This window comes from Callithrix jacchus, chromosome 12 (assembly GCF_049354715.1).
Source record: "Callithrix jacchus isolate 240 chromosome 12, calJac240_pri, whole genome shotgun sequence".
In the NCBI taxonomy this organism is placed as follows: Eukaryota; Metazoa; Chordata; class Mammalia; order Primates; family Cebidae; genus Callithrix; species Callithrix jacchus.
In genome coordinates this window covers 87,885,244-87,954,600 of record NC_133513.1, presented here as the reverse complement: position 1 = coordinate 87,954,600, position 69,357 = coordinate 87,885,244, and the positions used below count along the sequence as shown (strand labels likewise).

At 39.3% G+C, this 69,357-nt stretch overlaps 1 protein-coding gene across 2 annotated transcripts; it reads left to right on the top strand.

Moving 5' to 3' along the window:
- The first annotated feature begins 13,795 nt into the window (after nt 1-13,795).
- On the top strand, nt 13,796-41,844 carry LOC100391987 (cytochrome P450 2C3). 2 transcript variants are annotated; one of them, XM_009010006.5, is made up of 9 exons: nt 13,796-13,932; nt 16,317-16,479; nt 17,895-18,044; nt 23,994-24,154; nt 25,383-25,556; nt 26,514-26,655; nt 28,723-28,910; nt 40,396-40,537; nt 41,183-41,844. In XM_009010006.5, the coding sequence occupies exons 1-9, from the start codon at nt 13,810-13,812 to the stop codon at nt 41,362-41,364; spliced, it is 1,425 nt and encodes a 474-aa protein (XP_009008254.3). In that variant the 5' UTR covers nt 13,796-13,809; the 3' UTR covers nt 41,365-41,844. The 2 variants fall into 2 exon arrangements, with proteins under 2 accessions (XP_009008254.3, XP_078202220.1); XM_078346094.1 differs by having other exon boundaries at nt 13,796-15,564.
- The last annotated feature ends 27,513 nt before the right edge of the window (nt 41,845-69,357 follow it).

Here is a 69,357-nt window from a genome sequence, read left to right as displayed (position 1 = left end):
TTTAATGGGTGGGACCCACTGAGCCTGATCACCTGGCTCCCTGCCTCAGAGCCTTTTTTGGGGGGTTGAACTGTTTACTCTCTCCCAAGTGTTCCAGTTGGCTGCTGAAAAGGCACCAGGATCTGCGTGATTTCCCATGTGGTGACCCACTGTGCCAGCTGAAACAATGGTGCTGAGATTTGTGGTGCTTTTTTACCCAGGAATCTCCTGGCCTGGCTCCCTGTTTCAGTCCCCTGTTTAATCAGACGAATGGGTGAATCTGCCTTCCCGGAGCTCCAATTGCCATCTTAAAAGGGCAACAAGACCAGTGTATTTTGTATGAAGAACCACTGCGCGAGGGCACCGGCAAAACGGCCATGCCAGCCAAAACAGCCATGCTGGCGACCTGTGGGGCTCCTCCACTTGGGAATCTCCTGCTCTGTGGGCAATAAAGATCCATCTGGAAATGCGGCGTCCACTCGCCCTCTTCACTTTCACTGGGCGGTGCAATCCTGAGCTGTTCCTAAACAACCATCTTCCCTTTTTTTTTCTTTCAACTTCGTTTATTACTTTTTTTGTCTGGCTGCAATTTCTTTAATTTTTATTGACATCTATTTGGTTCAATTTGCTCTTATGTTCATCCAATGCATTCTTCACTTTAGATATTGCAATTTTAGATTCTAAAATGTCTATTTGGTCCATTTTAGGGTTTTTCTTTCCTCTGATAAATGTGTTAATACTTTTATTGATTACCTCCATTTCCATCTCTCAATTATTTAACATATTGTTGATAGATAATTTAATGTCCTTTCCTGCTAATTTCAACATCTTTTTCATCTGTGGGTCTGACTCATTTTTATTTGAATAATGTGTTACATTTTTCTGCTCTGTTTCATACCTCATAAGTTTTGATTATGTGCTAGAGACACTGGATACTTTGGTGTTACAATTCAGTTTTAATAAATTTCAGTTAATTCACTTCATTGTCTTGACAGCAGGATTGTGCCAGTTTCTTCAGCAGGGCTTGAGATAAAAGCACCTGAGCCTTTTTCTTTGCTTTCCAGCTGAGCTTCCAGCTTTTCATACTAAAGAGAAATCTCTTTTCCCAGCCCAACCTCAGTTTGCTCTACCCTGCTGTGTGTATGGTAAATGTCCATTAGGGGAAATCTGACTGTCAGTAAGGAATGACCTTTGTCTAGGGCTTCTTTAGATTACTATTTGGTACTCGAGGCCACTCAGTCATTCAAAATTCAGCTGTTCCTTGTTACTCTTTAGGTGTAAAAATGGCCTATCTAGGAAGAAACTAACCCCCTCTGCAGTTGAGTTGCACCCTCAAGTCTTCATCAGATCAGTAAGAGTATGTTGCCTCTCCAGTGTGTTCTTGATGTTAGTATGGGAACAATGGTCTTTTGTGACCATCTACAATGTAAACAGAAGTGAAATTTCACTCTAGTTATATTCTGACCCATGTATTTTTTGTCCCAAATAGGCTTTCTAAAAATTTAAACAGCATGTCATGAAGGTAAAATTATTTGAATGAGTTTACAGAATCAGTTACAGGGCAATATTTTCTCACACAATAATTGTGTGTTAGCTATCTGTGAATATATTATGTGTTATTGGAATTACATAATGTCATGTCTATGGAGCATACAACAAGTATAGGCACAGATGTATTTGTCACTTAATACAACTGTATTTTTATTGCCAGACATAGATTTGACTCTTTCTTTTTGGGTCCATGTTTTTGGTGCTTTGGTGCCATCAGATCAATTAAAAGACCTTTTAATGGATTTTGTTGTCTAAGTCCATTTTAGGGTTTCTTATTAAGTGTTGTTTCTGTTTAAATATATAGTATATTAAAATTAAATATATATGTTTCCTCAATTACTTACTAATAAATATTTCATCAGAAACCCTTTAAGAAAGAGTAGACCACAGGACAATTATGAGATACACACGAATACCACCAAATAAATGAATATATTTAACAGTCACTGCTTCCTCTTTGCTCACTGCCAATGCTTCTGTTCTATTTTTAGCATGCTTATCTTAAATAAGTCATATTTTTTTAGTATGTTTATTGTTGCTATATATTTATTTTATTTTATTTTATTTTATCTTTGAGACGGAGTTTTCGCTCTTGTTACCCAGGCTGGAGTGCAATGGCACGATCTCGGCTCACCGCAACCTCCGCCTCCTAGGTTCAGGAAATTCTCCTGCCTCAGCCTCCCGAGTAGCTGGGATTACAGGTACATGCCACCATGCCCAGCTAATTTTTTGTATTTTTAGTAGAGATGGGGTTTCATCATGTTGACCTGGATGGTCTCGATCTCTTGACCTCATGATTCACCCACCTCAGCCTCCCAAAGTGCTGGGATTATAGGCTTGAGTCACCGCGCCCGGCCTATATTTTATTTTATATTCTACCTGCTTTCATTGGAAAGAATGATAATGAGTTGCTATAAAGAAATTTCAGAGGCAGGTCATTGATTTAAAAAAGAGATTTATTTGGCTTACAGTTTTGCAGATTGCACAAGAAGAATGACAGTAGCATCTGCATGGCATAAGTTCCTTAGGTTTCTTTCACTCATGCTGGAGGCAGAAAGGAGCCAGCTTGTGCAGAGATCATATGATAAGGAAGGAAACGAGAGTGGAGGAAGTGCCAGGCTCTTTTTTTTTGGCTTAAAATGTATATTTTAACTGTCTGATTTTCCATAAGGTAATTTTGCTATTGTTTATTATTTTTTAAAAAATTAATTTTAAGTTTCCGGATATTTGTGCAGGACATGCAAATTTGTTAAATCGGTAAACATGTGCCTTGTTGGTTTGCTGCACCTATCAATCCATTACCTAGGTATTAAGCCTAGCATGCATTAGCTATTTATCTTGATGCTATCCCTCCCTTCATCACCCCCCACAATAAACTCTAGTGTGTGTTACTCCACTTCCCTGTTTCCATGTGTTGTCATTGTGCAGCTCTGACTTATAGGTGAGAACATGTAGTATTTGGTTTTCTGTTTCTGTGTTAGTTTGCTGAGGATAATGGCTTCCAGCTCCACCTATGTCCCCTGCAAAGGACATGATCTCATTTCCTTTTATGACTGCATAGTATTCCATGGGGTGTGTGTGTGTGTGTGTGTAATATGTACATTTTCTTTTTCTAGTCTATAATTCATGGGCATTTGGGTTGATTCCATGTTTTTGCTATTGTGAATAGTGCTGCAGTGAACATAGGCATGCATGTATCTTTATAACAGAATGATTTATATTTCTTTTGGTATATACCTAGTAATGGGGTTGCTGTGTCAAGTAATGTTTTTAAGTCTTTGAGGAATCACCACACTGTCTTCCACAGTGATTGAACTAATTTACGTTCCCACCAACAGTGTAAAAGCATTCCTATTTCTCCACAGCATCTGTTGTTTCTTGACTTTTTAATAATTGCCATTCTGACTGGCATGAGATGGTATCTCATTGTGGTTTTGACATGCATTTATCTAATGATCAGTGATGGCGAGTTTTTTTTCATGTTTGTTGGCTGCATAAATGTCTTCTTTTGAGGAGTGTCTGTTCATGTTCTGTGGTGCCAGGCTCTTTTTAACAACAAGCTCTCCTAGGAGCAAATAGAGTGTGAATTCACTCACTCCCCTCCTTCCACAGGGTGGGCAATTATCTATTCATGATGAATTAACCCCCACCCCAAACACCTTCACTAGGTTCTATGTCAGAACCCTGCCTCAATGGGGATTAAATTGACCAACTTCTCTTCATTTTCTACTTACCTGCCCTTACTTCACCTCCAGTAACTACTCTTAGATTCTGTGCTTCTATGACATCAAGTTAAAAAATTTTGATTTCACTTATTAGTGAAATCATGTGGTATTTGTCTGTGTCTAGCTTATTTCACTTACTGTGATATCCCCCAGGTTTACACCAGATGACAGAATTTCATTCTGTTTATGGCTAATTAGTATTTCATTATCTTTCAACCTAATGTTAAACAGTTAGCTTATTTTCACGTCTTTGTTATTATAAATAGTGCTGGAATAGGCATGAAAGTTGAAAATCTCTTTGACATTCTAATTTCATTTCCTTGAAATACATATCTAGTAGTGACATTGCTGGATAGTATAGTAGTTCTAATTTTAATTTTTTGAGGAACCTCCATACTCTTTTTCATAATGGTTGTACTAGCGTTCTGTCCCATCAACAGTGTGTAATTGTTCCCTTTTTTTTACATTCTTGCCAACATTGGTTTTCTTTTATCTTTTTGATAATAGCCATTCTAATTTGAATTAGATGGTGTTTCATTATGCTTTGATTTGCATTTCCCTAATGATTAGTGATGTTGAACATTTTCATATGTCTTCTTTCAGGAAATGTTTATTTAAGTTTTTGCCTATTTTAAATCAGGTTATTTAATTTTGGCTGGCAGATCCTACCTAATTGTTCAGCTTTTCCCTTGACAGAATCTTTAATACTATTGACAAACCACTGTTGGTTGTGATAAATGAAATGTTATATGTACATTTTCAGTGCTGCTAAAGAAGTAGCATTTGAGTGTAAATTTTCTCTCAGCAAGGCAACTTTACTTTCGGCAGAAAGGTACACTCACCAGCAGTTTGCCACAAGAGTACAAAGAACAAAGGAAAAGCAGACATATTTATTCCTTACAAACTGATCCCTACTGCTGTGCCAAGTCTGCCTCCACTGGCTGGAGCTGGGCCTCACAATCTAAACTATACCAATTGACTAATAAGCCAAAACTTTTTCTAAAATGGTAAAGGCAAGAGAGGACAAAGGAAAAGAAGAAGTTATTTATGAAAGACTTAATAAAGCAATAACATTTCCAAATAAGGAAGGGGAATTAACTATGGGCTGAGGCATGCCTGGACTTATCCAGACATGTCAGGGCAAATATGTGGGCTATAGTATAAGAACTAGGACCACAGAATATAACTATTTCTTTATTATAACCAACAGCTACTTAAGATTATTAACAAAAGGCTTTCGAGTAAATCAACCTTTGAAGAAGTTATTATTCATCCTTAATAAACTAAGAAGAAATCTTTGAAGAGGAACTTCTATTTACTTTTTTCTACAATGTCTCCCTCTTTTATTTTATAACTTATCTTCAAATCTGTTTAACAGGTCTTGTCTTAATTGTTCTGTTTGATTTCCTAAAAGAAGTAACTTTTCTCAGTAAGGTGGAGGAGGGGTTGAGGAGATTCTGGTAAGAGCTGTGTTTACTAATTTTTGTACTAGTCCTCGGATGCATGATATAACACAGCACCCAACTAGAAAGAGTGTACTCATTACAGTTGCTACAGAAGTGAGAACTGAGACTATGGTCTCTTTCCATGGGCCCAATCATCTTTCTAATCAATTTGAGATGGGGTTATTAATTCCAGAATTCTTAGCGCATTCATTTGATATAGCTGTAAGTCCTTGTAGGGCTCATGTCATGCTTCCATTGGGAGCAGTGTTGTTTGGGATGAAAAGACAGCACTGAGTTTGAATCATAACACAAATACCACCATTTTCTGCTAATATCATGTCTATAGCTATTCTGTTTTACTAGGCCATTTGGCTAGCAGATCCTAATTGTTCAGCTATTCCCTTGACAGCATCTTTAGCATAATTGACAAACCACTGTTGATTGTAATCAATGTAATTTATCCAATCTACATTTTATTCATTGTTATCCACCAGAATAATGTTTACTCAAATCCTGCAGCTATCTGATCTTGTGCTTTGAATTCCTCTGGTACTCCTCTGACACCCCCAATTGCCTCTAAATAGATATGGGAATTAAAAGATCCATAATGGACTTCTCTTGTGTGTGAATGGCATATTTTTATCTTTTCTGGTTGATGAAATGCCAGGGTGAAAGGGATAACCAATTGGACTAGAGTGCAAGTACTGCTTGAATTGTTTGGCAGAGTGTCCAATAAGAGATTTCTGCAATACCACCATATTCACTTGGAGATGAATAAGGGTGGACTGATGGGGTCAGCTCTTGGAAGTGCCTGATTTCGCCGCATCCTGTTAAGTTTCCAAAGAATACTTAGTTTTCCTCCTGTCATGAGAGACATAAGGCGAGCTCTGCCTTGGAAGATGGAGGCTGGATGGCCCTCAGGGGCTGACCCACAGGGTGTTGAACTTCCAGGATATAGCAGAGAAAGAACTTGGTACAATTTGTTATTCCAGACCATGGGATTTTGTAAAAGAGCTACCATGCACTCCATATCTGCTTGATGAGACAATCATCTAAGTGGAAAGGGAACAATCTGGCCTCTGGTCTACTGAGTGTACAAGTGTAACAGTCACTTTTATTTAAAAGTGGATGGAATATTTTATCCATTCCAGCCAGGCATTTGCATCTTGGTATCCTGTCTCAATTGCTAAAGTTTGTTTCAGATCATTTACTTTCACAATGGGTACCTTAGTCCTATCATCAGGTACAGGAATAACAGGTTTTTGGTTTAAAACTGAGAAGGGGCTTTAAATCAGTGCAAACCCACCCTTGTAGAGATCCAACATTGGTATTGAGTGGCCCAAGAAACATAGTTCCAATTACTATATGGTTGCCAGGCTGTAGAAGTAAAGGGACAACGTCTTGGTTGTAGGTAATCACAACTGTGGGAACTAGGGGTAACTGGAGATTAGAGAGCTAGGGCAGAGATATTTATCTGAAGAAGCTAGTTGTCTTTGGTTCCTTGAATTCCCACAAGGTACATCAAGACAAGCATCAAATATTATAACTTAGGGGAGTCTGATCTAGTCACAATAATAATAAAGTGAGAACTGGTAGAAGGAAGAAGAGGAAAAGAGAGCATAGATAAATTAAGCTTTTCTTAATTTTATAGGGCTTGACCCTGAAACAATAGTCCATGATTCTGAAGGTGGTAGTACTTTTTTGACTGGAGTGTGATACATCTATCCTTTCTCTGCTCTGTGGACAGCAGCCTCAGTGGTCAACAGCTCAAGGTAGGGTCCTTCTCAGTATGGCTCAAGTTTTTCCTCCTTCCATCCTTTGTTGACAACATACATCCCAGGCTGGTGTTGATGTACTGGAAACTCTAAAGGTAGTGTCTGTGCTAAAATACCTTTAGCTTTAAGAGAGGAGAAGGTAGAAGAGAGTCCAAGTATATAATTTCTAAGAAATTGGTCTTTTGTTTCAAATGTAGGAACATCAGCCAAGGAATGTAAGTAAGGCAACCCATATAACATTCCATATGGGGATAATTCTACATCCTTCTGGGGAGCTGTTTTAATCCTTAATAAAGAAATAGGAGGACATTTGGTCCATGCCAATTGAGTTTCTAAGATTAGCTTAGTTAAATGATTTTAAGGGTTTCATTCTTTCTACTCTTTCAGAGGAAGAGGGATACCAGGGAATATGATACTCCCATTTAATGTCTAATACTTGAGCGAATTTCTTGATTATTAGTAAAATGTGTTCTATTGTTGAATCAATATTTTCTAGCAGTCTAAATCTATGTATAATATGCTCAATTAATGTCTTCATTACATTACTAGTAGTGGCTTTTGAAAAAGGAACAGCCTCTACCAATGGGGTGAAATAATCTACTATTACTAGCAAATATTTTAGCCGACTAATGGGGCATGTTAGTGTAATCAACTTGAACACTCTGGAATTGTCTCAGCTTCAGAGTTCTTCCTCTGAGAGGTAGTTTTCTCAGTGTCTGGTTATTGGTTTTCCTGCAAGTTAAGCAACTATCTGTGACCTGTTTGGCTAAGGTATAAATTCCAATACACCCATAAACTCTCAGAGCTCCAATTCTTGCTAGTTTTTCTTACTCAGCTTGTGAGAAAATAGGAACTGTAGTAGAAGAAGGAGGACAAGAAGTTAAATGAAAAATAGGTGTGTCATAAATAGCCTTCTTGGCCACTTGATCTGCAAGATTATTTCCTCGACTTTCAAATAAAAAATCATGTAAAATGTCCAGGGACATGAACAATAGCTATTTATTCTGGAAATTAGAGATTATTTAGAACATGGACAACTAATGTCTCCTGAGCAAGATCTTAGCCTCTACTGTTAATAAGGCTTTGCTCAGCCCAAATTTTCCCAAATGTGTGAGATACCCCAAAGGCGTAGTTAGAGTCAGTGTAGATGGTTCCTATCTGGTTTTCTAAATATTTTAAAGCCTGACTGAGTACAAATAGTTCACAAGCCTGAAAAGATGAACTATTGGGTAACCTCCTGTTTCTACATCCTTAAGAGTTTCCCCATCAATCACTGCTCTTTCCTGCACTAATTAAATGGCCTAAGTATTTGACTTCAGGTTCCACATGTTGGAGCTTTCCTATATTTTATTTCTATGTTTTCTAAAGTTTTTACTTTAAATCCCTCTTCTTTTACCCAAGAAACCAGCAATTCTGCTAGAGAGCTATTTACATCTGCTGGGGGAAAACAAACAGATGATTGAGCTGCCTAAGAGAAGGTGGGGCAGCTGCCTGAGGAGGAGGTGGGGCAGCTGCCTGAGGAGGAGGTGAGTTAGGATTGAGAAATGGGGAAACATAGTCTAAAATGCCCACTTACGTGCTGCGTTCTTGTTTGGTTCAAGGCAAGGGCAAATAATACAATTCCTTCAACCCATTCAGGCCCTATTCTTCAGATGAGTTAACCTCTGACTTTTTGTCACTTTTTTTTCTTTAAATCATTTAAAGGGTAAAGGAGAATAGGCCATTATTGCCTACATAGGCCATAGTCTATCTCTTCCTGTGAGACAGGTCTCTTGTTAACATACATTATTAAAAATTGACAGACCCAATTCTCATCTGACCCAAATTTTGGCCAGAAAACTGAAGGTTTAAGGATTGATTCTTGGGTCCAAATAAAACAGCAATATTTTATCATTTGCTGCATTTTCTTATATTTAGTTATTTCATTGTCCTTTCAATTCTTTACTTTAGCATGAGCCCTAAAAAGCTGTTAGAGGGGATTCAATAAGCCTCACCCTCTTTCTTTTTTTCCTGTTTTACTTCCCATCCCCACTTTACTAGGAGCATTCCCCATGTTGGGTATCAGATTGGCCCAGTCTCTCACACCAGAGATGTCTCACCTATCCTTTTTCCTGGGACACTAGCCTTCCTTCCCTTCCCTGGAGGTCTCCTACACTCCTCTTCATTCATGTCACCCTCTCTGGCTTCTCCCCCACAAAAGAATTAGGCCCCTCTTAGCATCGGTGTGCCAGTATAAGCCCCATGGCAGATCTGCCCTAAGCCATATGAGGTATCCAAGGAACTGCAGAAAGGACCTACTCACTCTGTCCAGCAGTAGGACTTGTTGCCATTCACACAAGCAACACTGCATGCTGTGATGCTTGCAACCATTCACGCACACACACAAACACACACACTCTCCACCTCCAGAATATCCTGACCACCAAGTAAATACTTCATCACTCTTGTGACTTTTCTTACCTTGGTCTGTGCACAGAAGTTGCCTGGTTACCACAGTATAGCAAGCCATTCTTCCCCTGCATTTCTGAGAGTTCTGCTTTAATTCTTGTAACAGGTGGCTTGTGACTCTTGACCCCCGAAGCCACCACAATGAGGCAGTAGGGTGCCTCCTCATGAGAGAGAGCCAGCGACTACCCCAGAGGGGAGTGGGTTCCCATACAGGCCACTAGAATTGTTATATGTAAATTTTTGGTGTTGCAAAAAAAAAAAAGTAGCATTCAAATATAAATTTTCTCTCAGCAAGGCAACTTTACTTTCTGCAAAAAAGGTACACTCACCAGCAGTTTGCCATGAGAGTACAAAGAACAAGGGAAGGGCAGACATATTTATCCCTTATGGACTGGCCTCTACTGCTGTGCCAGGCCTATCTCCATTGGCTGGAGCTGGGCCTCACAATCTAAATTATACCAATTGGCTAATAACTCAAAATTTTTTCTAAAAGGCAAGAGAGAACAAAGAAAAAGAGGAAGTCATTTCTGAAAGACTTTAAAGAAGCAATAACATTTCTAAATAAGGTAGGGGAATTAACTACGAGCTGAGGCATGCCTGGGTTTATCCAGACATGTCAGGGCAAATATGTGGGCTATAGTATAAGAACTAGGACCACAGAATATACCTATTTCTTTATTATAACCAATAGCTACTTAGGATTATTAATAAAAGGCTTTCAAGTAAATCAACCTTTGAAGAAGCTATTATTCATCCTTAATAAGCTAAGAAGAAAGCTTTGAAGAGGAACTTCTATTCAGTTTTATTTTTTACAGAGTCTTCTCACTTTTTACTTAGGTATTCTTGAGGAGGGAACCCAGGCATTTGGGATTCCCTCCCCCTCTGTCATCCACTATGCATCTCAATAAAAGAGCAGGCCAGCTGGTGCCTCCTGAATCTCCATCCTGAAAACAACAGGCTAGGCCTTGGGGAGACTCTCCAGAAGGCACTATTTTTACTTAAAACAAGATCAAACCGGAAACCTTTTCACATGTGAGTCCTAAAACCGTAAACCGGAACCCTTTCATATGTAGTTCCTGAAACTGTAAACTAAAACCTTTTCACATGTGAGTCCTAAAACTATGAACCTAAGATTCTTCCACGTGTAGCATCGAAAGTATAAGCCTATATAAAGGCTAAACCTCCCTTTGTTAAACGAGCTTGGCTGTTAGACACCTATGCCACCTTGCTCCCAGCTGAAATAAATTCCTTCCTTCTGTATTTGGTGTTCGAGAGATCCTTTCCTGCGACTGCTCCTGCTACATTCTATCTAAAAGTTCATCAATTTTCTGCATCATTTCAAATACCAACTCCTTTTTTTGATGTTTTGAATTACTTCCCAGTCTCTATTGCATTTGTTTCTGTGCAGAAGTTTATAATTTTCTTCTTTGTATTTTGATTTTATTTTTTCTTGTTTTTACAGAAGTGAGAGTTATTCAATTATTATTTTAGGAAAAACTTAAGAATGAAACAATACTGAACTGAATTTCTGTTTTTACTTCCACTAAGGAGAGAGACACAGGCATTTGATTTCCTCGTGCTCTGTCATCCACTCTGCATCTCAATAAAAGAGAGCAGGCCAGCTGGTGCCTTCTGAATCTCCTTCCTGAAAACAACAGGCTAGGCCTTGGGGAAACTGTCCAGAAGGTACTATTTTTACTTAAAACAAAATAAAACCGGAACCCTTTCATATGTAATTCCTGAAACTGTAAACAGAGACCTTTTCACATGTGAGTCCTAAAACTGTAAACCGGAACCCTTTCATATGTGATTCCTAAAACTGTAACTTAAAACCTTTTCACATGTAAGTCTTAAAACTGTAAACTGGAACCCTTTCATATGTAATTCCTGAAACTCCAAACTAAAACCTTCTCACATGAGTCCTAAAACTATGAATCTAAGATTCTTCCACATGTAACATCTAAAGTATAAGCCTATATAAAGGCTTAACCTCCCTTTGTTAAACGAGCTTGGCTGTTAGGCACCTATGCCACCTTGCTCCCAGCTGAAATAAATTCCTTCCTCCTCTATTCGGTGTCTGAGAGATCCTTTCCCACAGCCGCTCTTGCTACACCACCAGCAGTTCAAGGTGTACTAAAGATAAAAAAAATCAATATCTAAAGTTCAGAGTTTTAGTACATAATTGGTGAGAACCTTGTACTTTGTCGTTACGAAACCTTTAGACTCTTATCTTTCAGCTGCATTTCCACAAAGCACATCAATGGATCTCTTTATCATTTTGGCCACTTGTCTTTCTTGTCTGACTCTTCTTTTTCTGTGGAATGGAAGCAATGCCAAAGGGAAACTCCCACCTGGCCCAATCCTCTCCCCATTGTTGGAAATATTCGACAGTTAAATAGTAAGAATATCAGCAAATCCATAAGCATGGTAAGTATGACTAATTTTCTTTTAGTTTTCTGCAATGAGTAAGTCAGATAGCCTGATAGCCAAGCAACATATGGTGCTAGATACCAAGTTTTAAAGAGGTACCTTTACAGAGAGGTGTTCATTACTCACACAGATATGACTTTAGAATGTAGACAGATAAAAGAAAATAAGATGGGTAAATCTAAAAGAAATGAAGAAATCTGCAAGTCAGAGCAAATAAGTGTTTACTGCAGAATGGAGTTTTCCACTGGAAAGCAGTTACAGACTACACCAGCTAGGGGGAATATTGGGACTTTCATTTACAAAGGAATTCATTTAGATTATATAAATTGTTTGTCAGATTACTTCACTGGTAGATTAAACAAACAATGCACCATCCGTCATTAGTACAAGAGTGCATTTGTATCAGTGAATCAGAAACAACTTATATACAAAGTATTCTCAAAGATTAGGACCAGTTTCATTGTATTGTATATGTCAAGAGCCCAGTTGTTTGTGAAGAAAATGTTTTTCACAATTCCTTATTGATCGCAAAGTTTATCAGCAGTTCAACATGGCAGCAATTGCCCAAGATGGGAGTCATTCCTGCCACCACTGGAACATTGCAAAGATCATTGACCCATGTTATGATTGTTGACATTACCAGGAGCAGAAATTCTCTGTTGATGTTGTAATCCAGGTTGCTTTTTGTGTGATTATTTTTTGGTAAATGCTAGTGAAAATGGAACAGCTTTCAGTTTTTTAAAATAAGCGCTGATTTATAGAGCCACAACACTGAATTTTCCTGAAGTACAGATGAATTGAAATCAAGGACATTACTAAGGCTTCAGATCTTTCATATTTCATACTGTGGTTCTCAATAAATGAGTCAATAACTTCTCTATTTCAAGTTGTTTACATAGCAGTTGCTCTCTAAAGCCTGAAGGAATGACCTGGAATCTCTCTTTTCCTTGAGAAAGCCAGTTACCAGAACACTGTCTCTGGACATTCATTCCTCCTATGCCTTGGCTTTGAATCTAAAGAGATTGTGTCAGCACCCCAGCTTGTCCATTTGTTAACTCACCTATTTAAGCAGGATTAAAACCTCTGTAAGCTTTAAATTCCATTTCTTTAAGATATAAATAAGAGGCCGGGCGCGGTGGCTCAAGCCTGTAATCCCAGCACTTTGGGAGGCCGAGGCGGGTGGATCACGAGGTCGAGAGATCGAGACCATCCTGGTCAACATGGTGAAACCCCGTCTCTACTAAAAATTACAAAAAATTAGCTGGGCATGGTGGCGCGTGCCTGTAATCCCAGCTACTCAGGAGGCTGAGGCAGGAGCATTGCCTGAACCCAGGGGGCGGAGGTTGCGGTGAGCCGAGATTGCGCCATTGCACTCCAGCCTGGGTAACAAGAGCGAAACTCCGTCTCAAAAAAAAAAAAAAAAAAAAAAAAAAAAAAAAAAAAAAAGATATAAATAAGAAATATGTTGCACAGTTTACTTCAGTATATTATATATTGAAGAAGTAATTATGCACCACATGTGTGGTGCATGCCAGAGATTTTCAATGGTGAAAGAAAATTTGAAAAGACCCTATCATTATGGACCCTATCATAACTTTAGAGGAGAAGAATATATTTATGAAACAACAATGCAAGTAAAGTTATGATTACAAACTATTTAACAGGGACGTGGTATAAAGAGATCATGTAGTTTCAAGGGACTAACCAGTGAGAGGAGTAGTCAGCAAAGGGTTCTCTGAGGAAGTGAAGTTGGTGCTGATATGTAAAGAATAATTAGGAATTAAAGAGATAAAATATTAACAAAACCCAATTTCATGTGCTTTCAATCTGGGGGAGAATTGCTTCTGTGAATGCAAACAGTCAAATTGCAAAATATTTGAAGAGATTTATTCTGAGCAAATATGAGTGACCATGGCCCATGACACAGCCCTCAGGAGACCCTGAGAACATGTACCCATGGTGGTCAGGGCAGGACTTGATTTTGTACATTCATACATTTTAATATATATACAGGAGATACCAGTCAATACATTTAAGATATACATTGGTTTGTGCAGAAAGCTGGGACAACTTGAAGCGGTAAGTTGGGGGAGTGCTTCCAGGATGTCGGTAGGTTTTAAAATTTTCTGCTTTGCAATTGGTTGACAGAATTATTTTCAATAGAAAGGAATGTCTGGGTTATGATAAGAGGTTGTGGGGACCAAAGTGTTAACATGCAGATGAAGCCTCCAGGCAGCACTCTTCAGAGAAAATAGGTTGTAAAAGTCTGTGTTGATGTTAAATGCTGGTCAGCTTTTCTTGAATTCCAAAAAGGAAGAGGGCAGAATAAGGCATGTTCAAGCCCCCTTCTTGTCATGGCCTGAATCAGTCTTTCAGGTTAAATTTGGAGGGACCTGGCATAGAGGAGGAAGTCCATTTAGATTGCTGGTGGTAAGAGTGGTCAGGCTCGGATAGTGGGGGGGCTTTGAATTTTAATTTCTCTCCCCAAAACCCTGAAAAGAGGATCAATGTGTTTGTAGTCCAGAGAGTACATAAGAATATGGTACAAACTGAGAGCAGAGAGGGAAGCAGGGGTCAGAACATGCAGGCTTTGCATGGATGTAAAGAACACTTGTTTTTATCATAAGAGCAATGTGATGCCACAAGCATGCTTAAAGGACAGTCATATTTACATCTACCATGTGAAAAGGTCACTATTATTTGTAGAATAAATGTTTAGGGCAGCAAAAAAAGTTCTACAATAAAGTTAAATGAGTGTAAATCTTATATCATTTAGGATACCACATAAGGTGATATTACAGAAAGACGATGCTATAAGAAGATAGGAGTTTATTTCTGTCTCACATAAGGATCTCTAGGTGACTGCTGGTGACTTGTCTCTCCTCCATGATGTCATTCAGATAACTAGTTTTTTTATTTTAATCTTTTTAGTTCTAGTATTGAAGCAGGAGCGGCAAGGAAAAAACCTCTCGAACATCAAGCTGAGGAAGGAAGTGGCTTTTTATTCAGCTGGGAGCTGCAGGGGTCTACAGCCTCATTTACTGAAATTCCGGAGAAGCAGCTCCTTTCCCCTTTTATAGGCTTACAATGCTAAAGGGGAAACTGAGGCAAAACTGTGTCATTGCTCATTTGCTGGATGTCCGATCTTGCAATCTTTTGGCTTCATTGATTTGCTAATTCATATGCAGTATGAGCAGGAACAGACAGGGGAGAGGGCTTACAGAGACAAGACAAAGGCAGTAAATTATTATTTGACAGAGGTATTTCCAGGAAGGAGCCTGGATCATGCAAACATTGGGGCATGACCCAGTGTTGGGCTCCAGCTGGTAATGATAATATTCATTTGCAACTCTTTCAAGGCTTATAGATAGCAGAGACACTAGGAACTGAAAAGGGGGAGTCATCTTCCCAGCTCCTTGGTATTTTATTTTTTCACTCTCCTTTCCATCCAGAGGAGAAGAGGAGGTGGAGGATAAGAAGAGGGAGAAAGGGAGGGGGGTCTTTCATCTCATTTGTCAAATAAATTTTTAGGGCAGCAAAAACAGTTCTACAATAGGCAAGTTAAAAAAGTATAAATCCTATATAATTTAGGATACCACATAAGCTGATATGACAGAAAGATGATGCTAAAAAAAGATAAGAGTTTGTGTCTCACATAAGTGTCTCTAGGTGAGTGCTGGTGACTTGCCTCTCCTCCATGATGTCCTTCAGGTAACTAGTTTTTTTTTTTTTAATCTTTGTAGTTCCAGTACCTTGTACCCTAGACTGTTTTTCTCATTTGCATGGTCACAGTAGAGGCATCTCCATTCTATTATTTCAACACATAGGTGGGGCAGAAATGAAGGGGGGAAGCAATTACCTTTTATGCACCAATATAGAGTTTTAACAGAACACTTGTGTTTACATCAGTTTATGGAAACTTAGTCATATGGCTGCTTCTAGCTTCAAGTTAAGCTGGGAAATATCTATGACCACACTCCTATGTTATCATGCATTATAAAAACATGGCACCGTCTGGTGCTAAACAGAAATTATAGAGAACAATGATGGACAGTTATTAGATGACACCTGAGGAAAGGAGATGGGCTTCCCTTAATCCAAAAAAGAAACACAGATTTACTCTAACTGTAAGAAAAAAAGGGAGAAAGTTGGTATAATTATTAGTTTGGCATAAACAATTAATAATATAATAGGAACATAATGCATAATATGTTACCCGTCATATAGTAGGGGCTTAATAAAAATATTGAATCTGATATACTAATATCATTATTACCAATAAAATAATGATAATTACTATTCAAATACTTTTATCAAATAATTGGTTCTAAAACATTACATTTTATATAATAGGTGGATGAATATTGAAACATCTTTTCAGCAAGATTAAAAATATTTCCCTCACTTACCTACATTTTTTTTTGAAATTCACACTTTACTTGCATTTACTATTATTTTTCCAGCTAGCAAAAGATTATGGCCCTGTGTTCACTGTTTATTTTGGCATGAAGCCCACTGTGGTGTTGCATGAATACAAAGCAATTAAGGAAGCACTGATTGATCATGGAGAAGAATTTTCTGGCCGAGGGAGTTTTCCAGTGATGGACAGAATTACCCAAGGATTAGGTATGCTTCCCTTTGGGGTATGTGTGTGGGTTTGTAAGTTGTAAAAACCTCAGAAATTCTAAGAAATTGACAAATCATAGGTATTTAGAAAAATTTGTGAAACACACTTTTCATATTTTCTACATGAGGCTAAGAATAATTTTTCTATAAAGTCTCATGAATCTATATTTAAAATTTGTGAAAGTGACACACTGATCCCATTAAACATTAAATTTAGTGATAACAAGCCATCTAACCAGTAATTTTCTATGAATTCATTACAAAGACAAGTTCATTGTAAATTGTGGTCAGTTAAAATAATGGAAAAGCAACAGAGAGATGAGAGAGAGGAGGAAAATTACCGAATTATTGTATTCACCAAATATTTTGCTTCCTGATCTTAGTCATGGATATGCAGAGATTAGTTTAGGAAGCTTGAATTGTATGCATGGAACCACGTGAGTTTGGAAGATGTCCAACTTTACCTTCAAATATGATTCTAAAAAAGCATGAAAAATATTAGAATCTGAGAGAATACAAAGCATAAAGCCAATATGTGTTCTGAAAAGATCATGGAGAAACATATAGTGAGTATGTAACAGAATTGATACTAGAAAAAGCTTATTTGATTAAGTGCTTCAACTTTCTTCTATTTGTTTTTAAAGCTAGCCTTAAACTGTCCAGTCTTCTGGTGGATCACAGGGTTCTGGCCAACAGAGATATGACCTGAATGGGGTCCTGACCTCTTCTGCATTGTTCTCTAAGAGGCTTCCTGGATAAATTTCATAGGAGCTTATTTTCCCCTTAATCTGGTCTTGACTCTGGCAGCCTAGTATTGAACTTCTTTGGTGTTTCCTTCCATATTTCATGGAAGAGAGTTAACAAATCGAGGGGGAATGTTAAATGGATGAGTTATCTGTTTAGCCATTATACCCTTTATCTGAGGAATGGATTGTTAGGTGATTCCTTCCAAAGAAAAAGTGCTGTCTTACATTATCCTGAGAATTCCCCCCTCTTGTTGTTTCTCCTAAAATTCACTTACAGTCTGAAAAGCCAGCCCTGAAAATTAATGTATGACTAGGACTCACCATGTTTATTGCTGCAGGATCATAGACCATTTTGCCTTTATGATTTTTAGCATCCTTGTAAAATTGGACAAAACATTCAGTTCATAGAGTTATTTTGAGTTTTAGTGAAGCAGGTGGATAAAGAATAGTTTAGCAATATGCACAGTTGAGAATCCTGACAGTTAAATAGTAGTTTGGGTTAAGAGAGGAGGCAGGTGAGGAAGGGCTCAATGGGAATTCCTGAAGCTGACACCATTATATTTACATCCCTGCTGAAATGTCAGTATTGTTTCCTGAGATGAGAACTGTCAGCTCCTATTCATGACAATGAAGGATATTTTCTCTCTCTTTTTTCTTTTGTGTTGATAGGAGTTATTTTTAGCAATGGAGAAAGATGGAAGCAAACCCGACGTTTCTCTCTCATGGTTTTGAGGAATATGGGGATGGGGAAGAAAACGATTGAAGACCGAATTCAAGAGGAAGCCTTGTGTCTGGTGGCAGCATTAAAAAAAACCAATGGTGTTTATTTCTGCATATAATTAACACTAATTGTTTGGGTAAAATAAATGGTATTGTAAATAGACTACAAAATATTACGATGGCTGAAGTATCATAGTTCACTCTTTGCTTATATAACCATAATTAAGAGGTGAAGTGTTTGGAATAACAGTCTTTTTAGGTACCAGGTTAATTGGGCTTTGATACCTTCAGCAAGTGTCATCGATGGCTCATCCCTTTGTGTGGCAGAGGAAGGAGAAATGGGGAAGTTAAAGAGCAAATACTATTTAGGCCATGCATAGAAGTCGCACATGTAAATTCTCTTATATGTACCACTTAGTAATAGGGCTACACCTAACTGCAAGAGAAGCTGCAAAATGTGGTTTACTCTGTGCACACAAAGAGAACGTGAATTTTAGCAGTCAGCTAACAGTCTTGGCCACACAAGCTTAAAAAATTAGGTAACTTTTCTAGTAAATTATTTAAGAACGATGCAGGGGTTGCTAACTACCACCAAAGTGTAGGGCTGCAATTCACCTCTTATGAAGGAGTGTGGATATGAAGAAATAGAACCACAGCAGCACAGATTTCTGCAGTATCTAGATATGTGTGTGCACATGCAGGGCTGAGAGAGGAGGTAGGGAAGAAAGGAGCAGGCAGGGCAGGCAAGGGGTAAGATCAGCATCATAAGATATATGTGGTTTTATAATCTCATACATTGAATGAATATTTTTGTGTGTTTAACTTGTCAATGTTTTTCAAGAACATTATTAGCTGGATAGTAGAGTAATCCATTATTTTGGACTTACTTGAGTTTATTTAACTAATCCTCTATTTTGTCCAGATAAGTTGATTCTAGTTTTTCCTGCTCTTAATATACAAAACTGCAACCCATATTAATTGTTTTTAATGTCTGACTACTTTCTTTGAATGAAATTTGAAAATAGAATTGATTGAGCAATGAAAATTAGGTTTTGATATATATTATCTGTTAAATGATTTGTATCCTTAATTTGTATTGAAGCAGAACTTATTATTAACTAGTTCAACTTTTCCCATGGTGACTTATCTCAACTTCCTGATATGTGATCATCCCAAATCTGCTTGATTCCACTTAGTTATTATACCCTCACACTTTTGGGGAAGCCCATTTCATCACCAATAACCCTAACAGTTGGAAATTATTTTCATATGTTGAAAAGAGCTAATTTTCCTTGTAACTTTTACTTTTTGATCTCAGCTTGTATTTTCCTTCTAGAGTTGTAGTGTTGTGGTTGTCACCACAGGCAGGAGGGATGTTATTTCTCATCCAAAATCTGGTTTAGATGTTTACACTAATGTTGACACACAAATACCAATAGGATATGAAAGTTTTATTACTCACATAATGTTGCTTTCAATGAACAGCAGGATGATACCCATCCAGGTCCCAAAATAACATTGAAAGAGCAGGGAGAGGATAGTGGCATGAAGTTTTTGTGGCAATTAGGGGTTAGGCCTTGGTTGAAGATTCCTGTGTGCAGTCCAGGGCTTAAACTTCCTGTTTGTGCCAGAGGAGGGAACCCTTAGGCATTTTTTTTTTCCAGCTTTTCCAGATGGGATTGAAGGGGAAGAGTTCAGCATGAGTCTTCAAAACTTCTACCAATGGAATATCAAAAAATGAGGCCATGGTCTTTATTGCATATAGGAAACCTATTTCTACCCACAATGTATTTTTCTATAATTCTAATTTCTCTCATTATTTTTATATTTTAAAAAAGACAACAGTATTTTTCAGCTGTGTTTTATAATATTCTGTTTCAAGTTTCTTCAGTGTTTTTATTTTCTTTTTCATTGCATTTTAGGTTTTGGGGTACATGTGAAGAACATGCAAGATAGTTGCATAGGTACACACGTATCTGGGTGATTTGCTGCCTTCCTCCCTTTCACCCATATCTGGAATTTCTCCCCATGCTATCTCTCCCTAACTCCCCCCAACCCCACTGTCCCTCCCCTATTCCCCCATTAGACCTCAGTGTATAGTGCTCCCCTCCCTGTGTCCATGTGTTCTCATTGTTCATCACCCGCCTATGAGTGAGAACATGTGGTATTTCATTTGCTGTTCTTGTGTCACTTTGCTGAGAATGATGTTCTCCAGGTTCATCCATGCCCCTACAAAGGACCTGAACTCATCGTTTTTGGTTGCTGCGTAATATTCTATGGTGTCTATGTGCCACATTTTCCCTGTCCAGTCTATCATCGATGGGCATTTGGGTTGGTTCCAGGTCTTTGCCATTGTAAACAGTGCTGCAATGAACATTCGTGTGCATGTGTCCTTATAGTAGAATGATTTATAGTCCTTTGGATATATACCCAGTAATGGGATTGCTGGATCAATTGGAATTTCTATTTCTAGGTCCTTGAGAAATCGCCACACTGTCTTCCACAATGGTTGAACTAATTTACCCTCCCACCAGCAGTGTAAAAGTGTTCCTATTTCTCCACATCCTCTCCAGCATATGTTGTCTCCAGATTTTTTAATGATCACCATTCTAACTGGCGTGAGATGGTATCTCAATGTAGTTTTGATTTGCATCTCTCTGATGACCAGTGATGATGAGCATTTTTTCGTATGTTTGTTGGCCTCATGTATGTCTTCTTTTGTAAAGTGTCTGTTCATATCCTTTGCCCACTTTTGAATGGGCTTGTTTGTTTTTTTCCTGTAAATCTGTTTGAGTTCTTTGTAAATTCTGGATATCAGCCCTTTGTCAGATGGGTAAACTGCAAAAATTTTTTCCCATTCTGTTGGTTGCTGATTCACTCTGGTGATGGTTTCTTTTGCCGTGCAGAAGCTGTGAGTTTGATTAGGTCCCATTTGTCAATTTTGGCTTTTGTTGCCAATGCTTTTGGTGTTTTGGTCATGAAGTCCTTACCTACTCCTATGTCCTGAATGGTTTTGCCTAAATTTTCTTCTAGGGTTTTCATGGTGTTAGGTCTTATGTTTAAGTCCTGGATAATATCCTGAAAAGTATTTTCCAGCTTGGATTCATCCTCTTTGTCACATTCAGGTACACCGATCAAGTGTATATTAGGTCTTTTCACATAGTCCCACATTTCTTGGAGACTTTGTTCATTCCTTTTTGTGCTTTTTTCTCTAATCTTGAACTTGAACTCAGACCTGGAACAAGCAAACCTGATAGACATTTACAGAAGTCTCCACCTCAAATCCAAAGAATATACATTCTTCTCAGCACCACATCACACCTACTTTAAATTGACCACATAATTGGAAGTAAATCACTCCTCAACAAATGCAAAAGAACCGAATACATAACAAACAGTCTCTCAGACCACAGTGCAATCAAGTTAGAACTCAGAATTCAGAAACTAACTCAGAACCACACAGCTTCATGGAAACTGAACAAGTGGCTCTTGAATGTTGCCTGTAAAAAACACTGAAATGAAGGCAGAAATAAAGAAGTTCTTCAAAACCAATGAGAACGAAGACACAACATAGCAGAATTTTCTGGGACCCATTTAAAGCAGTCTCTAGAGGAAAATATATAACAATAAGTGCCCATATGGGAAGAGTGGAGAGATCCAAAATTGACAACCTATCGTCAAAATTGAAAGAGTCAGAGGAGCAAGATCAAAAAAACTCAAAACCTAGCAGAAGGCAAGAAACTCCTGAAGAGTATTTTTCAGCTTGGATTCATTCTCTTCGTCACATTCTGGTACACCTATCAGACATAGATTAGGTCTCTTCACATAGTCCCACATTTCTTAGAGACTTTGTTCATTCCTTTTTGCGCTTTTTTTTTCTAATCTTGCCTTCTCATTTTATTTCATTGAGTTGATCTTTGACCTCTAATATCCTTTCTTCTGCTTGGTTCATTCGGCCGTTGAAACTTGTGCATGCTTTGTGAAGTTCTCATGTTGTGTTTTTCAGCTCCGTCAATTCACTCATATTCCTCTCTAAGTTGTTCATTCTTGTTATCATTTCGTCAAATCTTTTTTCAAGGTTCTTAGTTTCTTTGCATTGAGTTAGAACATGTTCTTTTAGCTCACGGAAGTTTCTCATTACCCACCTTCTGAAGTCAGATTCTGTCATTTCATCACACTCATTCTCTGTCCACCTTTGTTTCCTTGCTGGTGTGGAGTTGTGATCCCTTGTAGGATGTGAGGTGTTCTGGTTTCAGGTATTTTCATCCTTTTTGCGCTGGTTTCTTCCCATCTTTGTGGATTTATCCACCTGTTGTCTGTGTAGTTGCTGATTTTTTTGATTGGGTCTCTGAGTGGACGTCCAGATTGTTGATGATGATGTTATTTCTGTTTCTTAGTTTTCCTTCTAACAGTCTGGCCCCTCTGCTGTAGGACTGCTGAGGTCCACTTCAGGTTGTGCTTGCCTGGGGATCACCTGTAGCAGCTGCATAACAGTAAGGGTTGCTACCAGTTTCTTCTTCTGCTGTCTTTGTCCCAGAATGATGCCCACCAAATGTCAGTCTGCTCAGTCCTTTGTGAGGTGACTCTTTGGATATATGGGGTCAGGGAGCTGCTTGAGGAGACAGTCTGTACTTTATAGGAGCTCAAGTGCTGAGCTGTGAGGTCCATTGTTCATTCAGAGCTGCTAGGCAGGTACATTTAAGTCTGCTGCAGCAGAAATCATAAAACCCCTTTTTTTCCTCAGTTGCTCTGTCCCGGGGAGTTAGGGCTTTATTTGTGAGTATTTATTGCACTGTCGTGCCCAGCAAGGAGGCAGCCTAGTCACTGCCTGCCTGCAGAGGCTTTGGTGAGCTTCTCTGGGGTCTGCCCTGCTGCTGTGTGTATTTCCCTGCAGTCCTGTTTATATGGTTGTGGTTAGAACTGCCATGGCGATGGTGGCCTGCCTTAGTAATGGCGGACTCTCTCTGTTATGGCGGGTTGCCTTGGCAACAGCAGTCTGTGTCAGCAATGGCAGACTACCTCCGTAGGGGTACAGTGCGTTGATAATGGCCAACACCCCTCCTCTACTGAGCTGCACCATCCTGGGTTCAGCTGTGCTTGTCGTGAAATTCTCAACCTCGAGCATTTCCAATTGCAGTTTTTTTGTTTGTTTGTTTTTGTGGGGGTGGGACCCGCTGAGCCTGATCACCTGGCTCCCCGCCTCAAAGCCATTTTTTTTAAAGTTGAACCATTGACTCTTTCCCAGGTGTTCCAGTTGCCTTCTGAAAGTGCACCAGGAACTGTGTGATTTCCTGTGCAGCGACCCACTGCACCAGCTGAAACAACGTTGCTGCCCAGGAATCTCCTGGCCTGGCTCTGTTTCAGTCCTGTTTAATCAGATGAATGTGCTAATCTGCCTTCCCAGATCTCCAGTTGCTGTTTTAACAGGGCAACCAGACCAGTGTATTTTGTATGGAGAGCTGCTGCGCTGCAGCGCTGGCCAAAACAGCTGCGCCAGCCAAAACAGCTGTGCTGGTGACCTGTGGGGCTCCTCCACTTGGGAATCTCCTGGTCTGTGGGCAATGAAGATCCGTCTGGCTATGCGGCATCCACTCAACCTCTGCGCTTTCACTGGGAGCTGCAATCCTGAGCTGCTGCTACAGCACCATCTTCTCTTCTTCCTCTGACTTTCTTTTACATTATTTAGTTTTCTATTGGCATTGCGAGGATGCGTCAACACTGACAATTAAATCCCATAGATTGAAAGATATTTTAAATGGCCTCTTTTTATTTTGTATACCTTCTTGTGAATTAGAACATTTTCAAAAGTGATAGGAGACCCCTTTGGGCAAATTTATATAAGTAAACTTGTCTAGATTAGACAGTTGTATTTGGAGAAACACAACACATTTTATTTTAGGCATCTGAAGTTTATAGCAATGGTGGCATGTTCAGGTAGTTTCTATTCCTAAAGCATCCTAGAAGTCAATCATTTTGAACTATTTTAAACAGTCAATATTAGATTTATATGAAAATTATTTACTAACTTCTGACTGATATTGTTTATAGCATCTCCCTCTGATCCCACTTTTCTTCTGGGATGTGTTCCCTGCAATGTGATCAGCGCCATCATTTTTCAGAATCGTTTTGACTACAGTGATCCGAAATTTCAAACCTTGATCAACTATTTCAATGAAAACTTTGAAAGTGTGAGCGCCCCTTGGATACAGGTAAGCTCAAGGTTCTTTTTGAATGTGTAATAGTTTTCTAGCTTATCTATTGCTCATGCCTACCCCATCTCTCTGCCCTATTTAAAAATGTTCAAAGTAATGCTTATTAAATTCTCATTTGCAACCCATTAGTGAGTTGTCAAGTCAATCTAATGCAATAAAACTGAAAACACAAAATGAGATAGAATAGAAAAAATGTATAATCACGGAGTGCTTCATTTATAGCACGATTTGTTAAAACTATTGTTGTTTTTTTAGATTCTCTGATATAGAAGGTAGTGATTTAAGATGCATTTCTTATTAAAGTACATGGTCAGAAAATGTTAGAAACCTATGTTTTACAATCATTAACAACTAAAATTCTATACTGATCATCAAGTTATGATGTGTCCTACCTTCAAAGGACCCTAGAGAATAAATAATCTAATGTCTCTCATTTACTGGAATGGGAAACTGACCCACAGCTATTAGGTATATTTTCCAAAATAGCCTAGCTAAATCAATAAACAAGCAGAATCTAGAATCTAGATTTCCTGATTCCATATCTAGTCTGATTCAAGCTGCCAGCCTGATTATATAATGTTGATGCCTTCCCAAATTATTAGGTCATCCGGGTATTATCTAAAGCACGTTCTGTAAACCCTAGGACCAGCAAAAGAATGAATCTGGAAAATATGCACATTCTTCAGGTTGGAATGCCTAAGTATTCTCTCTCCACACACACACACACACACATATATATAAGAAAGTTCCCAAGTCACTTAGCTTATATGTATATAGATGTACTACTTCTTCATTATAACAAATGAGTATGAGTCTTCATGAATTTTTAGACTATCCCCTTGTGAAATATGTATTGGATATACTGGTATGAACAGAGAGTATTAGCTCTGAGATCACTAGTTTGGTGTGGTCAGATTGTTAATTAACCTTATGAACTTCAATATCCTCATCTGAAGAGAGGTGACAACAGGGGTAATTTCCTGACTTCCTTCAGAGAGTATGGTAAGGAAAATAATGTGATTGACCTTGAAGTTGCTTTGTAACCTGTGCATACCATCTCTACCTACTCTTTCAGTGCTCTGTCCTTCAAATTCTGAATGCCCTGTTGGGCAGGAACCATGTCTATTTATCTTTTTCTACTTAGCATATAGCCAGTATCTGATAAATAATAAGGGCCTGTGTTTAGTGAATAAATTAATGAAGGATTCTTCTTTCTTTCTTTCAGCTCTACAATGCTTTTCCCTTTTTACGGTTTCTCCCAGGAAGTCATAATGTGATATTTAAAAACTATGCCTTGCAAATAAATTTTATTTTGGAGAAAGTAAAAGAACATCAAGAATCTCTGGATATCAGTAATCCTCGAGACTTTATTGACTACTTTCTGATTAAAATGGAAAAGGTATAATGTGATGCTGATTTGCTACTTTATCATTGTGGGTGACATGACTCACGGATATGCTTTGGTTTTCCTGGTAAAACTGAGACATGAAGTTTTACCAGGAAAACTTCTCTGTTCTTTAGAACAAATTCTCTGTTCTAAACTGTATTCATTGTTCATCCTATTACCTGTGTAAGCCATTTCTAAGTTGAGTGTCTTGGTATATTTCTAAGTTCTCACTTTAAAAGACTTAAGTTTCATGTTTACCATGTTAAAGCTGGTTCTTTATCTGGGGGCAGATCAAAACACAAAAACACACACAAGCACACATCCATTCAAGACTGGTGATAACATATCATGGTTCCATGGACAGAAGATGTAACTAATGAGGGAACACAGGAATGGATAGGAACCCAGAAAGACTGACTTTTGAAAATCTCTAAGAAATATTTATTCACAGATGAAGTAGATTTGAGGAAACTCTCAGATAAACAGGGAGGAAAAAATGGTTCCAGGAGACGCTGAGTGTAGTAATCAAGTTTGTGAAATTTTCAAAGAGGCTATCTTGATTTTAATTGAGGAAGAGTGGTGGCTGTAATGACTGATGGAGTTGGACATAGTACTATAGTTTGGTTCCAGAAGCTTTTGAATGAAAAATTAGACATGATGAATAGACAGTAGATGCTAGATTTGACAGTGATTAGCAGTGATGACTTAATAAAAAGTATGTTTAAAAGAAATTATAAAGGAACTGATTGGCTTCAGTGGGTAAGAAAGTGAAGAATGAGAAAGGACTTGAAATTTTATAACTCCAATTATATTTTAACAAAAATCCTAACAGTTCACCTCACATAATCTTTACCCATAGCACACCCTAATGTCTGGGTTAATTTGCCAGGTATTAATGTCATATTGAACAGTGTTGTGTTACTTGACAATCTTATTATTTATTAAGTAATTTTACCATGTCGTTGCTAGGAAAAACACAATAAACAGTCTGAATTTACTATGGACAACTTGGTTGCTACCATATGGGATATGTTTAATGCAGGGACAGAGTCAACGAGTACCACGATGAGATATGGACTCTTGCTCCTGCTGAAGCACCCTGAGATCTCAGGTATGATCAGAGATGATTAGCAAGATCAGATTTCAGGTAGAAATGGACAGAAAACACTGATAACCATCCCACCATTTACCTGCTAACACAATGTACAAGAAATGATCTCATTGGTGCATCTACCTACCATTGGGTGGGTTCAATTCAAGTTAGTTCATAGTATAAAAAGAGAATAAAATGTTTTATGACAGAGATTTGAAGGGCAGAGGTCATTCTTCCTGCTATGGTGCAGTATTCTTGATTTGGGTTGGAACAGTTGCCGTAACAGAGTTGTCTCAGGATCTGGAAAGAACTAGCCTCTCTCATTCCCTCAAAAGTGTTCACTTGATGTGCCTTCCATGTTTAAATAAATATGTTTTTATCAAAAGATATTTCTACTGAAATGCATCTGCAATGTAGGGATTCATTCAATAAAGTTAGAATCTTTCTCCACCAAACGACTCAATCTCAAGGGTTATACACCCTCTCCCACATTATTTTCTAGAAAACCCTTTTGGATAGACACATTTTTCCTCATAAACATAACTTCTCTTTCAAATTTAACTTTTTCATTTTTCTACTCTTTTTTACTGAGTCTTCATCTAAGATGATGTTTCTTTCACTACTGTATCATGGTTTTTGATTTGGTGCATTCAGACATATTTACTATGATTAAAACTCATGAAGCTTATCTCCATGATATCAGCACCAAAATTTTCCCCTTTAAGGTTTTTTTGCCCTCCCATTATGAATAGGAGACATTTTCTGAGTACTGAAATTTAGAAGCATATCTGCAAATTTATTTTGCAACATTGTGAGATATGGTGCTTCTCTTTCTTTCATTTGACCCAGTCTTTGTTAGCCAAATACTTCCCTTTTATAAGACCTATGTTGATTATGACCAGAACTTGTATATGACATTCCTCTCCAAACCTTTCAATCTTTTGCACATTGCAAATCCGCTGTGTCATATTCCTTATCACTCCCAGTTTCATTTTCCAGTTGGATGTTTTCTTAAGTCATGTCTACATATATTTTTCTTTCCTTTCTATCCTCATCTTTTACTATGCTATTCTATTGAGCATTTCAATTGTATTACTAGTTCTTGACCACTTTTTGTCTCCCCTCTCTTCTGTATAAAACTCCAGCCTCTCAGCCTGAGAAGGGGATATTTAAAACATGCCTCAAATTTGTTTTATTTTTGATAGCTATCAAACTACAGGATTTGCACATGCTCTATTACAAAGACAGATTCTTCAGCTAGTACATAAGTAACATTAAACTAAAGCAGCAGTGTGGCATAGTTATTTTGAAAAATGAGTTATAGACTTTAATAGCAGTGGCTTTGAATTCCAATTCTACTAATAGATAGCTTGCTTGACCTGCAGACACATGACTACTCTCGATATCTCTGATCCCTTATTATCTGTTCAAAGGGGATAATACTGGAAAGACCTCATATTCTGTGAGCATTCCGAGGAAACTTTATTTACTTCTCTGGACTTATTTCTTTGTAAAATATATAAAATGATACCTGACACGTATAATTTCTTGAAGAATTACAAAGTAATACAATGAACAGTGCAGTACGTTCATCCTATATTAGTAATACTTTCTAAATAAATGTAATTTCTTAATTTTCTGTGCTGAATCAAGTAAATGTTTTATATTTTTCTATTTGTTAAGCATTTCCTGAACTACACTGTGTAGTTCTTGGATTATTGAAACTTAAATATTTAAGATAAAATTGGCATATATAAAGTAGTTGAACTACATGATCTTCAGTGATTCTTCAGGATCCCAGATCTTTGAATCTGTCAAGAAAAAGTACACAGAGTAGGGAATCAGATTTGAGAACTGAATGTCATCGTGCAATTGTACTTCATACCTGCATATATTTAAGTATCTAATGAACTTTCAGTTTGTCCAAGAAATGCAAACTGTTTTTTTTTTCATTCCTGTGGAGGTGGTAACATAATTTTCCATCTGTCCTTTTCCAATGACAATGGGACAGTGATGAAAGGATCAAACAAGTGGTACTTCAAGTTTTTTTTCATTTCAAATAAATTCTGATTCCTGCCCTGCCAGCTAAAGTGCAGGAAGAAATTGATCAAGTGGTTGGCAAAAACCGAAGCCCTTGCATGCAGGACAGGAGCTGCATGCCCTACACAGATGCTGTGGTGCATGAGATCCAGAGATATATTGACCTTGTCCCCACCAGCCTGCCCCATGAAGTGACTCAAGATACTCATTTTAGAGAATACTTTATTCCAAAGGTGAGAGATACTGTGTCTATACCCTTCCTTAGGAGTCTTAGGCCATCAAATGTCATAGTGGTAGAACTTTAGATTGCCTAATCTTCTACAGGCATGGCACAGTCATAACTCTGGCATCCTATCCTGTGACCACATACTTCTTTCCTTCTAGTTTTTGATACACATTTCTAAATATGATAGTACTTAGACTCCCACAGGATTTTCAGTGCTTTGATAGCTCCACACTCTGCCTGTTCATTGGCCCAATGTGCTATCCTGTCCTTTGCTTTCAATTTTATGTTTTATTACTCCCACCTATTAATCAGTATCCTATATCCCCACCTCCTTGTCTACCTTCCTTATCACTTACTTGTGAAAAGTTCAATACAAAAGTCTCCTTTCTCCCTGCTGATTTTTGGCTACTGATCCCTGCTGGAAAAGACCATGCAGCGCAGCAGGTTGATATTATTATCATCAATTCCAAATGTATTGGCTTAATTTTGATCAATGCCAAATGAATCTTACCCAATAATCCTGCTTTAATAATGGTAACTCAACTTGCTCGACAATGACTTTCAACCTAGAATTCTTTTCAATCTTTCATTATCTTCTTTTTATTAGGCAACCTTTTTCCCCCATCTCACAGTCATTGGAAGTGGACTCTTCTAATGCCTACTTGGCTACATTCACACCCTTTGATTCTCTCTCATGTCAGTTGCTGTGACAGAATGGTTGTCTTGTGATCAAATAGAAGCTGTTTTGCCTGTGGCATGGATCCCTTCTATCTTACTTTTCCAATGATCCTCCTTCAATAATTATTTCTTCTTCCTTCCTCTTCATCATCTCCTTTCTTGCTGGCTCCTTCTTATTAGCTTGTGAACATCATCAATTCTCTTTTAATTTATGATTGACACATAATTGTACATATTTATGGATAACATAATGTTTTGAAACATGTATGAGTTGTGTAATGACTATATCAGGATAATTAGTATCTTGATTACCTTGAACATTTATCATTTATTTGTGATGAGAGCATTCAAGAACCTCCCTTTTAGCTGTTTTGAAATACATTTGTATTACACATTTTCATGCAGCTGATAAAGACATACCTGAGACTGGGCAATTTACTAAAGAAAGAGGTTTATTGGACTTACAGTTCCATGTGGCTGTGGAGGCCTCCCAATCATGGTGGAAGGCAAGGAGGAGCAAGCTGCATCTTACATGGATGGCAGCAGGCAAAGAGGGAGGTTGTGCAGAGAAACTCCAATTTTTTTCTTTTTTTTTACTGCATTTTAGGTTTTGGGGTACTTGTGAAGACCATGCAAGATTGTTGCATAGGTACAGACGTGGCAGTGTGATTTGCTGCGTTCCTCCCCATCACCTATATTTGGCATTTCTACCCATGCTATCTCTCCCCAACCCCACCCTCCACTGTCCCTCCCCTATTTCCTCCTGCCAGGTCCCAGTGTGTGATGCGCCCCTCCCTGTGTCCATGTGTTCTCATTGTTCAACACCCACCTATGAGTGAGAACATGCAGTGTTTGATTTTCTATTCTTGTGTCAGTTTGCTGAGATTGATGGTTTCCAGGTTCATCCATGTCCATACAAAGGGCACAAACTCATCGTTTTTTATGGCTGCATAGTATTTTCATGGTGTATATGTGCCACATTTTCCCTGTCCAGTCTATCATCAATGGGCATTTGGGTTGGTTCCAAGTCTTTGCTATTGTAAACAGTGCTGCTATGAACATTCATGTGCATGTGTCCTTATAGTAGAACAATTTATAATCCTTTGAATATATACCCAGTAATGGGATTGCTGGATTAAATGGAATTTCTATTTCTAGGTCCTCGAGGAATTGCCACACTGTCTTCCACAATGGTTGAACTAATTTACACTCCTACCAACAGTGTAAAAGTGTTCCTATTTCTCCACATCCTCTCCAGCTTATGTTGTCTCCAGATTTTTTAATGATCGCCATTCTAACTGGTGTGAGATGGTATCTCACTGTAGTTTTGATTTGCATTTCTCTAATGACCAGTGATGATGAGCATTTTTTTCATATGTTTGTTGGCCTCATATATGTCTTCTTTTGTAAAGTGTCTGGTCATATCCTTTGCCCACTATTGAATGGGTTTGTTTGTTTTTTTCTTGTAAATCTGTTTTAGTTCCTCGTAGATTCTGGATATTAGCCCTTGTGAAGTAGGTAGATTGCAAAATTTTTTTCCCATTCTGTTGGTTGCTGATTCACTCTAATGACAGTTTCTTTTGCCGTGCAGAAGCTGTGGAGTTTGATTAGGTTTCATTTGTCTATTTTGGCTTTTGTTGCCAATGCTTTTGGTGTTTTGGTCATGAAGTCCTTGCCTATGCCTACGTCCTGAATGGTTTTGCCTAGATTTTCTTCTAGAGTTTTTATGGTGTTAGGTCTTATGTTTAAGTCTTTAATCCATCTGGAGTTAATTTTAATGTAAGGTGTCAGGAAGGGGTCCAGTTTCTGCTTTCTGCACATGGCTAGCCAGTTTTCCCAATGCCATTTAATAAACAGGGAATCCTTTCCCCATTACTTGTTTTTGTCAGGTTTGTCAAAGATCAAATGGTTATAGATGTGTGGTATTGCTGGCGAGGCCTCTGTTCTGTTTCATTTGTGTATATCTCTGTTTTGGTACCAGTACCATGCTGTTTTGATTACTGTACCTTGTAGGATAGTTTGAACTCAGGTAGCATGATGCCTCCAGCTTTGTTCTTTTTGCTTAGAATTGACTTGGCTGTGTAGGCCCTCTTTTGGTTCCACATGAAGTTTAAGGTGTTTTTTTCCAGTTCTGAGAAGGTCATTGATAGCTTGATGGGGATAGCACTGAATCCGTAAAATACTTTGGGCAGTATGGCCATTTGCATATTGATTCTTCATAACCATGAGCATGGAATGTTTCTCCATCTGTTTGTGTCCTCTCTTATTTTGTTGAGCAGTGATTTGTAGTTCTCCTTGAAGAAGTCCTTTACATTCTTTGTTAGTTGTATTGCTAGGTATTTTATTCTCTGAAGCAATTGTGAATGGCAGTTTGTTCTTGATTTGGCTCTCTTTAAGTCTGTTATTGGTGTATAGGAATGCTTGTGATTTTTCACATTGATTTTGTATCATGAGACTTTGCTGAAGTTGCTTATCAGTTTTGGGAGATTTTTGGGCTGAGGTGATGGGGTCTTCTAGATATACAATCACATCATCTGCAAATAGAGACAATTTGACTTTCTTCTTTCCTAAATGAATACCCTTTGTTTCTTTTTCTTGCCTGATTGCTCTGGCTAGAACTTCAAATGCTATATTTGAATAGGAGTGGTGAGAGAGGGCATCCTTGTCTAGTGCCAGATTTCAAAGGGAATGCTTTCAGTTTTTGCCCATTCAGTATAATATTGGCTGTGGGTTTGTCATAAATACCTTTTATTATTTTGAGATATGTTCCATCCATACCTAGTTTATTGAGGGTTTTTAGCATATAGGGCTGTTGAATTTTGTCAAAGGCCTTCTCTGCATCAATTGAGATAATCATGTGGTTTTTGCCTTTGGTTCTGTTTATGTGGTGAATTATATTTATAGACTTGTGTATGTTAAAACAGCCTTGCATCCCCAGGATGAAGCCTATTTGATCATGGAGGATAAGCTTTTTGATGCACTGTTGCAATCAGTTTTCCAGTATTTTATTGAAGATTTTTGTGTCTATGTTCATCATTGATATTGGCCTGAAGTTTTCTTTTCTTGTTGAGTCTCTGCCAGGTTTTGGTATCAGGATGATGTTGGTCTCATAAAATGATTTTGGAAAGATTCCCTCATTTTGAATTGTTTGGAATAGTTTCAGAAGGAATGGTATCAGTTCCTCTTTGTATATCTGTTAGAATTCAGTTGTGATCCCATCTGCACCTGGGCTTTTTTGGTTGATAGGGTATTGATTGCTGCCTCAATTTCAACCCTTGTTATTGGTGTGTTCCGGGTTTCATGTTCTTCCTGGTTTAGGCTTGGGAGTGTGCAAGTGTCAAGGAATGTATCCATTTCTTCCAGGTTTACTAGTTTATGTTCATAGAGTTGTTTGTAATAATCTCTGATGATAGTTTGTGTTTCTGTGGAAAGTGTGGTGATATCCCCTTTATTTATTTTTTTGCATCTATTTGATTGTTCTGTCTTTTCTTTTTTATTAATCTGGCTAGTGGTCTATTTTGTTGATCTTTTTGAAAAAGCAGCTCCTGCATATATTGTTTTTTTGAAGGGGTTTTTTTTTAAATGTCTCTATCTCCTTCATTTCTGCTCTGATCTTATTTCTTGTCTTCTGCTAGCTTTTGAATTTTTTTGATCTTGCTCCTCTAGCTGTTCAATTTTGATGATAGGATGTCAATTTTAGATTTTTCCTTGCTTCTCATGTAGGCATTTATTGCTATATATTTTCCTCTAGACACTGCTTTAAATGTGTCCCAGAGATTCTGGTATGTTGTGTCTTCATTCTCATTGATTTTGAAGAACATCTTTATTTCGGTCTTTTTTTCATTGTTTATCCAGTCAACATTCAAGGGCCAGTTGTTTTGTTTTTATGAAGCTGTGCGGTTCTGAGTTAGTTTCTCAATTCTGAGTTCTAACTTGATTGCACTGTGGTCTGAGAGACTGTTTGTTATGATTTTCATTCTTTTTCATTTGGTGAGGAGTGATTTACTTCTGATTATGTGGTCACTTTTAGGGTAGGTATGATATGGTGCTGAGAAGAATGTATATTCTGTGGATTTGGGGTGTATAGTTCTGTAAATGTCTATTAGGTTTGCTTTGTCCAGGTCTCAGTTCAAGTCTTGGATATCCTAGTTAATTTTCTGTCTTGTTGCTCTATTATTGACAGTGGAGTCTTAGACTCCCACACAATAATCGTGGGAGACTTGAAGTCTCTTTGTAAGTCATTAAGAACTTGCTTCATGTATGTGGGTGCTGCTGTATTGGGTACGTATATATTTAGGATCATTAGCTCTTCTTGTTGCATTGATCCTTTTACCATTATGCAATGTCCTTCTTTGTCTCTTTTGATCTTTGTTGGTTTAAAGTTTATTTTATCAGAGACTAGGATTGCAACTCCTGCTTTTTTTTGCTCTCCATTTGCTTGGTAAATCTTCCTCCATCCCTTTATTTTGAGCCTTTGTGTATCCTTGCATGTGAGATGGGTTTCCTTGATATCGCACACCTACGGGTTTTGGCTTTTTATCCAATTTGCCAGTCTGTGTCTTTCGATTGGGGTGTTTAGCCCATTTATATTTAGGGTTAATATTGTTATGTCTGAATTTGATCCATTTTGATGCTAGCTGGCTGTTTTGCCCATTAGTTGATGCAGTTTCTTCATTATATCAATGCTCTTTACCATCTGGTATGTTTTTGGAGTGGCTAGTACTGATTGTTTCTTTCTGTGTTTAGTCCTTCTTTCAGGAGCTCCTGTAAAGTAGGCCTGGTGGTGATGAAGTCTCTGATCAATTGCTTGTTTGTAAAGGATTTTATTTCTCCTTCGCTTATGAAGCTTCGTTTGGCTGGATCTAAAAATCTGGGTTGAAAGTTATTTTCTTTAAGGATGTTGAATATTGGCCCCCACTCTCTTCTGTTTTGTAGGGTTTCTGCTGAGAGATCTGCTGTGATTCTCATGGGCTTCCCTTCATGGGTAACACAAGTTTTCTCTCTGTCTGCCATTAGTGTTTCTCCTGCATTTCAACCCTGGTGAATCTAACGATTATGTGCTTTGGGGTTGCTCTTCTTGAGGAATATCTTGTGGTGGTGTCTGCATTTCCTGGACTTGAATATTGGCCTACCTTGCTAGGTTGGTGAAGTTTTTCTGGATTTATCCTGAAGAGTATTTTCCAGCTTGGATTCATCCTCTCCATCATATTCAGGTACACCTATGAAACGTAGATTAGGTCTTTTCACATAGTCACATATTTCTTGGACACTTCGTTCATTTCTTTTTGCCTTTTTTCTCTAATCTTGCCTTCTCATTTTATTTCATTGAGTTGATCTTTGACCTCTGATATCCTTTCTTCTGCTTTGTCAATTCTGCTGTTGAAACTTGTGTATGCTTCATGAAATTCTCGTGTTTTGTTTTTCAGCTCCATCAATTCACATATATTCCTCTTAAGCTGTTTGTTCTTGTTAGCATTTCGTCAAACCTTTTTTCAAGGTTCTTAGTTTCTTTGCATTGAGTTAGAACATGTTCTTTTAGCTCAGAGAAGTTTCTTATTACCCACATTCTGAAGCCTGTTTCTGTCAATTCATCAGACTCATTCTCCATCCAGCATTGTTCCCTCTCTGGTGAGGAGTTGTCATCCCTTGGAGAAGAGGCATTCTGGTTTTGGGTGTTTTCATCTTTTTTGCACTGGTTTATTCCCATCTTTGTGGGTTTATTTACCTGTGGTCTTTTTATTTGGTGACTTTCAGATGGGGCTCTGAGTGGACATCCAGTTTGTTGATGATAAAGTTATTTCTTTCTGTTTCTTAGTTTTCTGTCTAACAGTCAGGCCTCTATACTGTAGGACTGTTGAAGGTTCACTTCAGGCCCTGCTTGCCTGGGGATCACCTGCAGTGGCTGCAGAACAGTAAGGGTTGCTAACAGTTTCTTCTACTATCTTTGTCCCAGAAGGAAACCCTCCAGATGTCAGTCTGAGCTCTTTATGAGGTGACTCTTTTGCTATAGGGGGATCAGGGAGCTGCTTGAGGAGACAGTTTGTTCTTTATAGGAGCTCAAGTGCTGAGCTGTGAGCTCTGTTGTTCCATCTAGAGCTGCTGGGCAGGTACATTTAAGTCTGCTGCAGCAGAACTCATAAATGCCTTTTTTTTTCTCTAGATGCTCTCTCCTAGGGAGGTAGGGCTTTACTTATAAGTTTCTGTCATGCTGCTGCCTTTTTTCAGGGCTGCCCTGCCCAGCGAGGAGGCTACCTAGTCAGAGTCTGCCTGTAGAGTGTTTGCTGAGCTGTTGTGGACTCTTCCAGCTGCTGTGTGAACTTCCCTGCAGTCCTGTTTATAGGGGTATATTTAGAACTGCCTCAGCAATGGCGGCCCACCTCTGTAATGATGGACTCTCTCTGTAATGGTGGACAGCCTCGGCAATGGTGGGCTGCTTTGGCAATGGCGGACTACCTCGGTACTGGTGGACTGCATTGGTAATGGTGGATGCCCCTCCCCCACAAAGCTGGACCATCCTGGGTTCAGCTGTGCTTGCTGTGAAACTCTCAATCCATAGCATTTCAGATTGCTGATTTTTGTGGGGGTGGGACTGTCCAAGCCTAATCACGTGGCTCCCTGCCTCAGACGCCTTTTTTTTCCCAGTTGAATGGGCAACTCTGCCTCCCAGGTGTCTCAGTCACCAGTTGAAACTGTGCCTTTGTTTGTGTGATTTCTTGTGCATAGACCCGCTGCACCAGCTCAAACAGCCGCTGGAGACTCAGGGTGCTTTTTTGCCGGTGAATCTCCTGTCCTAGCTCCCTGTTTCAGTCTGCATTTTTTCAGTTGAAAAGGTGACTCTCTCTCCCAGGAGTTCCAGTCACTAGTTGGAAAGGCACCTGGATTTGTGTGATATTTTGTGTAGAGACCTACTGTGCTAGCTGAAACAGGCACACTGGGGGCTTGGGACACTTTTTTGCCCTGGAATCTCCTGGCCTGGCTCCCTGTTTCAGTCCCTTTTATTCAGTTGAACAGTTGACTCTGTCTTCCAGGTGTTTCAGTTGTGTGTTGAAAGGGCACCAGGATCTATGTGATTTCCCATGTGGTGACCCACTGTGCTGGCTGAAACAGCCACACTGGAGATTCATGGCACTTTTTCACCTGGGAATCTCCTGGCCTGGCTCCCTGTCTCAGTTTCCTTTTTATCAGTTGAACGGGTAACTCTGTCTCCTAGGCGCTCCAATTGCCAGCTAAAACAGCACCCGGAGACCTGCCACACCAGCCAAAACAGCTGCACTCATGATCTGTGAGGCTCCTCTGCCTGGGAATCTCCTGGTCTATGGGCAATAAAAATCCATCTGGAAATGCAGCATCCACTCACCCTCCATGCTCTCACTGGGAGCTGCAATCCAGAGCTGCTCCTAATCAGCCATCTTGGATCCCTTCTCCTTTCTGGACTTTCTCATCTATTTTCTTCATCTGTGCCTTTCTTTTTATGTCAGTGCCATGTTGTTTTGGTACTTTGTTATATATGTGTGTGTATTTTTTGTTTTTGAGATGTAGTTCTACTTTGTCACTCAGGCTGTAGTGCAGTGGTGCGATCTCAACTCACTGCAACCTCTGCCTCCCAGGTTCAAGTGATTCTCCTGTCTCAGCCTCCTGAGTAGCTGGGACTATAGACACCCACCACCATGCCTGGCTATTTTTTGTATTTTTAGTAGAGATGGTGTTTCACCATGTTCGCCAGGCTGGTCTTGAACTCCCAACCTCAAGTAATCTGCCTGCCTCAGCCTCCCAAAGTGCTGGGATTACAGGCCTGAGCCACCATGCCTGGTCTTTGTTATATGTTTTGAAGTTATATAGATAGTATGACCTCACTAGCTTTGGTTTTTTTGTTTTTGTTTTTCCTCCTCAAGATGACTTTGTCTATTCAGGGTCTTTTGTAGTTCCACACAAATATAAAGGTTGCTTTTTCTATTTCTGTGAAAAAATGTCATGTTTATTTTTATAGGTAGTGCATTGAATCTGTAGATTGTTTTGGATAGTATGTATGAATATTTTAGGAATTCAGTCAGTGAACAAGGATATGTCCATTTATTTGAATCTTCCATTTTTTTCAGTATTTTATAATTTTCATTGTATAGACTTTTCACCTCCTCAATTAAATTTATTCTTAGATATTTAACTTTTGTTTTCTTACCTGAACACCAGGACTTCTGGTACTATGTGGAATACATGTGGTAAAAATAAGCATCTTTGTCTTGTTTCAAGTCTTAGATAAAATGTTTTTTCATGTTCAGTAAGATGTTGGTCATGGATTTGTTCTACATGGCTTTTGTTATGGTGGAGTACATTCCTTCAATACATGTTTTTGAATGTTTTTATTATGAAGGGAAGATGAATTAAATCAAATGCTTTTTCTATGTTTATTGAGATATTCACATGGTTTTTATCTTTCCTTTTGTTTATATTATCTATCTCTTGTATTGATTCATGTATGTTGAACCACCTTTGCATCCCTGGGATGAATCCCACTTGATGATGTTGAAGAATCTCTTTGATTTGTTGTTGAATTTAGTTTGCTTGTATACATATATATATATATATATTTTTTTTTTTTTTGATGGAGTTTCCCTCTTGTTGTCAAGGCTGTTGTGCAGTTGTGCAATCTCAGCTTGCAGTAATCTCTGCCTCTTGGGATCAAGCAATTCTCCTGTCTCAGTCTTCCAAGTAACTGGGATTACAGGCATGCACCATTGCACTTGGCTAATTTTTTATTTATAGTAGAGATGGAGTTTCTTCATGTTGGTCAGGCTGGTCTTGAACTCCTGACCTCAGGTGATCTGCCTGCCTTTGCCTCGCAAAGTGGTGGGATTAGAGACGTGAGCCACTGTGTCCAGCCTACTTATATTTTGTTAAGATTTTTTGCATCTATGTTCTTCAGAGACATTGGCCTGCGGTTTTCCTTTTTTTGTTGTGTCTTTGATATCAGAGGAATAATGGCCTCATAGAATGAGTTTGGAAGTATTTCCTCCATTTCAATTTTTTAGAAGGATTTGAAATAAACTTTTCTTGGTGTTTTTAAATTTGGTAGAATTCAGCAGTGAATATAAAAAAATAGTCTGGCTTTTTTATGGTGGGAGATCTTTATTACTAATTTAATTTCATTACTCAATTATTAACTTTCAATATAATAAAATTAACTTTCAATTAAAAAATTATTAACTTTCAATTATAAATTTCAATACTCAATTATTCAGGTTTTTTTATTTGTTTGTGATCCAATCTTGGTACATTATATGAGTCCAGAAATTTATCAGTTCCTTCTAGATTATCTAATTTGTAAGCACGTATTTGTTAATAATGGTCTCTAATGATATTTTGCATTTCTGTGGTCCAGTTGTAATGGCTCTTTTTTGTCTTTCATTTTACTTATTTTGATCTTCCCTCTTTCTTCATAATCTAGCTGAAGGTTTGTCAGTTTTGCTTATCATTTCCAAAAAAACCCCAAAACTCACTCTTTCATTGACTTCTTTGTATCTTACCTAGTTCCTATATTCATTGTGTATTTTATTGAATATGCTGTAATATTTACTATTTTTGTGCTTCTACTTATTTTGAATTTGGTTTTTGTTTTTCTAGTTTCTTATGTTTTAGGATCAGATTGTTATTTTGAGATCATTCTCTTTTTGATTTAAGGGTTGTTTTTGGCTGGGCGTGGTGGCTCAAGCCTGTAATCCCAGCACTTTGGGAGGCCAAGGCGGGTGGATCACGAGGTCAAGAAATCGAGACCATCCTGGTCAACATGGTGAAACCCCGTCTCTACTAAAAATACAAAAAATTAGCCAGGCATGGTGGCACGTGCCTGTAATCCCAGCTACTCAGGAGACTGAGGCAGGAGAATTGCCTGAACCCAGGAGGCGGAGGTTGTGGTGAGCCGAGATTGCGCCATTGCACTCCAGCCTGGGTAACAAGAGTGAAACTCCCATCTTAAACAAAACAAAACAAAACAAAAATAATGGGTTGTTTTTAACTCCATTCTTAGCACTGCTTCTACTGTATATCATAGGTTTTGGTACATTGTACTTTCCTTATAATTAGTCAAGAATTTGTAAAATATTTCTCTTAATTTTTAAATTAACTCATTGGTTCTTTATAAACATGAGGATTAATTTTTAGGTATTTGTATACTTTCCATTCTTCTTGATTTTTAGTTTTATTGCAGTTTTCAGAAAAAAAATACTTGATTTTTTACTTTAAAAAAATTTGTTGAAACTTGTTTTGTGGCTACCATATGATTTATACTGGAGAGTGTTTTACACTGTTATACACTGTTTAGTGTATATTTTGTAGCTGTTGGGTAGAATGTACTGTGGGTACCTACTAAGTCAGGTCAAAGGCGCAATTTAACACAATTGTTTTTTGGTTGATTTTTATGTCTGAATGATCTGTCTATTGCTGAAAATAGGGTGTTTTCTATTATTATTTTGGAGTCTGTCTCTCCCTTTATTAATATTTTCTTCATATATTTAAGTGCTTTGATGTTAAGTGCATGTACATTTATAATTTTTATATCCACTTGATGAAATTCTCCTTAGTCATCATATTGATCACCTTCTTTGTCTCTTTTGACAGGTTTTAATTTAAAGTCTACCCTTGGAATTCATCAGGAATTGGTTGCAGGACTCTTTGTAGATAGTAAAAACCACATAAACTCAAGTCCCATAGTCAGCCCTGCAGAATCCACACATACAAAATGTCGGCCTTTCTTATTTATGGCTTTTGCATCATATGAACACTGTATTTTGATCTGATTTATCTTTTTCTCTTTCATTCAGGGCACAACAATATTAGCAGATCTGACTTCTGTCCTGTACGATGACAAGGAATTTCCCAGTCCAGAGAAGTTTGACCCTGGCCACTTCCTGGATGAAAATGGCAACTTTAAAAAGAGTGATTATTTCATGCCTTTTTCAACAGGCAAGCAAGCTTTCTTTTTTCTTTTTATGTGTACATTAGGAGTCAAGTGAGATAAGGAAGGGCTCTGCATGGAGGCTTTTTGAAATTGCCTGTCTGTTTATGGAGTGGTGAATGATCAGTAATGACTGAAGTGATGGGAACTGGGTGGAAGATGTGGAAAGAAACGACTCCCTAGGAATTGCCTGTGGCCAGTTGGTGACATTTCTTTTTATAGCTGGCAATAATAAGCTCTCAATCACTTTTTTAAAAGCAGGTATGTGGCAGGATTGATTATCCTTTAGAATCCAGATGAGAATGAATAAATCTATTTATTTGTCAAGTCTAGGGTCAGAAGTATATGGAGAACTAGATACAGTGTTGTGTATCATGCTAGTTGTGATAGGTGTGTGTGTGTGTGTAAAGGTGTCACTGGCAAGCTGAAGCACAGCAGTTCCAATGTGCATGTACAAAAAATATTTTTCATGTAGTACCCACCCAGATATGGCTGCTAAAAAAATGAAACCAGGTTTGGGTGTAAGTAGAAAAAGCTGTAGGTTCATTATTCATTTATTAATATATTTCTTCATTCCATATTAATTTAATCCTTTCTGTGTTCTAACTCAGCTGCAGAATTAAATGAGTAATGAACTTGTGGGTTACTTTTAGGAAAAAGAGCTTGTGCTGGAGAAGGCCTGGCCCGCATGGAGCTGTTTTTAAACCTGACCACCATTTTGCAGAATTTTACCTTGAAACCTCTGGTTGATCCAAAGGATATTGACACCACCCCAGTTCACAAAGGGCTTGGCTCTGTACCACCCTTCTATGAGCTTTGTTTTATTCCAGTCTGATGAAATGTCAGGCTGCTAGAGCAAGGCCCTTCAGTCTCATGTGAAAAAGCCAGCTGTTTCCTGGCCTGTGTGTCAACCATCATTTGCTCCTTCCTTAAAAGCAGGAAGGCCATCTCTGAGCCCTGTCTCTTTTAATTTTACCCATCCTTCAAAATCCATTCCAATTTTCCCTGTATGAAAGGAAATTTATTTTTTAATCTCCAATAAAATTCTGCTTGTAACATAATCCTAAAATGATAAGCTACATTATATCTGTAGTGCATATGAAATGGAAAGCACTCTATAAATGACATATTTGGCTTTGCTACCACAAATGAAAAATCAGAAATTATCCTATGAGATTTTTAAAAAGTTAAAAGTATTAAAACATGAACTTTATTAATCTCTTACTCCTATCTGTCTATGGGAATGATGTCTTGACAGATTAACTCATATACCTTCTGTCTTTTCCCAGTGTTTATTAAAATATAATTACATGTGTATATGCGTATGTGTTAGATATATAAGCTGTGTATGTGTTTATTTTTGCATGTATGTGTATGTGTATACATGTAGCAAAAAAAGGAAGCTCATTCCAGCCAAAGGGAATAATGTGAGATAAACTTGAATTAGCCAGTCTGTCCCAGGATATCTTTTCTTTTTTCCCTTAGTGGTTAAATACACACATATGTGGACACGCACAGATGTACAGACATATTAAGGCAAAGAAGAGGGGAATATGTATTTGAACATACACAAACAAAAATACATGTGTGTGTTTTTATGTGTGTATGTAGAATATAGCTGTGATTTGGAGGTGACATTTAATAACATATTATAGATACTTTAAGAAGCAATATAAATAAACATAACTCACAGTATCCTATTAGATGGCTATTCCATAGTTTAAGAATTATTTCCATCTTCAAGGATGTTTAGGTTATTTTTGAACTGTTGTTTAGTACAAATGCTACTAGATGCATACATCTTATACTGTTCTGATACTATTTCTTCAAGGTGGTTTTATAGATATGAATGGCTGTACCATCATGTATAGAATCTTATAGTTTTCATAAATACTGGAATATAGTTTACTAAAACTTACATATGTGTTTACTTTTCTACCCTGAATATAATAGAAAGACTATTTTCCCAAATTCTTGTAAATACTGAAGATTAAATTCTTTGGTAATTTTAGTAATTTTGGGTTATCTTTCATGGATTTTCAAGTAGAAAATCCTGTCATCTACAAATGAAGTTTCAGTATAATGACCAGAAATTTTTAAGAAATAACTGGTACTGGGCCAGGCGCAGTGGCTCAAGCCTGTAATCCCAGCACTTTGGGAGGCCGAGGCAGGTGGATCATGAGGTCAAGAGATCGAGACCATCCTGTTGAACATGGTGAAACCCCGTCTCTACTAAAAAATTACAAAAAAAAAATTAGCTGGGCACGGTGGCGCGTGCCTGTAATCCCAGCTACTCAGGAGGCTGAGAATTGCCTGAACCCAGGGGGCGGAGGTTGCGGTGAGCCAAGATCACGCCATTGCACTCCAGCCTGGGTAACAAGAGCGAAACTCCGTCTCAAAAATAAATAAATAAATAAATAAATAAATAACTGTTACTGAATGTCTTTGCTTATATCTGTTTCTCTCTCTGTTGTTCCCTCTCAGTTACCCATCTCCTTCTCACATATATATGCAAGTATGTATTTTTATGGAAAATTGTAAAATTTGTAGAGATAGGATAACAGAGAGTTTAGAAAATTCATATTGGGAAGCCTTATATTTTATGCAATTTAACTTGAAATAATTACTGATTTGAAAACAGGAGCTGAGAGGCCAAAATGTTGAATAAAAAATTTCTTTTAGAAACTTTAGAATTGGGAAAGAATTTTTGGCAAATTTCCAGAGTTAGAGGAAATTAAATGGAGTTCAGAGCTGTTCAGGTAAGGAAGACCAAGTAAGCACTTTTACTTCAGTTGAAGCCTAAAGGCCATAATGAAGGTTTGTAGAAAGGATTAGAATACACCTACAGTTGAAAATTCATAATAAGGCCATAGTTTTGTTTTAAATAATCTACCCCCTAAACATTTTCTTATCTGCAGACATTTTTGGCTAGAGAAAGGTAATGTCCTGCTCTCATAGGCTCTCAAAGTTACCTAGAGGTGAGGGCTTAGGGCCTTCTCAGATCTTTCCTAAGCTTGTGTAGCCTTTTATGTTTCAGAAATGTGTCACTGCTCATCAGAGCTTTCTGTGAGCATCTTATTTTTCAGTTTCAAAGGGAATGCTTTCAGTTTCTGCCCATTCAGTATGATATTAGCTGTTGGTTTGTTGTAAATAGCTTTTATTATTTTGAGATACATTCTGTCAATACCGAGTTTATTGAGGGTTTTTAGCATTTAATTTTGTCAAAGGGCAAAACCTGTTAGCATTCCCTTTGAAATCTGGCACTAGACAAGGATGCCCTCTCTCACCACTCCTATTCAATATAGTACTGGAAGTTCTAGCCAGAGCAGTCAGGCAAGAAAAAGCAATAAAGGGCAATCAATTAGGAAAGGAAGAAGTCAAATTGTCTCTATTTGCAGACAACATGATTGTATCTTTAGAAGAGCTCATCATCTCAATCCAAAATCTCCTGAAACTGATAAGCAACTTCAGGAAATAGCCATATACAAAATCAATGTGCAAAAATCACAAGCATTCCTATACACCAATAACAGACTTAAAGAGGGCCAAATCAAGAAAGAACTGCCATTCACAATTGCTACAAAGAGAATAAAATACCTAGGAATACATCTAACAAAGAACGTAAAGGACCTCTTCAAGGAGAACAACAAACCACTGCTCAACAAAGTAAGAGAGGACACAAACAGATGGAGAAACATTCCATGCTCATGGTAAGGTGAATCAATAGCATGAAAATGACCATAATGCCCTAAGTAATTTACATATTCAATGCTATCCCCATCAAGCTACCAATGACCTTCTTCACAGAACTGGAAAAAAAAACCACCTTAAACTTCTTATGGAATCAAAAGAGAGCCCAGATAGCCAAGTCAATTCTTTTTTTTTTTTTTGAGACGGAGTGTCGCTCTTGTTACCAAGGCTGGAGTGCAATGGCACAATCTCAGCTCACTGCAACCTCTGCCTCCTGAGTAGCTGGGATTACAGGCATGCACCACCATGCCCAGCTAATTTTTTGTATTTTTAGTAGAGACGGGGTTTCACCATGTTGACCAGGATGGTCTCAATCGCTTGACCTCGTGATCCACCAGCCTCAGCCTTCCAAAGTGCTGGGATTACATGCATGAGCCACTGCGCCCGGCCATCAATTCTAAGCAAAAAGAACAAAGCTGGAGGCCTCACACTATCTGACTTCAAAGTATACTACAAGGCTACAGTAATAAAACAGCATGGTACTGGTACCAAAACAGAGATACAGACCAATGAAACAGAACAGAGGCCTTGGAGGCAATGCCACACATCTACAGCCATCTGATCTTTGACAAATCTGACAAAAACAAGCAATGGGGAAATGATTCCCTGTTTAATAAATGGAGTTGGAAAAACTGGCTAGCTATGTGCAGAAAGCAGAAACTAGACCCCTTCCTGACATCTTACACAAAAATTAACTCCAGATGGATTAAAGACTTAAATATAAGACCTATCACCATAAAAACCCAAAAGAAAATCTAGGCAAAACCATTTGAGACATAGGTATAGTCAAGGACTTCATGACTAAAACACCAGAAGCATTGGCAACAAAAGCCAAAATAGAGAAATGGGATCTAATGAAACTCCATAGCTTCTGTACAGCAAAAGAAACAGTCATTAGAGTGAATAGGCAACCAACAGAATGGGAAAAATTTTTTGCAATCTACCCATCTGACAAAGGGCTAATATCCAGAATCTACAAAGAACTAAAACAGATTTACAAGAAAAAAGCCCATTCAAAAGTAGGAAAAGGATATGAACAGAGACTTTATAATAGAAGACATACATGAGGCCAAGAAACATATGAAAAAATACTCATCACTGGTCATTAGAGAAATGCAAATCAAAACTACATTGAGATGCCATCTCATGCCAGTTAGAATGGTGATCATTAAAAAATCTGGAGACAACAGATGCTGGAGAGGATGTGGAGAAATAGGAACAATTTTACACTGTTGATGGGAGTGTAAATGAGTTCAACCATTGTGGAAGACAGTGTGGCGATTCCTCAAGGACCTAGGTATAGAAATTCCATTTGACCCAGCAATCCCATTACTGGGTATATATCCAAAGGATTATAAATCATTCTATTATAAGGACACATGCACAGGAATGTTCATTGCAGCACTGTTTACAACAGCAAAGATTGGAACCAACCCAAATGCCCATCGATGATAGACTGGACAGGGGATATGTGGCACATATACACCATAGAATAATATGCAACCATAAAAAATAATGAGTTCGTGTCCTTTCTAGGGATATGGATGGACCTGGAAACCATCGTTCTCAGCAAACTGACACAAGAACAGAAAATCAAACACTGCATTTCCTCACTCATAGGCAGGTGTTGAACAATGAGAACACATGGACACAAGGAGGGGAGCATCACAGTCTGGGGTCTGTGTGGGGGACCTAAGGGAGGGATAGCAAGGGGGTTGGGAGGTTGGGGAGGGATAACATGGGGAGAAATGCCAGATATATTTGATGTGGAGGAAGGCAGCAAATCACACCGCCATGTATGTACCTATGCAACAATCTTGCATGTTCTTCACATGTACCCCCAAACCTCAAATGAAATAAAATATATTAAAAAAAAGTTGTGCCTCCATGTGGAACTGTAAGTCCAATTAAACCCTCCCCCCCCCCCCCAGTCTCATGTCTTTATCAACTCTGTGAATATAACTAATACAATATCCTGAAAAATTATGTGCCTATAGTAAAGAAAAGGCATAAGGAGAATTGTTCACAACAGTCTTCTTCAAAATAAGCCCAAACCAGTACCACCTCAATATTCATTAACATTACACTAAACATACCATGTCATATTTACAGAATGGTAACTAATACTACTGTCAATAATAATAAAAAAACTGTTGCTTGTGAACACTTGAATGAATCTCATAGATGTAAGGTTCAACAACGGGGCCCAGACATAAAAAATACATTCCGTAATATTCCATTTTTTTAAAACATTACTTGAATATAACCCTCTTTGACACAATCAACCTTCATTGACAGAATTCAAAATAACACTGTATTCTCTGAGGCAAATGTACCTGAAACAGGCATAAGGGAGCATTTGGCTTGTTATAAGTGTTCTAGATCTTGATGTGAATTAGGTTCATGAAGGTTTATACATGTGTAAAAATTCATTAATGTTTATACTCAAATTCAGTTAAGAGCAATATTATTTTATATTTCAACAGAGCAAAAGAAAACATCAAAGAACTAGACATGATAAAATAAGACATACCAAGTGTAGTGGTTCATACCTGTAGCTCTAGCTTCTTGGGAAGCTGAGATGGGAGCATTGCTTGTGCTTAGGCATTTGCATTATGCCTGGATAACATAGGGAGGACCCATCTCTAAATAGAAACAAAAACAAGACAGAGAAGTTTGAGAATAAAATGTAGATAACAATAAAACCCACATTAATATATATCTTAGAATTCTGTGAATGTAGTATAATAGTAAATATAATTACTATATATATAGAAATAAATTCAAAGTTCTATAATATGAGCATAACAATAGAGAATATTTTAAAATATTAAATAAAAATTTTTCAACTAAAATTATACTAAAGTGAATTGCTTAATGGTTTCAATAGCAAATATTTGATAGCTAAATAGTAAATTGAAAAATATATGAGAAAATAGCATACAATCTGAAGAAAAAATACAGAAAAAAGGCAATGAAGAAGCTTATAGAGCTTAAGGTGAAATTAGACTTCCCAATGAGAGAAAAGACAGAATAGAGAAGCAGCTACTGAAGAGATAAAGGCCTGTAATTTTTCAGAGCAGATTAAAGATATCAAGTTATATATTGGAGAAGAGCTATGAATCTGAAACAAGATATAAGAAAACATGTTTAGGCAGATAATAGTAAAAAGAGTAAAAAATATTAAAGAAAGCTCCTAAAAACTGAAAGAGAACAAAAAGCATTTCCTTTCAAAGTAGCAATACTATTTCTAACTTCTAAATAAAAGCAATAAAATTCCAAAGAAATTAGAATAATATAATCTCAGTGCTAAAAGGAAATAACTGCCAATCTATGCTACTTAATCCAGCAAAAAATATTCTTTAGTAATGAAGAAAAGAAAACCAGACAGGACACCAATAAGAAAATACAGGACTTGAACAATACTATAATCAGTTGGACCTAACAGACACATGCAAAGCACTGCACCCAACGGTAATTAAAAAAACACATTTTCTCAATGCATATGGAACCTTCTCCAAGATGTGACATATGTTAATAATACATAAGTTAAGAAAAAGTTGTTGAGGCAGATAGAATACAGGAGTCCTCAGTAAGGTTTTTCTTTTAATAGAAAGCAGCCCCAAAATAATTCTTTTCCAACAAATACCAGCCTGTAAAATGGGCTTGTGACATAGACAAGCAAGCTGGAAGCTTGCACAGGTGAATGCCATCAGTTGTGCCAATATGAAAAGACTACCTGGGACTAGGTATGTTCAAATGGCAGCTACATCTTCCCTTCTCTTTGCCAGCCATGTGTACAGTAAGGAGCAGGTAACATGGCATCAGTCAAGCAACGACCCCACTTGCATAAGAAGATGATTAGGTTGGGGTGGCCAGCTTCCCCACACACTATGTAAACCTCACACCTGGTCCAACCAATCTGTGGGCCCTATGTAAATTAGGCACTACCTCCTCAAGCCTGTCTACAAAATATGTTGCACTCTGCCATTGGACAGAATTCTTACTTGGATGTCCCTCTCTCTCACAAGAGAGAGAGCCATTCTTCTTTCTCTTTCTTTTGCAAATAAAACCTCTACTCCTAAACTCACTCTTGGTGTGTGTCCATGCCCTTAGACTTCTTGTTGCAATATGATGAACCTCAGGTATTTACCTTAGACAATAATGCAGTTTCATATTGGGGACTTGTTCAGGATCCCAAGGTACACTGATTGGAATGGAGAATACAGGAGAGGACATTTCAAAATCATTCTTTTGCCTTGGTCTGGAGAGCACATGGCATGTCATTCTGTGCCCTTAGTCAGGAGATCACAAAGCATTTCAAGGTCACCAGCGCCCTCTAGTGGAATTGGAATCCTCTCCTTAAGGCACATTGTTGGTCCTCTGCTGAAACACTCTTGCCTCCCAATTTTCCTCTTTTTGTGCCCCTCAACTAGAGACCAGGCTTCAGATTGCTTCTGTGAACAGAAAAGTCTCCGTTCAACAATTAGGAGTAAAATGTCCTCCAAACCAAATTTTAGTTTCAATACTGTCCCATCAGCTAGGAAACTGCCACTCAGGCCCTATGTTCTTTTAAGGCACCTATTCTGCTCCCTATTAAAATGTTACTTAAATAGTAATGGAATTTTAAGTCTGCAAGTTAACTGAAACCATTCCTTAAGGGTAAATGCTTTACCATGAGCCATAATATCTAGACTAGAAAAGCAACTTCCAGGGTGTGTTAGTCTGTTTTCACACTGCTGATAAAGACATATTCAAGACTAGGAAATTTACAAAAGAAAGACATTTAATTAGGCTTATAGTTTCAGGTGGCTAGGGAAGCTTCACAATCATGGCAGAAGGCAAGGAGAAGCAAATCACATCTTACATGGATGATGGCAGGCAAAAAGAAGAATTTGTGCAGGGAAATTCCTCTTTTTAAAACTATCAGATCTCATGAAACCTATTCACTATCACAAGAACAGCATGAGAAAAACCTGTCCTCATGATTAACTTACCTCCCACCAGGCCCCTCTCACAATACATGGGAATTCAAGATGTGATTTGGGTGGCGACACAGCCAAACCATATCATTCCACATGTGGTCCCTCCCAAATCTCATGTTCTAACACTTCAAAACCAATTATGTCTTTCCAACAGTCCCCGAGTCTTAACTCATTTCAGCATTAACTCAAAAGTACATAGTCCAAAGTCTTTTCTCATCCAAGACAAGGCAAGTCCCTTCTGCCTATGAGCCTGTAAAATTGAAACAAGTAACTTATTTCCTAAATACAATGGGGGTACTGCATTGCATAAATATAGCCATTCTGAATGGGAAACACTGGCTAAAACAAAGGGGCTACAGGCCCCATGGAAGTCCAAAATCCAGTGGGCCAAATATTAAAGCTCCAGTGATCTCCTTTGACTTAAATGTCACACATTCAGGTCACACTGATGCAAGAAGGAGGTTCACAAGGTCTTGGTCCGACCCACCCTGTGGCTTCGCAGAGAACAATCTCCCTCCTGGCTGCTTTCATAGGCTAACATTAAGTGTCTGTGACTTTTCCAGGTGCACAGTGCAAGATATTGGTGAATCTACCACTCCAAGGTCTGGAAGATGGGGCCCTCTTCTCACAGCTCCACTAAGCAGTGCCCCAGTAGGGATTTGGTTTGGAGGCTCCAACCCCACATTTTTCTTTTCCACTGACCTAGCAGAGGGTCTCCATGATAGCTTCACCTCTGTAGCTAACTTCTGCCTGGACATCCAGGCATTCTCATTCCTCTTCTGAAATTTAGGTGAAGGTTCCCAAATCTGTGCTTGACTTCTCTGCACTGGCAGGCTAACACCATGTGGAAGCTGCCAAGGCTTGAGGCTTATATCCTCTGAAGCCACAGCTTGAGCACTTTGTTGGCCCCATTCAGCCATGGCTAGAGTGACTGGGATATAGGGCACCAGTTCCTAAGCTTCACACAGCATGGGAACCCCAAGCCCAGCCCAGAAAACCATTTTTTCTTTCTAGACCTCTGAACTTGTGATGGGAGGGATTGCCACGAAGACCTCTGACATGCCCTGGAGACATTTGCCCGATTGTCTTGAGGATTAACTTTTGGCTCCTTGTTGCTTATGAAAATTTGTGTAGCAGGTTTAAATTTCTCCTTAGAAAATGGGATTTTCTTTTTGATTGTATTGTCAGACTGCAAATTTTCTGAACTTTTATGCTCTGTTTTTCTCTTTAAACTGAATGCCTTTAACAGCACCCAAGTCACATCCTGAATGCTTTGCTGCTTAGAAATTTCTTCTGCTGGATATCTTAAATTATTTATCTCAAGTTCAAAGTTTCATAAATATCTAAGTCAGGGGCAAAAAGCTGCCAGTTTCTTTGCTAAAACATAACAAGAGTCACCTTTGTTCCAGTTCCCAACAGTTTTATCTCCATCTGAGATCACTTCAGTCTGGACCTTATTGTTCATATCACTATGAACATTTTTGTCAAAGTCCTTCAACAAGTCTCTGGAAGATTCAAATTTCCCACATTTTCCTGTCTTATTCTGAGCCCTGTAAACTGTTACAACCTCTGTCTGTTACCCAGTGTCAAAGTTGCTTCCACATTTTTGGTTATCTTTTCTGTAGTGCCCCACTCTACTGATGCCAATTTACTGTATTAGTCCATTTTCACACTGCTGATACACACCTGAGACTGAGAAGTAAAAAAGGTTTTAATGAAATTACACTTCCATGTGGCTGGAAAGGCCTCACAATTATGGCAGAAGGCTAAAAGGAGAAACAGGCCAAAAAGGGTTGTGCAGGGAAACTCCACATTTTAAAACCATCAGCTCTCATACGGCTTATTCATTATCATGAGAACAGCAAAGGAAATGACTGACCCCATGATTTAATTACCAGTTCCCGCTTATACCTGGGAATTCAAAAGGAGATTTGGGTCAGGACACAGCCTAACCATATCATGGAACCATCTGAGGCAGCTATTGAGCGTTGTTCCAGCCCTTCCAATCCCCCTTATCTGGGGCCACCTCCCACTCTACCATCAGCTCCTCTACCCCCACCACCCCCAAAACTCTCCACTCCCCTAGCTTTACATTTATGCCTACAGGAAATGCCTAACAGCACTGATGCCACTATAAGTTCCCTTCTTATTGCAGGACCTTAGGCAAATAAAGGGAGACTTAGGCCAATTTTGTGATAACACTATAAGGTATATAGAAGCTTTCCAAAACTTAACCCAGTATTTGACCTCTTGTGGAGGATTGCTATGCTGCTCCTAAGCCAAACTCTAACCACAGCTGAAAAGCAAGAAGCTCTTCAGGCAGCAGAGAAATGTGGAGATGAGCAGTATGTCTTCTATAGTAGGCAAAAAAAAAAAAAAAAAAAAGGAAAAGATAATATAGGGAAGGTGAAGAAACAGTGGAAACACCATTCCCAATAAGAGAGGCAATATCTTTTGACAACCCTAATTGGAACTCAATGACACCACAGATGAATTTCATAAGAAACGGTTTCTATGTATATATTGGAGGGCCTATGAAGACTTAGGCCCAAGCATCTTAATTACTCTAAACTTTTTGTGATAAACCAAAAGTCAGATGAGAATCCCATAGCCTTTATGGAAAGTTTGAGAGAGGCACTAATAAAGCACACCTCCTTATCCCCCAATTTAGTTGAGGGACAGCTCATCCTAAATGACAAGTGTATTACACAGGAAGATCCTAATAATGGAATGGAACTACAGAGGCAGGCTATAGGATCATATAGCACCTTGAAGAACCTCCTGAGGGTGGCCATCATAGTCGTCTTATAGGGTCCAGGAGGAGGCCAAGGAGAAAGAGAGGAAGTAAAAGAGAACAGCGTCTCTAATAACTACTTTGCAAGTTTGCAAACTCCAGGATCCCTGAGGTGCATCCAGAGTTGCTATCAGTGCAGCCAGTCAGGGTAGTTTAAGGAGTGCCCAGGCAGCAAGAAGAAATCACCATGACCCTGTCCAGAATGTAATGGGGACCACTGGAAATATGAACTGTGCCCAGAGATAAAGGTCACTGGGTTCAGAACCAGTCTCACAGATGATCCAACTAGACTGATGTGTCCTGGGGCTCAAACCTCTGGCTTCAGCAGCTCAAGCTGCAATTACAGCACAGCAGCCCCAGGTGATTCTGGAAATTGAAGAAAGAAAGGTAGACCTCCTTCTGGACACTGGAGCAAGCGTCTCTCTTCAACTTTCTAATCGAGGCCTCCTATCTTCCCATAAGTATGAGGGGCATCTTAGAAAAATATGTGGTATTTTTCTCAAGCCCTTAGTTGCAGTTTGGGGGACCTATTATTTACACATGATTTTTCAATCATACCTGAAAGTCCCACTCCTTTATTAGGTAGAGACATTTTGACTCACATGGGGACTAACATCCTTCTAGCTCCAGGACAAACTCTTTGTCTCCCCTCTGGTGGAACTAATATCAATCCAGAAGTGTGAGCAACCCAAGGAAGAGTAGGTTGAGCAGTAACCACGAGGCCAGTCCAGATCTATCTTAAGGGTCTCACTTCTTCTCTCAACCAAAAACAATACTCCCTAAAGACAGAGGTTAGGAAAGGACTAGAAGCCATTATTAATAAACTGAAGATGCAAGACGTCCTCAAACACTAAAAAAGCCCCTTCAACACCCCAATATTAGGAATGCAAAATCCCAAGAGGGAATGGAGACTAGTTCAGGACCTCTACCTCATTAATGAGGCCATAGCCCCAATCCGTCCAATAATACCTAATCCCTATTCCGTGCTAACCCAATACCAGAGGGAACTAAATGATTTGCAGTCCCACATTTAAAAGATGCTTTTTTTCTGTAAACCCTTACATCCTGACTCTCAATACATTTTTGCCTTAGAAGATACCTCTGGCCAAATTGCCCAGTTAACATGGACAGTGCTGACTCAGGGATTTTGAGATACTCCTCATTTGTTTGGACAGGCACGATCAAAAGACCTCTTTGAGGTTTTTCATCCTCAGATCAGGGTCTTGCAATATGTTGATGATATACTGCTTAGTGCTCCAACTGAGGAAACTTCTCAGGAAAGCACTGAAGTTCTTAATGTATTAGCTTACAGAGGATATAAGGTTTCAAAATATAAGGCCCAGCTTTGCAAAATCTTAGTGAAGTACTTGGGTGTAGGGCTGTCTGAAGGGACCAGAGCATTAGGGGAAGAAAGGATTAAGCTCATTTTCTCCTTTCCCTCCTTAAAACCCTAAAACAACTAAGAAGATTTTTGGACATTAAAGGATTGTGCAGACTACGAATACCTGGGTATGGTGAGATAGCCTGTCCTCTATATCATCTCATAAAAGAAATGCAAGTGTCTAAAACTCTTCTCTTAATCTAGGAATGTGAAGCTCAAAAGACCTTTAACCAGTTACAACAGGCTTGCTTAAGGCACCAGCCCTCAGTCTTCTTGTAGGGAGGGGCTTCAATCTGTAAGTAACAGAAAGAAAGGGAACGGTCCTGGGAGTTTTAATGCATGCCTGAGGATAAGCTCAACAGCCAGAGGTTTATATGAGTAAGAAACTTGATATGGTGGCTAAAGAATGGCCAGCATGCCTCTGAGAGATTGCCATGGCGAACTGACTGGTCCCAGATGTCTCCAGATTAACCCTGGGAAATGATTTAGCTGTTTACACCCCACATAATTTGGTAGGATTACTGTCCTCTAGGGGGAGCCTTTGGCTAACAGACAGCCAGCTCCTTAAATATCAAGCTAAATATTAGAGGGTTCCACCATCCAGGTAAAAACTTGCTCTTGCCTAAACCCAGCCACTTTTCTCCCTGAGAACACAGTGGAACCTAAACATGACTTGAACAAGTTGTGGTACAGACCTATGCAGCCAGGGAGGATCTCAGAGACATTTTCTTAGAAAATCCATACTGGACCCTCTTTATGGATGGAAGCTCCTTTGTGGAGCAAGGAGTCCATAACGTGGGATATGAAATAGTCACTCTGAATTATGTTATTGAAAGTGCATCTCTCTCTTCAGGCCCAAGCACTCAACTAGCTGAACTGATAGCTCTTACAAAAGCACTTGAATTAAGCAAGGAAAAGTTAGCTAACATTTACACTGACTTCAAATGTGCTTTCTTAGTTCCCCATGCTCATGTTGCCATTTGGAAGGAAGGACACTTTCATACTGTCAATAGATCCCTTATAAAATACCATCAGGGGGCTGGGCACGGTGGCTCACACCTGTAATCCCAGCACTTTGGAAGGCCAAGGTGGGTGGATCACAAGGTCAAGAGATTGAGACCATCCTGGTCAACATTGTGAAACCCTGTCTCTACTAAAAATACAAAAAATTGGCTGGGCATGGTGGTGTGTGCCTGTAATCCCAGCTACTCAGGAGGCTGAGGCAGGAGAATTGCCAGAACCCAGGAGGTGGAGGTTGCAATGAGCCAAGATCATGCCATTGCACTCCAGCCTGGGTAACAAGAGCGAAACTCCATCTCAATTAAAAAAAAAAAAAATAATAATAAAATACCATCAGGAGCAGATGATTGTAGATGCATGGCATTATTTCTGAGGCCTATGTTCTATTCAATTAATCTATATCTCTGTTTTGGTACCAGTACCATGCTGTTTTGATTACTGTAGCATTGTAGTATAGTTTGAAGGTAGGTAGCTTGATACCTCCAGATTTGTTTTTTCTTGCTCAGGATTGTCTATTATACTGAATGGGCAAAAACTGGAAGCATTTCCTTTGAAAACTAGCAAAAGACAAGGATGCCCTCTCTTACCACTCCCATTCAACATAGTATTGAAAGTTCTGGCCAGGGCAATTAGGCAAGAAAAAGAAATAAAGGATACTCAATTAGGAAAAGAGAAAGTCAAATTACATCTATTTGCAGATGACATGATTGGATATTTAGAAGACCCCCTGGTCTCAGCCCAAAATCTTCTTAAGCTGATAAGAAACTTCAGCAAAGTCTCAGTATACAATATCAATGTGCAAAAAGCATTCCTATACACCAATAACAAACAGAGATCCAAATGATGAGTGAACTCTCATTCACAATTGCTACTAAGAGAATAAAATACCTAGGAATACAACTAACAAGAGATGTGAAGGACCTCTTCAAGGACAATGACATACCACTGCTCAAGGAAATAAGAGAGGACACAAGCGGATGGAGAAAACGTTCCATGCTCATGGTTAGGAGGAATCAGTATCATGAAAATGGCCATACTACTGAAAGTAATTTATAGATTCAATGATATTTCCATCAAGCTACATTGACTTTCTTACAGAATTGAAAAAAACAAAAAACAAAAAACACCTTAAACTTCAAATGAAACCAAAAGAGAGCCCACAACCATCTGATCTTTGACAAATCTGACAAAAACAAACAATGGGGAAAGGATTCTGTATTTAATAAATGGTGTTGAGAAAACTGGCTAGCCATATGCAGAAAGCTGAAACTGGATCTTTTCCTTACACTTTATACAAAAATTAACTCCAAATGGATTAAAGATTTAAACATAAGACCTAACACCATAAAAACCCTAGAAGAAAACCTAGGTAATATTATTCAGGACATAGGCATAGGCAAGGACTTCATGACTAAAACACCAAAAGCAATGGCAACAAAAGCCAAAATAGACAAGTGGGATCTAATTAAATTTAAGAGCTTCTGTACAGCAAAATAAACTACTGTTAGAATGAACCAACAACAAAAGAATGGGAAAAAATTTTTGCAATCTACCCATCTGACAAAGGGCTAATAACCAGAATATACAAAGAACTTAAACAAATTTACAAAAAAAAAAACACCCCATCTGTGAGCATGGGATATGAACAGACAGTTTTCAAAAGAAGACATTTATGCAGCCAACAAACATAAAAAAAGTTCACCATCACTGGTCATTAGAGAAATACAAATCAAAACCACATTGAGATACCATCTCACACCAGTTAGAATGGTGATCATTAAAACATCAGGAGACAACAGATGCTGGAGAGGATGTGGATAAATAGGAACACTTCTACACTGTTGGTGGGAGTGTAAATTAGTTCAATCATTGTGGAAGACAGTGTGGTGATTCCTTACAGATCTAGAAATAGAAATATCATTTGACCCAGCAATCCCATTACTGGGTATATACCTAAAGGATTATAAATTATTCAATTATAAAGACATGCACACATATGTTTATTGCTTAACTGTTTACAATAGCAAAGACTGGGAACCAACCCAAATGCCCATCAATTATAGACTGAATAAGAAAATGTGGCACATATACACCATGGAATACTAAGCAGCCATAAAAAGGATGATCTCATGTCCTTTGTAGGGATGTGGATGAGGCTGGAAACCATGATTCTCAGCAAACTGACAGAAGAACAGAAAACCAAACACCACATTTTCACTTATAAGTGGGTGAACAATATGAACACAGGGAAGGGAACATTACACACCAGGCCCTGTCCAGGCATGGAGTGACTAGGGGAGAGATAGCAGGGGGTGGGGGTACTGGGGAGGGATAGCATTAGGGATACCTAATGTAGATGACAGGGGGATGGATGCAGCAAACCACCATGACATGTGTATACCTATGAAATAAAGCTGTACGATCTACACATGTACCCCAGAACTTAAAGTATAATAGAATAAAAAAATAAATGAATACCATCAGGAAATTAAGTTATTATCCTCAATTTTCCTTACATAAGAGGTAGCAGTTAATCATTGTAAGGGACATCAGAATGGAGTAGGTAAAATAGCCAATGGAAACAAGTTAGCTGATCAGGCTGCCAAGTCAGCAGCAAGCAAGCCTCAGGACATCAGCGCACTTCAGCCCCTTTAATCTAGGAAGGCTTAGTAAGAAATATAACCTCAGTACTCCCCTGCAGAAATGGAGTGGGCCACTTCTTTAGGGTACACTTTCCAGTCATCAGAATGTTTACAATCGGAGGATGGCAAGCTCCTCCTGCCAGCCTGCTGCCAATGGAAAGTCCTTAAAACTCCTCACCAAGTTTTCCACTTGGGAAAGGATAAAACTTACCAGTGTGTCCAGAGATTGTTTTCAGGAAAGAGCTTATTAAGAACAGTCAAACAGGATGTTACTGGTGGTAAAGTCTGTCTTAAAAATAATTCCCTTAACAAAGGGCTCCTTACTTCTCAAACCCAAAGGATGGGAAGCTATCCAGGGGAGGGCTGGCAAATAGACTTCACACACATTGCCAAAGATGAAGGCCATCCAATACCTCCTGGTATTGGTAGACATTTTCACTAGCTAGGTAGAAGCATTTCCATGCCATACAGAAAAAAATCCTCTGAGGAATAAAAGTGTTAATTAATGAAATTATTCCCTGTTTTGTCTACCTAAGTACCTACAAGTGACAATAGCTCCTCATTTAAGGCAGCAGTCACACAGGGCATCTCAAAGGTACTAGGCATACAGTATATACTCCATTGTGCTTAGAGACACCAGTCCTCAGGAAAGGTAGAGAAGACAACTAATATCATCAAAAGATACCTCAGGAAACTGTCCCATGAAACTCACCTTCTTTGGGTCACTATTCTTCTCATGGCTTTACTGTGAAAATTAACTCAACTAGAAGAAGCCCAAGCCCAAGAAATAGGACCACGTTTATTTAACCCAGGAGATTTCATATTGGTAAAAGCTCTCCCTTCCCTCTCTGCTTCCCTATGCCTAATCTAGAAAGGGCCCTGTATTGTTCTTCTTTCAATCCCCTCAGCAGTAAAAGTTACAGGTATCAGCTCTTGGATACATCATACTCAAAGTCAGAGTCTGAAAGCTGAGAGAGCAAACCCTAACATCCTAGAGAAATGCCCTGGTTGTCAATGTGAAGACATAAGAGAATTCAAGCTGGAAATCATAAAAGATAAGTAAATGAGTAAGGGCTACTCATCCTACTTTGTCCCATCTTTACCTTACCAGATACATTTAGTCATTTCCACCTTTCCTCTTGAGATTCACTGCCAGGTATTAGAACTTTTTTTGATGCACACTTGCAGGCAGATTTTAATTATTCATGGGATTGCATTTGTAACTTCATAGACCCCCCAAGGGAAATGTTATGTCTTAGCAAGTAAAATTTTAAATGGAAATTATCTACTACACCACACTTTCAGAAATTGCTATACTCACTCTATGATTTGCAGTGGGATTATATACTGTAGCACCTTTAAACTGAAACATTAGACAGTTTCTATTGTTGTAGCATTTTACTTAATTATTATCCTTATAGCAGGGATAATAGTTACCAACAAAAAGGAAGCATAAAAGTTTTACTATCACTGAGTCTGCTAGAATGTTTTATTGAGTTTGGTAATATGTCACACCTTAGCTATGCAAAGGTTATAAAGAAAAGAGATTTTATATAAGAAAGAATCTTTTAGGGTAAATTCTTATCCTAAAGACAGTAACTGGAGGTTTAAAAAGAGGGATGTTTGGGATAAGTCAGAAAGTTTAAGCATTTTCTTTTTCTATTATTATTATACTTTAAGTTCTGGGGTACATGTGCAGATTGTGCTGGTTTTTTACATAGGTATACACATGCCATGGTGGTTTGCTACATCCATCCCCCTGTTATCTACATTATGTATTTCTCTTAATGTTATCCCTCCCCAATACCCTCACAACCCCCAACAGGCCCTGGTGTGTGATTTTCCCCTCCCTGTGTCCATGTGTTCTCATTGTTCAACACCACTTATGAGTGAGAACATGCAGTATTTTCTGTTCTTGTGTCAGTTTGCTGAGAATGATGGTTTCCAGATTCATCCATGTCCCTGCCAAGGACATGAACCCACCCTTTTTTATGGTTGCATACTATTCCATGGTGTACATGTGCCACATTTTCTTTATCCAGTCTATCATTGATGGGCATTCGAGTTGGTTCCAGGTCTTTGCTATTGTAAATAGTGCTGTGATGAACATGCACTGCATGTGTCTTTATAATAGAATGATTTATAATTCTTTGGGTATATACCCAGTAATGGGATTGCTGGGTCAAACGGTATTCCTATTTCTAGATCCCTGAGCAATCACCACACTGTCTTCCACAATGATTGAACTAATTTACACTCCCACCAACAGTGTAAAAGCATTCCTATTTCTCCACATCCTCTCCAGTATCTGTTGTCTCCAGTTTAAGCATTTTCTAGATAACCTGTGGAAGTCTTGAAAGAATTAATAATTTCAGGAGAGATTTAGCCATGATGAACACTAAAGTTACTCTAGCCACACAATAATGTATTTCTCCCACTTATATCACAAGTTATAAACGATGACCTAGACCTAAAATTATTCCTTAAATGTAAGTCAAGGGGAGAATATTTGTTTTTCTCAAAAAAAAAAATTGTTGCTTTTCTATCAGTGCTTCTGGTAAAATACAGTGACATCAGCTGGAGGCAAACTGGTATTTCAAAACATCAGAATGACTGACAGGTATCAAACTACTGTCATGGCTCTGGTCTATAGTACCCCTACTAACAGTGGTAATTTTAATACTCATATTCAAACTAAAAGTAATCTCTTCTCACCTAGAAGCAATCGAACTCCAAATGGTGCTGCAGACAGAATACTCATACACACACCCTTCTTCTGAGTTTTCTTAGATCAATCCCAGGAGGAGCCCTAGCTGCTGCTCCCTATATAAGACCTCTTTTCAGCAGGAAGTAGCCAGAAAAAGTCATTGTTCAACACCCCCTAACAGTAGTTAGGGTTACCACTCCTGAGGGAGGCACAATATAGGAGTTAAGAAGAAATTATTTAGGCAGATAGTTAGGGTATGATAGTCCTCAGTAAGGTTTTCCTTTTAAAGAAAAGCAGCCCCCAAATCATTTTCTTTTCCAACAAATAGCAGCCTATAAAATGGAGCTGCAGACATAGACAAGCAAGCTGGAAGCTTGTATGGATGAATGCTGTCAGTTGTGCCAATAAGAAAAGGCTACCTGGGATTAGGCATGTTCAAAATAGCAGCTTCATCTTGCCTTCTTCTTTCCAGCCACATGTAGAGCAAGGAGCAGGCAATGTGGTGCTGGCCAAGCAAAGCCCCCATAGTAAGATTAGGATGGGATGGCAAGCTTCCCTGCTTGAAATGTAAACCTCACACATAATCCAACCAATCTGTGGGCTCTATGGAAATCAGACATCATGTCCTGAAGCCTGCCTAGACAATTTGGTGCACTCTGCCTCAGAGAAGAATTCCCATTCAGGTGCCCCTCTCTCTTGCAAAGGGAGATTAGTTTTTCTTTTTCTTCTTTTTTCTAGTATTTCTCCACTTCTAAACTCACTTTTTGTGTGTGTCAGTATCCTTAATCTTGGCATGAGATGAGAAAATTTGGGTATTTGCTGTAGACAATGGTGCCACTTCATTAGGTCACAAAACATGTCTTAATACATTTGAGAGATTTCACAGAAGTTATTGAATAAGTCTGGCTACAAGCAGCTAATGTGTGCTGCTCTCATGGATAAAATAAAAAGTGGCGAGGGAGGACTCAAGATGGCGCTGTGAGAACAACCCAGGATTGGAGCTTGTGTTGTGTCCGCGGAAAGGTGAGTCTGAGCTGCATTTCCAGACTGATCTTTGTTGCCCATGGAACGGGGAAATTCCCAAGTGAAGAGGAGACGCTGGACGCCAGGCAAAACCTCCGCCTGGTGAAGCCGGCAGCCGGGGTGGCAGCGGCTGGCCCTACCCAGCGCTCCCCACAGGGTGCGCTCGTCCGGGTGCCCTGTTGAACCGGCAACAGGAGTCGTGAGAGGGCTGGACTTGAGACTGAGCTAGACTGGGACAGTGGGCCAGCCAGGGGATCGCAGGGACAGAGCGTTAGGGTTGGCCCAGTGGGATGAACAAAACCACCATTTCAAACAAGCCCCGAGCAGACGGCCAGAGACGCTCTGAGGGGGAGGGGCGTCCACCATTACCGAGGCAACCCGCCCCAACTGAGATACACACCCATTGCTGACGCAGCCTGCCGTTGCCGAGGCAACCTGTCCCTACTGAGATACACGCCCACTGCTGACGCACCCTGCCATTGCCGAGGCAACCCGTCCCTACTGAGATACACGCCCACTGCTGACACAGCCTGCCATTGCCGAGGCAACCCGTCCCTACTGAGATACACGCCCACTGCTGACGCAGCCTGCTGTTGACGAGGCAACCCGCTACAACAGAAAGACTCCTCCGCAGGGCGTGGAGGAGACCACAGCAGAGCCTGCAGGAACAGGGCGAATCACACAACAGCAGGGCGGAGCCTCGGCAGCCAAACAGTGGCTAGTCAGCATCCTAGCTGGGCAGGACCTCAACAGACATCCAAAAATAAAGCCCAAACCCCTCAGCACAGAGCATTTGAGAAAAAAAAGGGGTTTTTAATGAGCTCTGTTGCTGCAGAATCAAACATAGCAGCCTAACAGCCCTGAATGAACAACAGAGCTCACAGCTCAGCAATTAAACCCCTATAAAGTACAAACTGTCTCCTCAAGCAGCTCCCTGACCCCTCTATATCCAAAAGACTGACATTAGGCAAGCATCATCCTGGGACAAAGATAGCAGAAAAAGAAACTGGTAGCATCCCTCGCTGTGCCACAGCTGCTAGAGGTGCACCCCAGACAAGCAGGGTCTGGAGCGGACCTCAGCAGTCATACAGCAAAGGGGCTAGACTGGTAGAAGGAAAACCAAGCAACAGAAATACTTCATCATCAACATTCTGGGTGTCCACTCAGAGACCCAATCGAAAAGTCAGCAACTACGCAGACTACCAGCGGACAAATCCACAAAGATGGGAAGAAACCAGCACAAAAAGGAGGAAAACACCCGAAACCAGAACACATCGCCTCCTAGAAAGGACCAAAACTCCTCTCCAGCAAGGGAACAAAGCTGGACGGAGAATGACTGTGACAAAATGACGGAATTAGACTTCAGAAGATGGATAATGAGAAACTTTTGTGAGCTAAAAGATCATGTATTAAATCAATGCAAAGAAACTAAGAACCTTGAAGAAAGATTTGAAAAAAGATTCGAGGAAATGATAACAAGAATGGATAACTTAGAGAGGAATGAATTAAAGGAGCTGAAAAACACAATACGAGAACTTTGTGAAGCAAACACAAGTATCAATAGCCGAATTGACCAAGCAGCAGAAAGAATATCTGAAGTCGAAGACCAACTCAATGAAATAAAACGAGAAACCAAGATTAGAGAAAAAAGCACAAAAAGGAATGAACAAAGTCTCCAAGAAATGTGGGACTATGTGAAAAGACCTAACCTACGTTTGATAGGTGTACCAGAAGGGGACAAAGAGAATGAATCCCAGCTGGAAAATACTCTTCAGGACATCATCCAGGAAAATTTCCCCCACCTAGCAAGACAGGCCAACACTCAATTGCAGGAAATACAGAGAACACCACAAAGATATTCCGCAAGAAGAGCAACCCCAAGGCACATAATCGTCAGATTCAACAGGGTTGAAATAAAGGAGAGAATACTAAGGGCAGCCAGAGAGAAAGGTCAGGTCACCCACAAAGGGAAGCCCATCAGACTCACAGCAGATCTCTCGGCAGAAACACTACAAGCCAGAAGAGAGTGGGGGCCAATATTCAACATTCTTAAAGAAAAGAACTTTCAACCCAGAATTTCATATCCAGCCAAACTGAGCTTCAGAAGTGAAGGAAAAATAAAATACTTTGTGAACAAGCAAGTACTCAGAGATTTTGTCACCACCAGGCCTGCTTTACAAGAGCTCCTAAAAGGGGCACTACACATAGAAAGGATCAACCGGTACCAGCCATTCCAAAATCAAACTGAATGCTAAAGAGCATCAACATAATGAAGAATCTACAACAACTAACAGGCAAAACAGCCACTTAGCATCAAAATGGCAGTATCAAATTCACACATAACAATATTAACCGTAAATGTAAATGGACTAAACACACCAATCAAAAGACACAGACTGGCAAATTGGATAAAAATCCAAAACCCATTAGTGTGCTGTATACAGGAAACCCATCTCACATGCAAGGATACACAAAGGCTCAAAATAAAAAGATGGAGGAAGATTTACCAAGCTAATGGAAAGCAAAAAAAAAAAGCAGGAGTTGCAATTCTCATCTCTGATAAAATAGACTTTAAAGCAACAAAGATCAAAAGAGACAAAGAAGGCCATTACATAATGGTAAAAGGATCGAAACAACAAGAAGAGCTAACGATCCTAAACATATATGGACCCAATGCAGGAGCACCCAGATACATAAGGCAAGTTCTTAATGACTTACAAAAGGACTTAGACTCCCACACAATAATAGTGGGAGACTTTAACACTCCACTGTCAATACTAGACAGATCAACCAGACAGAAAATCAACAAGGATATCCAGGGCTTGAACTCAGACCTGGAGCAAGAAAACCTGATAGACATTTACAGAACTCTCCACCCCAAATCCACAGAATACACATTCTTCTCAGCACCACATCACACCTACTCTAAAATTGACCACATAATTGGAAGTAAAGCACTGCTCAACAAATGCAAAACAACTGAAATCATAACAAACAGCCTCTCAGACCATAGTGCAATCAAATTAGAACTCAGAATTCAGAAACCAACCCAGAACCACACAGCTTCATGGAAACTGAACAACTGGCTCTTGAATGTTGACTGGGTAAACAACGAAATGAAGGCAGAAATAAAGAAGTTCTTCGAAACCAATGAGAACGAAGACACAACGTGCCAGAACCTCTGGGACACATTTAAAGCAGTCTCTAGAGGAAAGTATATAGCAATAAGTGCCCATATGAGGAGAATGGAGAGATCCAAAATTGACACCCTATCGTCAAAATTGAAAGAGCTAGAGGAGCAAGATCAACAAAACTCAAAACCCAGCAGAAGACAAGAAATAACTAAGATCAGAGCTGAGCTGAAGGAGATTGAGACACGAAAAACCCTTCAAAAAGTCAATAAATCAAAGAGCTGCTGTTTTGAAAAGATCAACAAAATAGACAGACCACTAGCCAGATTGATTAAAAATAAAAGAGAGAACAACCAAATAGATGCAATAAAAAATGATAAAGGGGAAATCACCACAGATTCCACAGAAATTCAAACCATCATCAGAGAATATTACAAACAACTCTATGCACATAAACTAGTAAACCAGGAAGAACTGGATAAATTCCTGGACTCCTGTGTCCTCCCAAGCCTAAACCAGGAGGAAGCTGAAACTATGAATACACCAATAACAAGGTCTGAAGTTGAGGCAGCAATTAAGAGCCTACCACACAAAAAAAGCCCAGGTCCAGACGGGTTCACAGCCGAATTCTACCAGACACACAAGGAGGAGCTGGTACCATTCCTTCTAAAACTATTTCAAACAATCCAAAAAGAGGGAATCCTTCCCAAATCATTTTATGAGACCAACATCATCCTGATACCAAAACCCGGCAGAGACCCAACGAGAAAAGAAAACTTCAGGCCAATATCCATGATGAACATAGATGTAAAAATCTTCAATAAAATATTGGCAAGCCGATTGCAACAGCAAATCAAAAAACTTATTCATCATGATCAAGTAGGATTCATCCCAGGGATGCAAGGCTGGTTCAACATACGCAAGTCTATCAACGTAATTCACCACATAAACAGAACCAAAAACAAAAACCACATGATTATCTCAATTGACGCAGAGAAGACATTTGACAAAATTCAACAGCCCTTTATGCTAAAAACCCTCAATAAACTCGGTATCGATGGAACGTATCTCAAAGTAATAAAAGCTATTTACGACAAACCAACAGCCAATATGATACTGAATGCGCAAAAACTGGAAGCATTCCCTTTGAAATCTGGCACTAGACAAGGAATCCCTCTTTCACCACTCCTATTCAATATAGTACTGGAAGTTCTAGCCAGAGCAATCAGGCAAGAAAAAGAAATAAAGGGTATTCAAATAGGAAAGGTGGAAGCCAAATTGTCTCTATTTGCAGACGACATGATAGTATACCTAGAAGACCCCATCGCCTCTGCCCAAAAACTCCTGAAACTGCTAAGCAACTTCAGCAAAGTCTCAGGATATAAAATCAATGTGCAAAAATCACAAGCATTCGTCTACACCAATAACAGACTTAAAGAAAGCCAAATCAAGAGCGAACTGCCATTCGCAATTGCTACAAAAAGAATAAAATACCTTGGAATACAACTCACAAGGAACGTAAGAGACCTCTTCAAGGAGAACTACAAACCACTGCTCAACAAAATCAGAGAGGACACAAACAGATGGAGAAACATTCCATGTTCATGGTTAGGAAGAATTAATATCGTGAAAATGGCTATACTGCCCAAAGTAATTTACAGAATCAACGCTATCCCCATCAAGCTACCATCGACTTTCTTCACAGAACTGGAAAAAACCACCATGAACTTCATATGGAAGCAAAAGAGAGCCCGCATAGCCAAGTCAATTCTAAGCAAAAAGAACACAGCGGGGGGCATCACACTACCGGATTTCAAACTATACTACAAGGCTACAGTAATCAAAACAGCATGGTACTGGTACCAAAACAGAGATATAGACCAATGGAACAAAACAGAGGCACCGGAGGCAACACAACATACATACAGCTATACAATCTTTGATAAACCTGACAAAAACAAGCAATGGGGAAAGGATTCCATGTTTAACAATTGGTGTTGGGAAAACTGGCTAGCCATGTGCAGAAAGCAGAAACTGGACCCCTTCCTGACACCTTACACTAAAATTAACTCCAGATGGATTAAAGACTTAAATATAAGACCTGGCACCATAAAAACCCTAAAAGGAAATCTAGGCAAAATTATCCAGGACATAGGAGTAGGCAAGGACTTCATGAACAAAACACCAAAAGCATTGGCAACAAAAGCCAAAATAGACAAATGGGACCTAATGAAACTCCACAGGTTCTGCACGGCAAAAGAAACAGTCACTAGAGTGGATCGGCAACCAACAGAATGGGAAAAAATTTTCGCAGTCTACCCATCTGACAAAGGGCTGATCTCCAGAATTTACAAAGAACTCAAACAGATTTACAGGAAAAAAACAAACAAGTCCATTCAAAAGTAGGCAAAGGATATGAACAGATACTTTACGAAAGAAGACATATATGAGGCCAACAATCATATGAAAAAATGCTCATCGTCACTGGTCATCAGAGAGATGCAAATCAAAACCACATTGAGATACCATCTCACGCCAGTTAGAATGGAGATCATTAAAAAATCTGGAGACAACAGATGCTGGAGAGGATGTGGAGAAAAAGGAACACTTTTACACTGTTGGTGGGAGTGTAAATTATTTCAACCATTGTGGAAGACAGTGTGGCGATTCCTCAAGGCCTTAGAAATAGAAATTCCATTTGACCCAGCAATCCCATTACTGGGTATATATCCAAAAGTCTGTAAATCGATCTACTATAAGGACACATGTACACGAATGTTCATTGCAGCACTGTTTACAATAGCAAAGACCTGGAATCAACCCAAATGCCCATTGATAATAGACTGGATTGGAAAAATGTGGCACATATACACCATGGAATATTATGCAGCAATCAGAAATGATTAGTTTGTGTCATTTGTAGGGACATGGATGAATCTGGAGAACATCATCCTCAGCAAACTGACACAAGAACAGAAAATGAAACACCGCATATTCTCACTCATAGGTGGGTGATGAAAAATGAGAACACATGGACACAGGGAGGGGAGTACTAAACACTGGGGTCTATTGGGGGGAAAAGGGGAGGGCCAGTGGGAGGGGGAGGTGGGGAGGGATAGCCTGGGGAGAAATGCCAAATGTGGGTGAAGGGGAGAAGAAAAGCAAAGCACACTACCATGTGTGTACCTACGCAACTGTCTTGCATGCTCTGCTCATGTACCCCAAAACCTAAAATCCAATAAAAATTTTAAAAAAATAAAAAAATAAAAAGTGGCAAGTAAATGGTGGTTCTTCAACTGGAACATCTAAGTGGACACATTGCGATTCATAAAAAAATCAATTCAACTCGGAGAAAATGGAGAGGAGTGAGACTGGATGACCACCCATCTGACAGGGACATGAAGCCAGAGAAGGCTTCCCTACTATGGACAAATAGTGAGTGAGAGCCCCTGAGGCCCATACATCTGCTATGAAACTTTTCAACCCTTGGTTCAGGAGATCTCCTCATGAGCCCAATCTACTGGGGCCTTGACTTACATGCTCCCTACACTTTGCAGTAGCAGCTTTGTGCTTCTCTGAGATGGAGCTCCCAGAGGGAGAGGCAGGCCTCCATTTTTGCTGTCTCACAGCCTTTAGGACTGTTGCTTTCAGGCTCAGTGCACAGTGACTAAGGATTGGTGCAGACCCCTGACACAATGCAGGCGCCCCATGGAAAAGCAGCCAGACTCTTTTCAATGCAAATCCATAATTCCCCTTCTCATTGAGCAGGGCTTGCCAACCTGGGATTTCAACCCCTCCATGCAGGGGCTCCTGTGCCAGTAGCATCTCTGTACTTTCCAGAGAAAGAACTTCCAGAGAGAGTCAGATTGCTATTTATTCTGTCCTGTGGCCCTTGCCAACTCTTGCCTTCAGGCTCTGGAAAGTGCCTAGCGATTAGAAACCCTAACAGACACTCAGCACAGCTTAGCCACCCCATGCAAAAGTGGCCAGATTATTCCCCACAAAAGTTCTTGTCCCTGCTTTTCCTCATTGGGTGGATGAGGCCTTTCAAACTAGGACTTTAGCAAAACTACCTTGCTATCACCTGAACACTTCAGTTGAGCTGGCTCTGCATTTCCCTGAAAAGGAAATTACAGAGACCACCCATAACCCTTCTGCCATTGCAGCTCCAGTGGTACCACGCTAACTGTTTCAGGCTGTGAAAAAATAAAAAGGCCCAGTTGCTATGCTGTACCTCTGGCATACTGCAGCCACCATATGGAGAACAATCAGTCTCATTTGTCTGTGAGCCTCCCCTGACAAGTCTTCAACAGGCAGAGCCCTGGCTCTGAAGATTAGCTGTCTCATTTAATGGTATGGGTGAGCATACCTCCTCATAGTGGCTCTGAGATTCTGTGGGGAGGAGCTCCCAGGGGCAATTGACAGTCCCTCTGCCACTGCACAGAAGCACTTCTACCCCTACTGCCCTTGTATAGGGGAAGAAACAGAGCCTGAGTCTTTACCTAAATTTCAAGAATGCCACAATCACCATACGGAGTGGAGCCCAGTCTCTACTTTCTGTGAACTTCCAATCTCTCCACCTCCACTGCCCACCCCTCAACAAGCAGAGTTCACAGCTCAGGCCAGCAGTGCAGCTGCCCCCACCCACTGACTAAACATATTAGTAGCAGAACCTCTGTGTTTCTCTGAGATGGAACTCTCAGAAGCAACAGAAAGCTCCTCTACCACTGCCTCTGCCATTAGTACTGCCCTTGCTTTTGTCAGACTGGGAAAGGAGCAAAGACCCTGAGTGCTTTAACCACACCTCCAGAAAGCTGCAGTTTGCCTAAGGAGAGGAGTCCAGTCTGTTTCACCCAGGACCCAATTGCCTCCCTGCTCATCAACAGGTAGAGCCCCTCCCCCAGCTTGGTTCCACAGTGCAGCTGCCCCATTCTAGGCTGATTTCACTGATTGGTAACAGCACTGCATTTCTCTGGGATGCAGCCCAAAGAAACAAGGGAAGGACCCTCTCCCACAACCACTGCTAAGGTCCTATGCCTTGCTGCCTTGAAGCTGGGTAGAAAATATAAGACCTGAGGTTGCCCCAGAGCTTTGGTGTGGAGCTCAGCAGTCACAAGCTAAGATCTGCAGCCAACTCTCAATCGGGAGGGAAGACAACACTTTTAGAGCACTGAGAGGAAGCATGGCTGCAATCATGAGGAAATACAGAGAAGCCATGTGGCCAAGCAAGAATCTAGTTATGGACCCTAACACTTAAGTTCCATCAAGGGATAATAGCCCAAAACTTCAACACCAAAAATACTTTGCTAATATAACCCGTCAAACCAAGGACAAAATGTCAGCACAATTAAGACCTGGCAAAAAGCAGGCCCTCTTATAACATTCAGAATTTTTT

What these genes read in the sequence shown, in the direction of transcription:
- LOC100391987 (XM_009010006.5), top strand. Translation starts at nt 13,810, where the DNA reads ATGGTGGTCAGGGCAGGACTTGATTTTGTACATTCATACATTTTAATA. An exon ending in CAGAATTACCCAAGGATTAG is followed by an intron (nt 16,480 to 17,894) that starts GTATGCTTCCCT and finishes TTGTGTTGATAG; the next exon opens with GAGTTATTTTTAGCAATGGA. An exon ending in GAGAATACTTTATTCCAAAG is followed by an intron (nt 28,911 to 40,395) that starts GTGAGAGATACT and finishes TCTTTCATTCAG; the next exon opens with GGCACAACAATATTAGCAGA.